Below are 72,089 nucleotides of genomic sequence, written 5' to 3'. Positions count from 1 at the left end.
TAATTTGGAAAAAAGACTAAAAAGTAAAATTTTTTGCCTCTTATGGAAAGTAGGACCTTCTGTTTATTCACATCTTCCTCTGGCAGCCACAGTCTAAACAAAATGTTAACTCACATCTGCAGATAAGGACTTCACATTCCTCTAAGTGTCCTCACCCCACATAAAGCTGCAATTATTTTACATTTCCTTACAATAGAAGCTGCATAATTCCTCCTTGCTGGCCTTAAATCCTTTTATTGCCACAAAAAACTCTTACCCTATAAATGGATGATTAGAAAAGTCACACATTTTTCAAATAAATCACTTGTCTAAAAGCAGCAAGGAGGGGAGGGAGGAAGAGGGAGAGAATTTAAACCAATCTATCTCCTGTATATACATCAAGGATTTCTGTCTATGAACAAGAAAAAGAGAAGGGCTTCAAGGCCTGAATCTGCAATAATTTTGTAGTTTTCAAATGTTGCATGGCTAGTGACTTGTGACCTTGCTGGAGAATATTAGATTAAAGCAGAAATACTTTTACCACAACACATCTTTCCTGAGACTCAGCCTTTACTAGTCTTTGTAACACAAGAGAATGGAAAACATCACAGAGAGCTGGAGGGGAGGCAGGGGCATGACATTTGCTTTCAGATGTTTTTAAAACTCAAGGAAGTGTTATTGTTTCCATAAATCATGACTAGAGGTTTATTTTCCTCCCCCCTTGCTGTCTTGTTAGAGAAAACATAATATGGGCATTGCCTTTACTCAGGGCTAAAAAGAAATAAATGGGAGCATTTGAAAAAGTTTTCCAAAATGATGACTGTGACAGTTTTAATCCCAAGTTCCAGGCAGTACAGACATTGTGCAAGCTTGGAGCACTGAGGAGAGGAGGGACAAGGCCATCTCCCCCACTGATGATGTCCAGAGCCTGTGCCTGTTTGCAGAAGTGCACCAATTCCACAGGCTTTGTCATGGAAATGTGAACCCTGAAAGAAAAGGCTATTATGTCAAATTACAAATTATATTATAAGGTTTTAAGTAATTGTTTGCTGACTGTTGTCATGCACATGTGGCTTGTTCGAAATGATGTAATCGTTGTGGCAAATTTCCACCAGCAAGAATCAGCCAGGGTGAGCTCTGAAATCAGCTGCTGTGGGGGTTCACATCATGCAATTACTGGGTGAAAGTGCAGCATGTACACCCTTCAAACTTAATTTACACAGACCCATTTTAGAAGTAGAGCATTATGTATCAACTGTATGAAATGTACTGTGTACATATTAGCATTCACAAAATTCATTAGGAGCCCATTAGTTCAAATGAAAGAGCTCTGCTCCTTTCACACTATAAAGTTTAACACTTTTATGGCCAGCAAAAAGATATAAAGTGTTTAGAAAACATAGCAAAATTATGTGCTTTCCTGGAACCACTTGAATAAAGTTTTCCTCTACCAGAATGGTTTTTGTTTCAATTGAACATCAATTGAAAAAAATATGTAAGACTCTTCCAAAATAACCTTAACTTACTGGAATGCATTCTCTCACCAGGCTGCATAAATATGGGTACACCCAAATTTTTTTTCCCTCTATTCTATGGTCCAAAACATCAGATCTTGGAACACTTCAGTATGATGTAATGAGGCAGCTGGCATTTGTTTTCCATAAATTCACTACACCAATAAATAGTAATACTGTGGTGATTGGAACTAAGCATAAACTGAAATATTTGCTTTTCAAATATAGCTGTGTGGACTTTTCCTTGAAATAAATTGTGTTTTTTATATATATAATAAATAAATTTTTAAAAATATATTTATATTTATATGTATTTATGTATATATAATTTTTTAGATAAATAAATGCAGTAAAAAAATCTAGACATGTATCTTGTTAACCTGCCTTTACAGTTTTCAGGTATTTATAGTTGTTGTTCATGGGTGCTTTTCCTTAGGACATCCATGGTTTTAAGATAGAGGTCTCCTGTTTTGTTATTTTAGACTTTTTGTAGACTTCTATCACAACATGAAGCTACAAAGGAAATGCAGAATAAATTAAACACGCCCAGTATGACATATGGAGAATTTCCATTAAAGGAGTTCAATAAATAGATAAAAAAGGAAGATTGGCAAAATAAATTGTAGAGTCTAAGTGGATTTGCTATATTACTCTCAGGATTAGGTGCTACACAAGTTTAGCTCCACTACAAAGATTAGTATTGTTGCTAAGTGCAATCCAGCTACTTCCAGCAAAACTGTGTTGCTTTAGCACTGATTTTTTAAAATATATTTTTATATCTTCTCTAACATAGTTCAAATATTATTTTTTCTAGTTCCTTAATAAAGATATGGTTCAAGACTTAACAATAAAAAACCCTCAAAATTTGTCATTTGAATTTTAAAAGCTGTGAAACCAAGTGATAATTGTACAAACATGTATTAAGAAAACCTCAGAGTTTTTGACACATTTGAGGAGGTTTGTTGTTAACTTTGGTTTATGATCACTTTAGACAACACATTTGTACTGATTTTAAGCCAGTTAAGTAATATGCAACATGCCATACATGCTATACAAGCCATCAGCATGTATTTCCTCAGGCCTGTTTGAAAAGTAAACCTGGGTGCTTTCTTTTTTAGCTGTGCAAACATTTATCTTAACCAGTTATTATTTTTCATTAGGGATCACCTTGGCTCATTTAGAAATGTCAAAGAACCTTTTCCTAAGACGGCTCTAACACCAGCTTTCATTTACAACTAATGAAGATAAACTCCAAAGTCTTTGTTGATCTGAGCACGAGAAGGGTGGAATCTGGAGACTCAGGTATTTACAGGCACTGATAATTTCAGCCAAAGTGCATGCACTGATATGCATTTCATCACCTGATGAAATTTAAAGGTGGCTCCTAGATCATATGGATGTCTCATACCTGCAGCTAATAACATTTAAGAGTATGGAAGCTTTGGAAGTTATAGTTTATATATCCTCTTAACTAAGTTCTGCTCTGATGTCCTCCTGGGTCAAGCAGCATTCAAGCACAAGAACAGTTGATCTGGTAGTTATCCAGCAAGGTTATGATCTCTACCTAGTACTTGAGAGGACATTATTCTCAGAGGTGCTCCTTAAACATCATTGCAGTTCACTAGTGCCTGATGGCTTGGGATGATTTGACTTCCCTGCACCATTAGGGACCTCATTGGAGGTGAGTCCCATTCTCTGACTTTGGTCTGACTTTGGATGTAAAGGGCCATCTTCTCAGTTATAGGGAGTAAAATAAAATATCCAGAGGCTGCAGAGGGATCTGCTGTGTTTCTGGTTTCCCTGGATTGTATATATTAACAGAATGTCTGAATACCTGAGTACCTGAATGTCTCTAAAGTCCACCTCCCCAAATATCTGCTACTGGGCCAAATTCTCCCAGGGAGCAGGCAAGGTCTCTCCTTTTGACAGGATTAAAAGAAGGAGATAAAATGTCTTCCACTGTACAACTACTGATGTGGGCCAGATTCAATTTTTCTTTTGCCATATAAAAGTTTAACTGAACAGATATCCATTTTTTATAAATTAATTTCCTTGAAAGACAGAAGAAATATTGGCACTGTAGCAGCAATAACACGCCTGAAAGAATATATCTTTTTACAGAAATAAAAAAGGAAAGAAACCCTGAACCTATGTAAGAGCTACCATGGAAAAGAGACCAAACAGTCTGACCTCTGTTCTCAGCTGAGGGTGAGCCATAGTCTACTGATTCACATGTTGATAAACTGAGAAGGACACTTCAGAGACATTTCCCTTCAAAAATTACTAGCCCTGATCTCTGTTACTGAGTTTAATTTATGGTGCTTCAAAAACACAACAGTGAAAGGGCTACTTCTTTTTTAGTAGATATTCCACAATGGAAGAATTGTGAAATGAGTCTCATGGAGATGAGAGCCCTGGAGGTTGTTAGGTTTGTCACTGTACAAATACACAAATAATGGGAGAGAGAGAGAATGGAGAGGGAAGGAGCTCTTCTCTGACATCTCAACATTGGAATTTTGTAGGGTAATTAGCCTACTGTAAAATCAATTTGCAAAATTGAATAATTTTATCATGAAAGCCTGGTGTACTTCCAATCAAATGCCAACACTGCACATTTAAAGCAAGAATCATGACTATCCCAAGAGGAAAAAAAAATAAAAATCGGGCTTGAACTAAAGGCATTACATAATAATAAATTTACACGAGTCCAATAAAAGCCAGCCTGGCTTTGCTAACGCATAAGTCCTATTATGTTATCTTTGACCCAGTCTTCCTGACAAAAATTCCCCCAGTCAGTTATTTTTGTTGAAAACTGAAGAAACTACTGCTTTATAGCAGTTTTCAGTTCTCAGGCTCACAGCTGGTACATCTACCTTACTACATGACTGACCATGTGTTAGTATGCAAAATTGTTCTCTCAGTATTCTTGCCATTTATTACAATAGTAAGGAATTTATGAAAAAATTGAAGCCTGCAAACATGCAGCCCTAAAATCTTCCCTCAGTCTTAAGTCTGTTCCTAGATGGGGTCGTGCTTCTGAATGCTGTCTGCTATAAATGCAAGTGGGTATGATCTGAGATAGCTCCCAGAATTGATGGTTGAGTCAGTTCTTTCAACTTCATCAGCTTAATACTGAGGTACCTCATGGACTTAGTTACCATCACACAATCACAGAAAAATATTCTTAAAATACCTGTTTCTGTAACTAATCAAACTGATATAGAAAGGGATTAAATTTGTTTGGGTTAGTGTTTGTGCTGGTTAAAGAGGCCCTAAGAAGGAATATCTTTCACAACTAATTAGACTTTTCTTTCCATTCAGTGTGAATTTTCCCATATCCATTTAAGTACAAAAAATTCAGACCATTCGTTTACACAATCCCTTTTGCTAAATTACATCAGTGAATGACAGCCTATTATGTGACCTGTAGGTTTGTTATGGTACACAAATGCTGTGAGCAGTAACAGAGAGAATACCTACAAAGTTAAGTATCAACATCCACCAGGAAATGATTTTCCAGAATGGAAAATCCCCAGGAAAAATACATACATCAGTCTTTTCCTTAAGATTTGATGAAAAAATATTGCCTTTTCTCATGATTATCACTATATTTGATCTAGATACCTTATGCTATTTTTTGTTTTATCAGAGAAATTGCTTTTGCTGTTTCTCTACTGCTCATTGTGACATGTTTTCTGAGCCAGAAAAGTAATTTATATATGTGTGGATATACATATATATGCACATATATATGTCTTTCTAAAATTAAGTACATTCTTGACTGTGCTAACAGAACTATGTTCATTTAAAGTTTGTGCCACACTTGGGGCTTTCTCCCTTTAATTTTTTTTTTTTAGTAGAAAGAGTAGATCCTTTGTAAAAATAGGTGATTTCCATGTAGGATTTTATCAAGATTTTGGCACCATATTTCATGGGAAGTAAAGACAGAATGGGCAACTGCAGTGCTGTTATGTCTATATAGCTACGCAGGGAATTTGGTGTTCTGAATTCAGTTCCTTTTTCAGGGCCCGTTGACAGGCAAATATAGTCCACAGAACAAAACAAAACAAAACACACAAGGCATAACAAAGATACTGAGAAAGGGATGTCAAATCTCATGGCCTTGCACACAGGAGCAGGGCAGTTCTGCGGATGCAAGGCCCATATGCTGGGAGCCAGGACAGGTGGGGCTCATTAACTTCCATCCAAGTTACAAAGGTTTTAAGCAGGAAAGACCAAGATTTGAGCAGTGAAACACTTAGGAAGAGCCCACAGGTCAAGAAAATATTTTGATTGAAAGCTTTGCTTTCTGAGCAAAGCAAGGGAAAGGGAAAAGGAAATGGAAAGGGAAGGGGAAGGTGAAGGGGAAAGAAAGTTTATCCAGTCTAAATGTATTTTGAGAACTGTATGAAGTTCTTCAAAAGATTAAAGAATCCACATGACTTGGAGGTGCAATCTAATAGGACATGTGAACAATGTCATATTTCTTGTACAAGGGCCCGCTATGGCATATAAATTATCTGTAGAATGCATCAAGATTCATCTTACATTTGATGTGTCTGTATGTTTATATATGTATACATGTGTGTATATATATGAATAAAATATGTCTTTCTAATGGGAGACCATTCAGGTCCTTAGAAAGGATGAGTAAAGTCATAAGTTTAATACATTGACAGAAATACAGTCGCTTAAATGTTTTGTAAGGAGTTAATTTTGTTCAGAAAATGTGAGAACAAACACATTGGCATTAAAAAAAACAGCCTTGATAAGTCAGCTTTTTTAAAAAGTATATATCATTAAAATAGTCTTGAATCACTGGATTTAAGAGCAATGGAAAATCTAGACACAAGTTTTAATTAGAGAAAGTTAAGATCCAAATGGAATATTGGATCTTAACTTGCTCTGATTAAAACTTGTGTCTAGATTAGTGTGGAAATAACCTTAATGCCAAGACTACTCAAAATCTACCCGAACCAAAAAAAGTACAAATGACCAGAAGAAATGAGGGACATGTGACATTTAGCAGCAAGTAACCAGTTCCCATTTCATTAGTCCACATAATGGTTAAAACTGACAATGTGCGGTTGTTTTATAAAGCTTATGTTGCTTAGAGAAAAAAAAAAAAAAAACAAAAAAACAGCTTAAACAGCCCGAAGCCTTCGTGGCCAGCCTGCTGTTTGTCTTTGGACTGACCCACTGGAGAAAACCCTGTTATTTAAATACCAGCTCAATCTTTGTACCTCAATTATAATAATTGATTCCTTTTAAAATTTAAAAAGAAGTTCCTGTCTTTCATTTATAAAGCTTTTATGTTGTAAAAATCTATCATTCATACTTCAGGTCAAGTCCAAGAAACACGATCATTATTATTCAAAACTAACCCCCACGACACCTCATGCTGCCCAGGGACTCATAGCCTCACAGTGGCACTTCCATGGCCTTTTACAAAGTCTACTTTTTGCCTACCTTTATTTTTGCAAAACCTAATAGAACATGACCCAATTTTTCTACATACAGGCATGTATTTAACCTCAAGGAATAAGTTGCCTGAAATAAAAACACCCTGCACATCTCCTTGACAAAATGCGACCTCACTTGCAAAGCTGCACCAAGAGCCCACTTGGGATGTAGTGGTGAAGAGGGATTCAAACATCTCTCTATTTCATACATATTTAAGGACTTATTTACACAGGAGTCACATACATATATTTTTTACTCTAATTTTCAAACTCACCTTTCCAATGACTCCTTACTGATCCAAAAGAAAAGTGTCTAACCTGAAAATCCCCTTTGCTCCTATTTGGATGAGATGAATGGCACATTAAAAGGTAATCGTTTCCTCTGAGAAGAATATACAGGGAGTGGAGAACTTCTGGATTTGAAGATCTTTTACACTCTAGGGGAAAAAAGAGCATTTATAAGAAAGTTTTTAAAATATAATAGATATAAACAAAATGTAGGACTTAAAATGCATTGCTAGAACAGATTGCATTTGCAGTTGTTGCATTAAGTTGCATTTTTTTCTCCAATAAATAAGTAAGTATGATCTTACCTCTTTGTTTTGGTTATGACACAACTTCTCAGTGAAATTTCATGTTGCATTACATTTATTATTGTGGAAAACAAACCCAAATGTCAACAATAATAATAGTAATAGTAATAATAATAACAACCACAACACATAAATTGTTTCATTGTATAAGAACCATTATGTCAAGGGGCCTGATAATTCTGATAATTTTAATTTTACTAATACAAACTCCTGATACAGATGCTTATATAAATAGATCAGTTATTTCTGAACACTGCACACTCTTTGTCACCTAAATTGCACTAATTTTTTGCTTCTGCAATTTTAAAGATTGGCTAAAAGAAGAAAATCCTTCTTTACCCTTTTTGTAAATATGTAAATATGAGTACATGAATACACATACACACATATATAATCAACATTATACTAAAATCAATTTGGTTAATAGATACATTTGTAAGTTACAATGAAGCCAATGAAGTTACAATTGTTTTGAAAGCTATTATTCATTTTTTAAAAGGAACTCAAATTTTGTCATTGGGAAACAGAAGAAGTCAACATCTTTGCTTTCAAATGCTTATGCCCAAATTTTCCCCAGAAAATCCATTAATGTTTTCGCGCAGTCCCCAGCAACAGCATCAGGTTACAAAACAAGTATGGAAGGATGTGAACTCAATGGCAGATCAGATTCAAGGGCTATTTTCCATGATGTTTTTGTGCCTATCTTTCTAGGTGCACAGGTTGAGTTTATTCATTCAGTCAGTTGAATATCTGTGGTAAAATCTATCCTGAATGTAAAAATTTTGTCTGTCAAAATTTCTGCATATGTAAGTCTACGTATATGTATGTACAACATTGCCAATGTGCTTTTTCTGCACACTGAGCTATATTCCATAAGGCCTTTGTGGAAGGGGCAGCCAGTTTACATTCAGTTTGGATTCAGCTTGTTACAGAAAGATGTATACTGGGACATCTTACAGAAAATTTTTCCTTGTTATTTCTGTTTAGCAAAACCAAAAAAAGTTAGGGCTACGAAGGTGTACACTGCTCATGTGATTTGAAAGTTTATGAAAGGATGGAAGAAACTTCCTTTTGAATTCTGGACACAGAGTAAGAGCTAGGAAAAAATGTTTCAGTGGTAGGAATGTATTTAATATCCAAAGCCTCAGAGGGTGTGCCTATTCCATATAGAAGCATCCATAGTTTCTAGCTAGGTACAACTGTCTCTTTCCTACAACTGGGTAAAAAAGAGACAATGTCCTAGATTTGCATATCAAATTGAATACACAGTTTAGTGTGCTAAAGTACCACCTCTGAAATATTAAATAAAATAACTAAAATTCATACATAAAGTCTAGTTTTCAAGGGAGCTTCTCTTAGTCTGGAAAACTGGTGTGCGATTTATCAATGCAAGTGGCCATTTTGTTAAGGAAACATTTTAGGACACCTAAGTATCAACAAAAATTACCCAATCTTCCCTAGAAATTTCAAAAGTAAAAGCAAGTTTGTGTCTAATTTCAAAGTCTTCAGAGCCTTTTACAGCAGCTTTGGGGTGAAATTTGGATAAGGTCTTCAATTGCTAAGCTGCAAAGCACTGAAAGCTGTCTGTGCCACCAAAGTGATGGTCTCAGTTCTATTCAGGAGCTGGGATTTCAGCTCACCAGCTGCTGTGTCCTTTTTAACCATGAATCAAGACCTTCACCCTTTCTCCTTCACCCTCTGATTGGCAGAGAAGTTCTCTGTTCACAATCAGAGGAGCAAAAGGACAAGTGGGAAAGGGAAGGAAGAGGAGAGAGTGTGCAGGAGAACCTTTCCGAGTACGCACATCTCTCCTGCAGCCTGTTTGACAGATCTCAGCGGAGAGCGCACTGTAGGAAGAAAAACATGTCACTGCTCTGAAACTGTCTTTTCTAATTCAGTGCATCCATGTATTGTTATAAATCAGTTTCCCTGCCTCTGAAAGATACAGAGATAAGAGAACAACTTTGACTGTTAGCTATCAACTCAGATAAGGAAAACTTTCTTTCAGCATTAAGCCGCCAGCGGATGGAAAAAAAGACTGAACATATAAATTAATGCTGAATGTTTTGTTTAGGAAAGGGTTCCTTCTACTCATGTGCTTATGCTCATAGGAGTCAGACATTTACATTTATCCCTGTTCTGGGGTTTTAGAGGGGCTTTTACAAGCATCTGGAATTCTTCATTACAAATTGCAGACACGTAATGCTTCCATATCCTTAAATCCTAATCACAGTGTTGCTGGTTGGCAAAGCTGTTGTATAGTCAAGGATCCAAGCTTCATGCTTGAGGTTCATTTATCACCATTTTATTAGGGGATATCACAGAAGCATATTGATAATACTCTATACCTTACACTTGGGAGTCATATTTCACAACCAAGTTCCTTGAAATCTATGTATACATACACACATTTCTGCAAGGACATTGGCAATTTCACTATAAATTTACAATCAATTGAAGTCTTGAAGAAAGATAATAATATTCTAATCCCCTTATTGGAATGATGTACTTATCCCAAGGTCATAAAAGCCAAGGATATTTCGAATGAATAGAGTGAAGTTTATTGACTCTGAGAAATTCTTCCTTCTTGTATACACCTCACCACTGGGAGTGGGTAGTGTGCCATTAACTCTTTTTTTTTTTTTTTTTTGGATAAAGAGTCAGGAACACTGAGAATATATATTATGCCCTAGCCTCAACTTGCCACAGTAAGCAAAAAGCTATTATCCATGAGCATCTCAGGAAAACAGCAGACCCCCATATTAGCATCTCTGCTTTGTTTGACAGCAAAGATGTATTTTGCCACCCAAGTCTCAGGGCAGACATCTTATTTAAGTAACTTTGGTTCATCAGTTTGCTTTATAAAGAATGAAGCCTTTCTCTAAAGGATAATCTTTTGACCTCTAACAGGCTAGTGATTTACACAGCAACAGAGATAACACACTGCATTTAAAAAGCTTTAAGATATCATTTAAAGCCTTTATAGTGAAACTTTGCTTCTAACAATACACATACTACTCCAAGTTCAGACACTTTTCTGAATGAAGAAATACCTTTTACAATGAAAAATTTACTCATGTTATAAATATATTTCACTCCAACCTGTGAAAAACAGCTCAAGAAATATAGCTACAATTTCATGGTACCTGGTACCAAACAAAGAGCAGCGAGGGTAGAGCGGGAGGAGAGAGAGTCTTCATGAGAAATCCGTGGATGTCTGATGGAAGGTAAAATGACATCTTTGATGTAAAAGCACACTAACAATGTAAACTAGAAGGATGATGTACATAACCATTCTAGTGTAATGGACATGATTTTCACTTGGACAGATAAGATGTTATTTAGATTCTGTCATGAAATATAAGTCTTCATTTTCCTTATACATTCAAGTAACTAGATTTTCCACTCAGCAAAGCAGCACAGTTAAGTAAGTCAAGGGATGCCATCAGATGCTCAAAGTTTAAACACCTTCTCTCTTGTGGGGCTGTATTTTATTTACTCTACTTAGCTGAATGTAGTAAATTCATTTCTAAGTATCTCAAATGCACAACTCCCTTTTCCCATTATTGTTTCTGGATAAAAAATAGCTTGTGCTCCTTTTCATTTGCCTTTTTTGTTGGAATGGGGTGGAGGAAGCAGGACCTTGTACAGACCAACCTCTTTGTGTTAACAGCCAGTGCCAGCAAAGAGTGATGTATATGTGTGTCTGTGTATCTGTGTCTCTGTAAGGGATGTTCCTTAAGACTGGAATAGCATAAAAGAGTGGATAATGTTTTTCATGCAGATTTCAACCTATCCTTTCTATATGGTTAAGACCGTAGGGATCTTTTCTGGCTTCAGAGCAGCTTAACAGAAAGATTATCAGCATATAACATTACAAAATCACCACATACTAAGGATCTCTTTCACTTTTCTGTTTTTCTTTCCAAGGCAAAATGTTTTTTTAGGTTCTATCAGGAAATGCAAGGTTTCACATTTTTATATACTAAAGTAGCTAGATTTTCTACCCATTAAAGACTTTATGAATAACAATCCTGGACATTTCCAGGACGTGTTTTCTCCTCCAGCTGTCAAAACATTTAATGTTCACAATTAGGCATTGCAATTGAAAGTGCTACATTTTGTTTCGGCAGCTTTGGGAAGAAATGATACCTTGGTCCCACTGGGTCATCTAATAGCAAGTTTCTGCAAACTTCTGGGATAAACTGTGCCTATATGCAGGGTACTCAAAGCCCTAAGTGCTGTGATTTTCAAAAACAGATTGAGGAGCACTGGCTATTAGTTTACCTTCCTTGGTTGGACATGTGGATTGAATTATCACTTTCAAACTTCAGCTGTATCTTCTGTAAATGGAATATGAAAAGATGAAGAGAGAGAAAAATTCCTTGCCAGCTGGAAAGAAATGGTGGGTGCCATCCTGGGGATTAGCAGTGGCTGAGTTCAAAATAACAGAAGATGTGGAAAAAAATAGAGCCTTTCCTGAGCTGTGGGGCATCTCGAAATATGCTCCGTGACAAAAAAGAGTCCTGGGGTGAGGGGAGTAGGAGAAATACACAGCATATGGACTGGGGCTGTCTGGATGCTTCAAGTGACAAGCAGAAAGGGGTCCCAGGGTCCACACTGAAGACCAAGGAACAGAGTGGAACAGAAGCTAGGAAAAATGCTGCAGGAGATCAATTAGTAGCCAGCAGTATAGGCAAGAGAGAAACTCCTGGAAGCAGCAGAACAGAGACAGTCACCTGGCAGAACTGGGGAAGAAAGGACCTGATGAGAAGCTGCAGCTTCTTCCTTTGCTTTTTTGATGATTTGAGCTCAAAGCAACAGCACGTTTCTTGTGCAGATGCTGAAACAAAATAAAAGCATTCTGCAGTCAGCAGACTGCAAACCAGCCTAACAACATGGCATAATTTCTGTGTTCCTGCTGAAGCGGTCTGGGATGTTTTCAACTAATCGTAGTTTAGCAAAACATGCTGCTTCACCTAAATTAAGATATTTACTAGAACCTGTTTCTCTCAACAAAACTTTAAATGAGAACTTGTCTAAAGACTAAGATCTTCCAGTATATTTTGACCACAGAAGTATCTGCTTCTGTTCTACTCCTTTTCTCAAAACATTTGAAAGATTTTGCTTTTATTCACTTGCTTACAAAAGGAAGTTAAATCGCAGCTCTCAAAAAGCTTTCAAAAATGGGAATTTATGAAGACAACCAAACAAAATCCAGTTCCTAGGTCTGAAAGAGTAGCTTTCAAAATCCTGAAAAGTCTGATTTTCAGTTTCAGTCTGATCTCTCCATTGCAATGCCAGGAAAGGAGCATCTGTGTAAATCAGCACTGTATAGACCTCAGCCAGTGTATGGGTAACGGCATCATGGAAAGGAGCAATGAAAATATCTGAAAGACCTAATAAACAGCAGTGGATAAACCTGAAGAAGACTTTAAAAGTAAGACGGATAGTATTTGTTACAAACATCTGTAATCGATTTTCACAATGATGTATGGGTCCATAATATCCATAATATTCCTTTGGCTAAACCAGAGAATTGGTAGAAATTTCACAAACATCTTAGCAAACTCTGGAATTCCATCTTGCAAAGGCAAGAGTTTGGAAAGATGCTTCATGTCCAATAATCTGGATAATTGCTGCAGGAAACTTTGAAGGTACAGTACCATGGATGGTTAGTCACCTAAACACAACTGAAATACTAGCCCAGCTAAATATTTAGACACTTAATCCATTTTAAAAAAATACATCTAGTCCTGACAGCTCATTTTTCATTCAGTAACTGTAAAACTCTTCTGCAAGATTTCAAGCAAATTTTTCTGTGTATTACAGCAAAAACCATAAATTAATCAGTTCAGGCCATAGGAGTAACACATGAATAAAATCCATAAAATTGATATAAAATGAGGGCAGGCAAACCAGCTGTAGATAATCTTGTAGAGAAGTAGAGAAATGGTGATTTTGATTACTTGGATGACAGACACAATCCTGGAATTCACCTTTTTTAACAAAGTGAACTCAAAACAGAAAAGTTCAGGTCTCCTCACCATCTCCTTCTGGAGATACCTTGTATTATTAATAAAAGACTAGATTACATTCCTCTGAAGAAGGAGTGCTGTATCCCAAGCAGATGTGCTATTAGAGCTAACACTTTCCCATATTACAGCAACTTTTCAAGCTTTTTTTTCAGGATAATGTAAAAGTAGTATTAAAGGATGATTCTGGAGAGAGGATACAGGGTTAAGTGGCATAAGGAAGAACTTTTGAGTAGTTTATTTTTTACACAGCATATTTTCTTCAAAAATACTTTTGTATAGGTTTTTTGTAATTTTTAAAATATTTATTTCATAATCACCTGGTCAGGTATTATCTTTTTGAAAAACTGAAGTGTAAACAAGGGATCAAGGAGAGTTTTAAAAATGTATTCATTTAAGGATTTTTTTTTATACAGGATATAATATAGAAAGGAAATTATAAAGTGAATGTATGGAGATAAGCAAACTATCAAGAAGGACTTAATAGGACCATTACAGAACACAAGTAGGATGCTGGTGACAGGAAAACTTGATATTGTTGGAGAGGCAGAATTAATTCTTGTCTTAGTATTTCCAGAGAAAGCTGAAGGTCACATCCTGAAGAATGCAAAGGTGAAGTGTTAAAAGTTTCATGATAATGCTGAAGCAGACAGACCATTAAAAGTATGTGAAGCTTGCAAGGCTTTAGAAATTCAAGTAAATTGAGGAGAAAATAGCACAAGAATTTTTTTCTGCTTGCTTGAGAGTCTGAGTGATTACTGCTCAAAGAGGATGAGTAATTTAGAGATGATATTTATTCATAAAACTCTGAGTACTACAGACCTATACACTCAGCAACATTAACATCATTAAGAAATGAGATATTTACACATAATTTAGAGCTATGTGAAATTGCTAAAGGCAGTATGGCTTCAGGAAATAAATTTTAGCTTCACTAACATGCATTGTGGCCAGAGGGAAGAAGAACTGCCATAGTATATGGGTAATAGCAATAGAAAATCCTATAGAGGCTTTGAATTAGTTCTAATCTATGATAGAGCTTCTCCTCAAATTTTAGGGTCACAAATCATTGTGTGCTAGGCCAGGTTTGGGGTAATCTCTTGCTAAATGAATGAAATAATCAGTGGGTATTTGTTTTGAAGTCAGCCACACTATCACACCAGCAATTTAGCGAGCACTTCATCCTGACCAAAGACTTTTATTTTACATATATTACAGAGCCACTACAGTTATCTGAATTTGTACAAGCAAACATAAAGTTAGATGAGTTTTACTAGTGATGAGCTTGCAATAGTCACTGTGATACACTGTCCAGCTTTGAAGTAAGTGCTGGACTTCTGCAATGAATTTCAGTACTTAAAGAACTTCTTGCTGTGGTCTAGAAGAGCTCTACCACATCTGGTGCAGTTCCCATTGTTTCAGGACATTTCATGACTCAAAATCCAGATAACCTGGAAGAAACAAACACACATGCACACACACAGAAAAAAAAAAAGAAGTATTATAGTAGGAACATTTGATCTTCAAAAATACCATTGTTGAGGAAGATATGAAGGTAGGCTAGCTCAGGGTATGCAGAAACTGTGTTTGGAACAACAAATCAGGTTAATTGTCAAAGATCATTTTTAATTGTTTTGTTTCTCGAGAACAGTGAGAAAGTCAGTAGGGAATAAGATAAACATAGGCACATAAAATATATTGTTGCTTTGAACTAGGACAGTTGCACACATATAATCACTGCACCTCAGCTCAAACCATCAGACAGCAGAATAACTTTTATGCCTTTTGCTATTCAGCATTTTATTCTAAATGTTCTATTTTTCCATCTTAACTCATCTAACACCTGTATTACCAGGCCCATGCTGGAGGTCCATGTCTCCACCATCACCCCTCCTCCTCAACTTGCAGACAAATGTAACATTGCATAGAATAGTTGTTAGAATAACAGCACTAACATGCTAAATTTAGAAGGTACTGCCAAATTGTAATCAGACAACTAATTTTTCTGTGTGATAAAACTTGTAATTACAGTGTGTATTTCCAGACAGTCTGATTATACTATGGACAAAATAAGTGAAAAGAGTGTGCCAGGCAAAGTTTGTCAACATTGTAACACTGACAGAGAAGAAACGGTGAAATAAATTTATTGGATTCAGAAAAAAAATTTATAGAACAGTCTTCACAAGGAAAGCTCTTCTCATTGAGCTCTGAAAAAGAATGAATTAGTATATTACCCTGTCCAACCAAACCTGAGAAGCAGCCATCTAAAGCAATTTCAACTGGTCTGGCTTACTTTTGGCAGGCTGTGAGATAGAGGAGATCAAGGAGTTTTGTCACTGGTTCAGAGCCTGAGTCTGGACAGATTTACTGTTTGCCATAAGTGGTGGTATTACAAAGATGCAGACTTGGCATATGTTGGAGGTTAGACTTTTTTGGGTTTTTTTCCTTCTCTTAGGGAATTTTCTCCCACTTTCCTGCTGAGCAACAATAACAACCAGTATTTAAAAGGGACAAAAGAAGGAACCACAGAGGAGGGGGAGGAGTGCAGCTGGCTTTACTGTGGTGACTGAGGGTCATTCTCTAGGGGAGGGCAGAGATACCAGGAGATGTGGGTTGGGGGAAGCAGCGGCACAGCTCCTCACTCTCTCACTGTCCATTTGGAGGAGGATGGGCAAGTTACTGCTTACTTGGGGGGAATTTGCTGCTGCTGCCAGAGCCCAGCCCTGTCCCGTTTCTCCTGCTGTGGCTGAGCCTTTGCTTGTGAGAGCAGCCATCAAACTGGGACTCACTAATACCCTACCTCACTAAAAATAAAAGAACCTTCACCATGTGCTTGGGTGCCTCAGGGGGAAACCCTGGGGCCCTGAGCCCCTTCCCACTCTGAGGGAGCCTCTTCTCTCAGAGACAGTGTGTCTCTGCTACTGCTCTAAAGTTTTTTGCTAGACTGTAGCCACGCTCCCTCAGCCTGCAGGGACCACCTCCTGTTACAGCTGCAGAGGTTCTGACACATCTCAGCGACCACTCCAGGATTTTGCTCCTCTGATAAGACCCAAATCCTAAGATTGGGCTTATCTCTGAGCGATGCAGGCCTATATGGATAACTCAGGCCTTCTGGGAGACAGAGTGCCCGAATACTCAGTCAGCTCGTAGCTGCTGGCCACCCTAAGCAAGCTTAGTGAATTTCAGCTCTTTAGTGATTCTCAGCTCTCTTAGGATTTCAGCTCGAGCTTGCTTTCTAGGGTGCCTTTGGCTGGGGCAGAAGCAGACAAGGAGAAGGAGCATCTTGGCAGTTCCACAGTGATGGTTTATTGAGAGGTCTGTGAAGGGTTCTAGCAACAGCTCTTCTTCTCCCGAATGGGCTAAAACAGCCCCTTTTTATAGGGTATGGGGGGATCTAAACTTGTCTAATAGTAAGGGTTAGGGGAAAAGTGGCCTATGGGGTTACAGAGATAAGCTAAGGGTCGAGGCAGAAGACAGGAGCTTATTTTGCTGTCTCATCATGACTCCGCAGTTCTTACTGTTAAATCTCAGCATGCCACGGAGCCTTAGCAAGCTCCATGGAGTCGGCTACACTTCTCCCTGCCATTCCAGCTTGCTGCTTACGAGGTTCCTACTACAGCTCCCTTTGCCATCCAGAGGGGGCACTGGGATCAGCTGTGTCTGTGAGTTTGTAAAGGAAGCCCCTTCCCCATCTCTTTCTGCCGCCCAAGCCGCCATGGCCGCATGGAGAGGAGGCAGAGCTGGCACCACAGCGCCCCCTGCAGGCGCGGGGGAATCATCGCACCCACCCTGCCCGGCCGGGAGCCACCAGCGCCCCTGCTGGCCTTGCCCGGAACTGCACCGGAGGGGAAAGGCCCGAGGGCTGAGAGAGGCTGTGGGGCCTTTGTGTTGCTGCACGGATCCTGCTGCTGCTGATGGGACTGCTTGTCTTGTTATACACACTGGTAAATAACTGTCATTCCTTTCCCCCTATCTTTGCCTGAAAGCCCCTTAACTTCAAAGTTAAAATAATCTGGAGAGAAAGGGGGTCATATTCCAAGGGAGTTCCCCACCTTCCTTGGCAGGCACACCTGTCTTTCAAACCAAGACAGCACACTGCAGTCAAAGCTCCAACAGGACTTTAAAAATGGAGAGGTTGCTGGATTCCCAACCTGGGTATTCCCCTAGAACAGATAACACTGTGCATGATTCTTATCTGGAAGAAGCAGGCAATCTTTGTTGCATAAGACCCACTAGCGTCAGACAACAGCCTTCTCTGCTCAAATAAAAATAGTAGTTCCTTTTTCCCATATAGAGTTAGGATTTCTTTTAACAATACACTCTATATTTCAGCCATGGAACAGTTAACCTGGCATGAAAAGGCAAGGTGTATCTGGTGTACAGGCAGCATCTTTTCTGTTCAGCAGTGGCCCAATAATTCTCCTCCTACTCCTGTCAACTTCAACTCACAGAGAGAAACCAAGACCTGCACTGTTGCCTTTTCTCAGAGTGCTGTGAGTGCAGCCTGCCCGCTACTAAGTCTTTCTGTCACATTACTAGCGCAATAGCTTATGTTTTATTTAGTCACCTGGATTTTCTTATTAGGATTTTTTTAAGATATACTAAAAGCAAATTCAACACGTTGCTGGTTTGAGTTGGCTTTGTTTTTCCCTTCAGGAACTAGGTCTTGAGCACTAGCTTGACAGAGCTGAATTGTTTGTTTTCTCAGAACACCTTGTCTCTTGAGAGCCAAAGCTAAAAGCTTTTCCATGTCTTAAGTAGATGATGGACTTTATAGGAACTGGAATTAATGGACTACCTTCCAGACAGAGAGTTTATAGATATCCCTGAAACAGCGTAATTTACAAGATGCATTGTATTTCCACAGATATTAGATTGGTTCTGCTTCTCCTAGAGATAGGTGTCATGTTTTTGTCTGTAGAATATGGAAATAGCTTTCAGGTCTGGAGCTGAAAATAATACCTGGGTGATGTATTCAAGAGAGTGACTGTGCTTGTGTCTCAGCTAATAATCATGTTTGTAAGGCTGTCATTAGTGCTCCTGGTTTCAGCTTTGTTAATATAAATGTATTCTTCAAAAGAGAAGCACGACACAACATTTTCAAGTCTTGCAAAGTGAACAATCATCTGATGCCTCAGTGTTAAGAGATGGAAAGCAAGCATGGTAAAGAGAGGGAGCTATTTCTCATTAAAGTAGTAAGATGTCTGCAAGATTAAGGTGTCAGGGTATAGAAAGATGAAGAAGAAAATAATTAGCAAATAAATTTTGCTAATTAATTTTTAGGTATAAATTAATATAAAATGTGGATAAAGAGTTCTAACTCCTTCTAAGAGTAAGAATAGGACAGTAGACATTACGTTGTGCTACAATCAACTCATCCACTCAATCCTGACCTTTAACTTTATAGGTGAGACTAGTGGAAGCAAAATGTTACCACATAGCCAATGCTGGGAACTTTCAGAGCCATTATTTTTGAAAAGAAATGGATATTCAAAGGCCCCTTTGACATAATGAAGGTTAAATTCTATCTAGGGGTTTTCAGGCCCGTGTGAGTGCTGTCTGATTGGGCTCTAAGAACCAGGGTTCAGCCTGGCTGTGAGCTGCCTGGAAGCTCTGTGGCCATGGTTAGTGCAGGGCTGATGCCGTGTTCAAACTGGAGCGGTATGGAGTGTTGCATGTCATCTTACAAATGCAGCTACCCAAGGTGGGCAGAAATACAGCTCTGAAAGAAAGAAAATATCTGGGAAGTTGTTAGCCTGCAAAATATTTCACACCTGACTCTTGTAAACCACATCAGGTATTGCCAGCTGATTCTACCTGCAACTGGCCACCTCATACCATCCATGTGCTGTGATCTTGTCTGGAAAGCACTTCAGTTCAGTGTTTGCAGCTGTACCTGCTAAGAAAGAAAACACCATTTTGTCTAAAGGACGAGTAATTCCAGACAGAAACTGCAATTTAAATCCTGCTTTTTAGGAGGAAAGGGGGAAAAAGAAAAGAAAAAGAAAAAGAAAAAGAAAAAGAAAAAGAAAAAGAAAAAGAAAAAAAGAGAACAAAGAGTATAGAAGTAGCAGGGTACCACTTCCAAAGCAGTTCCAAAAGTATTATAATCCTTGTATAAGTGAGACTTAGCAAATTACAGACAGCGTTTTTGACCAGTTTCTCCACATTTGATTCACAACTGTTGTTTTTAAGTTTAGTGGCCTTCTATACCAAGGTACTTATATTTATCTGCAAGTTGAGGAAGAAGGGTGATGGTGGAGACATGGACCTCCAGCATGGGCCTGGTAATACAGGTGTTAGATGAGTTAAGATGGAAAAATAGAACAATTAGAATCAAATGTTCTTCCATACCCATGACTAAGTACTATAAGAAATCTTTGTATCTGGAACCTAGGACCACTTCTAACATCTTGCATTGATTTAAAATGTGAACCAAGTTAGCTAATCTGACATGAACCCCTATAGAATTACTTTGCATTTATATAGGTAGAAAAAGATATATCTGTTCCCTCAGCAACAGTTTCAGTCTAGAAATTGTAGGCAGAGGACTGTGACCAGCCTTCAGCATTAATAATTGTATCGTTTTGAGACTGAAGCTTGTAGAATCCATGCACCTCAGAGGCGACTCTAAATCACACTTTTAATACTGGTGAGACCAATTTAGTTTCCATATAATACAAAAAGAGATATATCAGTACCTCAACCCGGTGTATTTACCTCATACTTTCATTGAATTGATAAAAATGCCTTGTGTCTCATTCTACCACTGTACTTGCAGTCAATGTGTAGGTCATTCAGTGAGCTACTGTTGGTTTATGGCTCATAACAGTGCTGGTGATTGCAAAAAGATAGAACTGTGGCTGAGTCCATAGCCCTTTGTTGCCCAATTTTATAAAGGTGCTCTTTGTTATCCTTTCATCTTTTTATTTATTTGGTTTGGAAATGTCCTTATTTGTTCCATCATATTATGACAGCTTTGCTCTGTTGCCCACCTGCTGTCTTCAAGAGATTCAATTTTAGATCCATTGATCAGTTGAAACATGTGGCTTTACTGCCACAGTTTCTTTAAAATCCATTTTGCCTGTCCCAGGTAAACTGAAATGGGTCAATTTTCATCAGCCTTGGCATTAAACCTCTGTGCCCTCCTGTGAACCCTATCCAGTATCTTAAGAGGGGTCAGAGTGGGAAACAAATTATGTGACTCTAAAGTCTACTTTTCTCATTCAGATGCCAGTACATCAAAACTAGATCTCTCTGGGCCAGGGCACTTTGCCATGTTACCTGGAGTAACACTAGTTTGTGAATTATGCCTGCTCAGTTCAGTGTCTCAGTTTGGTCACATTAATCTCTTTGAATCACTGGACCCTACCATCTCATTTTTCATCTTGCAGAAAGAAACTGGCAGACTTTTTGTCTAGTGCCTGGCACACTAGACTGACCCTACAGCAGCCAGAGGAACCCAGAGGTCTCACAAGCAACATCAGGACCAGCCACTGAGGGTACCCAGTCCTCAGCCTCCACCGTCTCATCCATCATTTAGCAACCATGTAAATGGCATGTTAATCCCAGGTGATGTAAGAGATCTCATTCCACATACTTTAGCAGATTAACAGCTGACCATCTATCCCAAAATGCACAAACATGGGAGAACATTATGAATTAGTAGAAAAAAAATTATAATTACTAGAGGTTCTAGATTTATGCACACCATTGTTATCAGCCTTAAGGTGCTTGTTCTTGTACTAAGAAAACAACCAGCTAAATATAATGCATTCAGTCTGGGTACATAATCTTGATAAGCCCATGAGGCAGATATAATTTTGAAATTCCATTATTATGGATCTGTCTGTGTTCATTTGCCTTAGATCTTCAAATGATTCATAAATTACAAAATATGATTCATAATTTCAGTAAATACCTTAGAAAAATCCATATAGAGATTTTAGAATTCATTTGGAAGTGGAACGTGTGTGTCATCCTGCCAAAGAATTGATTTCAACTGTTGTCAGTAAAAACAGATATTTCAATGTGCTCCTTTTTAAACTACTAAGTGTTAAGATATGTTTTATTTTTCTTTCCAAAATGACAAGTTGTGTTTAAAATTGAGACTTCTTCTGTTAAACATGTGCAATTAAGAGGAAAAAAGCTTTTCAGCTATGGAAAATTGTAAAAGGTAGGATGGGAAATGAATATATCTACTACCGTTACACCTAGATAATGTATGGTGTCAACTCTCAAGTTATTTTGGAATAGAACAGTTCAGATGAAATTACCATCTCAGTCATCTAGAAACTAACCTGCACACAATGCAAGAAATGTTAGGCTGCTTAGAGTATCTATTTATCTAGAGGCCTCTAAAATGGCATTTTGTCAAATTGAAAAATAAAAAGTACCTTTTAATCTTTCTTTTGGAAAAGAACTGGGGTCATTGGGTTTTATTTCTGCCATAAAGGAACAAGGGAATGGAGTTCCCCGTGAGTTTGGGGGTAAAATGAGGTCTAGCTGTAACTAAAAGCAGAAAATAGCCTAGCACTTTCCCTCCAGTCCTATTTTGTCAGTCCTTTCCATTATTTGTCTTTTACAGTTTCCTCTGATTTCTTAGCTTCCCTGATAAAAGCAAGTGGGTTTTTAACTCAGAAAGTAAACAGATAAACAAGATTCCCATGAGAAAGCAGCCCAAGTTCATTAATATTTTCCTATCACTATGTATTCCTTTTAGCTTTTGAAAATTGCATAAGCTGATAAACCTAAGATTTTGAGAGAGAAACTTAGTATGGACTGAAAAGTGGAGTAAGGCAACAGTCTCCCAGAGACTTGTCACAATTTTGAGAAATGTATCAGGATTTGATTTTGCCTTATAAGGAAGTATTAAGTTGCTTTAAAAATAGAAATATATTTATAAGTTGTAGAAGGATGACATTCCAGGACACTGCATGATGAATCAGATGTAGTCATAGTGCTGGTAGGGGTGCCTCACAAGTAAACCAGTTACATCTTTCTAAGAGGGACTAAGGGGGAGGGAAAGCTGTCCAAAGGACAGCAGCTGCAAATAGAATAGTTTTTAAAAACTCATCTGTGATCTAGATTCAGACCAAATCAAAGGATTTCTGAATAATGCAATATAAACCACTACTCACTGGTTTTGTATCTGTTACAGAAGCTGATACATAGCTGAAAATAGAATATAATAAACTGGGCAAGACCTAAACTGGGATTTCTAGTAAGCAGGTTTTAAAACACAGTATGATTTGTTCTATTAGGCTCTTCTTCAGTCAACAGTGAAATGGAGAAGTAGGAGAATGTAATAGATAGTGAAATACAAGCCCTGGTGTTTCCAAGGAAAATCTTATTTGTTTGAGCATGGCAGAGAGCTGTTAAACATTATGAGCCAACTAAAATGATCAGTAAAATTTGGGTTTCCTCATATAGTGGGCATGGATGTTCCATTGGGTATGCTAACAACTGTGTAAAATTCAGTCTATTTCTCCATAAAGATATGCCTGAAGCAGATATTAAAAATAAACTGAATTATGGATTAAGATCTACTTCAGGGGACAGAACTGAGAACTCAGATGTGAATAGAAACCAATATTTCATTGCCTAAAGATCAACTGTGTTTAAAACGGTGAGAAATTTAGAGCAAAATATAACTTTGAAAGAACTGCCCTCAGGAAGGTATGCACAACATCAGGACAGTAAACCTCCAATTGCCCCAAAAGAGCTTTTTCCAGGAGCTTAGTAACAGAAGTTTATTTCCTCAAGGCAAATTGTCAGTCAGCAAGTATTCTGTTCAAATACTTCTGAGTTTCACCATAAGTTAAGAGAAAGAAATGACAAAGGTCGGTTCACAAGTGGAATGTTTTAGAATATCTCAAGATCTCCTGCTTTGCTTAGCACAGTCAGGGAAATAAATACCTCTCTACATAAAAGAAACAACCACTGTGTTAGTGCCCTGCTATTTCAAAATCACAATGTTGACAGCATCCCCATGCCAACAGAAATATGAATGAAGTAGTGAGGAATAACTGCATTTATAAAAGGACTCTATTTGTCACTGTTTGGCTCTGTCACTGATATGCTGGTGGAGAAAATATTGCTGTTGAGATTTGTTGACCGTGCCCAAAAGCTCTGTGGCTAGTGAGAGAATAAAAGTGCATTAAAAGCTGATCTTTACTTTGGGAAATTGCATCAGAGATCAGGTTCACTTGAAACAGTGAAGTGTTGCTCTATCTAAAGACCACTTCCTGAAGGGAAGATTTGATCCCAGAGTTTATGCAGCATGCAGTACACATTTCTGCTATATTGCAAAACACTAGTCTGTTTATACAGATGCCTGATGTTCCAGACAGAGCAAGTATCAACATTCAAAGCAAACCTGACATGGACAAATCTAGGATCTCTTGTTTACCCAGTATGCAGGGTGGTAAATTACACATATATGAAGACATAAGTCACACTGCAGGTGTCTGCACTCTTACACTCCTAACCTCAAGCATGGACTCTGCCTGTGCCAAGTGGATTCTCCAGACTTGTCACTGAAGTGCAAAAGTTAAGTGGCCTTCTGGGTGGAAGGCTTTGATCAATTCAGAAATTAGGCCAACTTGAATATGGCTTACCCTGAAGAGAAAAATAAAGAAGAATAAATTATTGTGCTGAGGCTCCACATCCAGGACAGCATGTAACTCTGGCTTCCAAAACAGCAGTAACTCTCTAGCCCTCAGTAGCCTCCAGGAGAATGCTCCAGCTCCAGGAGATATTGACAGGGAAATGAAAGTGATACTTGATCTCCAATTTAACAATTTAACGTCAGAGAACAAATCATTCACAAAATTGAAGCAGGCAGCCACCATATAATTCATTAGGGTAGGCTGATATGGGCTGGAGTGGCTGGGAAGTAGATTCCTCATTAAGTGGAATTAATAAGTCAATTACCAGCTTCATTGTTGGTCCTCAAATGTTCTACCTAAAATTCATCCATGTTAGAGATTCAAGTCATGTTTTCTTTCTCTGTTTTCCCAGAAGACTCCTGGGAGTCCTGTTGAATCAAGACAAAGGGCTTGAAATTATATTAGCACTGAATTCATACCTCACAAAGGATTGCATATGGGCAGACCAATTGTGTATAAAATCTGATTTTCTTTATTTTCAAAGAAATTGTGTATATTACGGAAAGTTTATAAAGCGCTATCTCTTTTTTTTTCCCCTAGGAAAAAATCATAGTTCATTTTTTATATTCACTGATAAGTCTTTGCAAGAAGGAAATTAATGGTTCAGGGAGACACATAAGTACATTTTAAGGATTGCTAGGAAGATAGAGTAGAAATATGTGTGAGCAAGGTACTATGACAGTTTTTCTGGAGCAGTAAATTATATAATGAACATAGTTTAACCCTGATAAAAGGCAGCCATCTGCACCCTCCATCCTGCAGCCTAAGAGGTGCAGGCTTCCTAGTGACTTTTTTTTTCTGTTTATTACACTCTTACTACACTATTCAAAGCAGAAGCACAGCTTGCATTGTAACACTGAGTACTGTAAAACACCTGTCAGTTAAAGGAGAATTTTCTAAATAATGTCTCAAGCGTAGCAAAGTATTGAAAGGATTAGATTATTTTAGTGGGATCTCAGAAAATGGTACTCTGATTTGTTCAGAAAAACCTCCTGGTAAAGGATTCAAAAGGCAGAATAAATAGAAAAATCATAACTTTCAACTGAAAGTCTTTCTGCTGTCTTTGAGAGAGACCAACATAGAGGTTTTCAAAGTCTGCAGTGAATGGCATCTGCATTTGACTTACAGCACCTTATGCAAAGTGTTTATGTTAGGAATCATTAACACACAAACCAGCATCACCTGATATTTCAAAAGTAAAAATCCTTCTCGCAGCAGGGATTATGGCAATATAAGGTGGGAGTCCAAGCTCACAGACCCACCAGGGCTAGGCTGATTTGCCCACTCCTGCAAGGCAGCCTGACTGTGACACTCAGGGTATGGCTGAGCTCTCTAATTGCCATTGTACCTTTACTGGGACAAGGCTGCTTAAGAAGCTTGTGTTAATAGTACTGCACTGCAGTTTGTGCTGAAAGCACATAGTGAAAATACTATATTGTAACAGTAATGACTTCCTGACTCAAGTACTAAGTCAAACATATCAGAAGCAATAAATTTAGGCTGGAGAAAGACCCATAATGCTAATCATTACAGCAAGGATAGATCTGGAAGTGTTGAAGATGAATGTGGTTACTGCTGGTTCTGGAGATAATGATTTTGAGAACTGCCTATTTCCTCTGGTAATCTCCATTATTATGGCTGATTAATATTTGCTCTATCATTCTGAACAATACAAATTAAGTCAATTGACAATGTCAATCTGCCTTTTTACATCTTCAGAGCAACTGCTAACTTTGATACAACAACTATGGTATCTGCTTGTTTAGCAGATGCTGTGGCAGAGAGTCCTAGAAGATTTCAAGCATATCTGTTAGTTGATATAAAATGCGTGAAGGAAGCACATAGAGTTACTGCTTTGTTTCCTCCTCTCAAAATTGCAGCTGGGCCAGTAACACTTAATACAAAGTTAATTTAGGCAAGATACTTGAGAGCCACTTGGCTCTGTTTCTAAATTCCTCCCTTTGTCCTTTGCAGAGCTTTGAAGTGTTACTCAGTGAGGTGGATGTTGTAATGAGCCTGTTGCTAAGAGGATCAAAGTAGCAGAGCTGCCCAAAGCAGCATCAAAGATACACAACAGAGAGCCCTTTAATGAGCAAGGGGGACTTAACTCTTTTCCCCAAAAATAAAACCGTAAACCAGGATTTAGATTAAATATTTAAAATTGAAAATTGTTTTATTTTGTCTGGAGCTTGCAAGCAGAAAGTTAAAACCTCAAAGAGGAAATTTCTCCAGCTGACTCAGCTAAAATTTAATGACTGTCATTTGCTGGACAGTTTCACCACTGCTTAATGGAGTCCAAATACCTGTGGCCTAAGCTAAAAGTGGCAGTGACAACCAGCATGGGCACAAGCAGGATAGCAGCCTTGTGCTAGAGCAGATTCCTTTCCCATGGATATGAAAATAGAAAGCAAACATAGAGCAGGAAGTTGCAGCAAGCACTGCAGAGTGAGAAGACAGCCTGGAAGGGGAACGGGGGGGGAAGGGTGGGAGAAAGAAAAGGAGTGGGAGGGAGGACTGGACATGTAAATTATGTGCCAGGAAATGAATTCCTTATAATGTCTCTTGCCAGAAGCTAAATCCTAGCACATGTAAGTGGTGTTTTTTCCCTTTCTTTTGCTCTTTATACAGGTCCTCTGAGGGTCAGAGAGGAAGGAGAAGGGACAGGAAGAGGGGAGATTCAGAGGAGTAAGTGTTTACTTACTTATTATGTGACAAAAGAGCTATATGATCTAGCCTTAGCATCAGAAGGCATGTGACACCATAAAGGAGACAAACAGGATAATATCCTGCTTCTCATTAGATGGGATTTTTTTCATCTTACTTTAATTTGCCACAGGGATTCTTCAATGTGTTGTAGGGTTGAAATACCAGAAGAAATGTGTTTCTGTTCAGAGGCTGAATGTGCTTACTGCACTGTACTAGGTAATGAAATGGGGACTTGTTTTCACAGCTATATGTGAAATATGGCCTCTGCTTATGTTTGGTTTTGTTTAAGGAATTACCTAAAGCATCTTTCAGGGCTGTAGTAATGTATGCCACTGACCTGTGCTCAACGTGGGGACAATATGACAAGACTCATGTTCAAGGCTGGGTGCTTTTTCCAGCATGTAGCAAAAAACATCTGGCAGAAAGCTTGTTTAAACCTTGATAGCAAACCAAAGTACCCTTCCAGCTTATAAGAAATCAATGAAATATGATGCAGTGAGCAGACTGAGTAATGAAGCTGGACACAAAGTAATTATTTAATGCACTAACATTTATTGGGCATTAAGCATGAAAGGTAGTCCTTCCATATTTTTTTTCCTTCCCAGACCACACAGTTCAGGATACCACATATCTCAGCATGTGCAATGCCATGGACAAAACCAGTATAATTTTCTTTGAAGATATTTTGTTTGTAAAAGCATTGGACACTTTCTGATATAAGGATGCACATACTGTCTTTTTTTTTTAATTAACTGCTACACTACAATGCTTGTGAAAGTCTATAGATAGCAAAATTTTTGTAACTTAAGTCAGTAAAGTCATGTAAGAGGCTGCTTTCAACAAAAGCTGCTGAGAACCCAGGAGTTTCCAATTTCCAAAGGAATTGGCTGGTTCTATATAGTGTCTTAAAAAAAAAAAAGAAAAAAGAAAATGTATTTTTAAGAATGACTGAATGTTAAACTATTTTCACCATAATTTCTACTGATTTCTTCTGCATGAGTACCAAGGATAATCTATATTACTCAGTTTTAGTAATTCCTTTAACTCAGGAATAAGTAGTTTTATTTCCTACATAGACTTAAAGAATTCCTAAGATTCTTTTAGGCATTCTGCTTGTATTCTACTGACCTATTTATTGCTATCAAAAATTATCATATTTAAAATTAAATTAAATTAAAATTTAAATTTAAATTAAATTTATTTTAATTGGAGAGCAGAGTTCTACTCAGCCTTTACAGGCATAATTTCTTAACAGAAATTGTGCTTCTAAAGGCTGAGTAGAAACAGAAATGCCTGCTAAGGCATTGTCTGCCATACCTGTAAACTGGATTCATCTTGCTATTGGAAATTTTGGGTACAAAATGAAAAGAATGTTTCCCTCAAAAGCATAGGATTAGCTAGTGTCAAGTTGTGGGATACTGTTCTCCCAGGAAATTACTGCATTAATTTAGCTACCCAGTATCTGAGCTATTTACTTCAGTCTTGCTGAATCGATGCTGCTAAAATGAGAAGGATTTGTAGCAATAGGTGATACATAAAGTGTTCAAAAAAAAATAAATCTTCTATTCAATGTAGAAAAGGACTTGCAACTTTGTTGTTTATGCATTTCCAAATGTAAGTTTTCAGTATTGTTATCCATAGCTTTTAAAGGTTTCTCTGATAAAATAGAAGCTGCCTAGCCTTTCTGAGCAGTTGTTTTCTCTGAGTATCATCAATGAGAAACCTTTCTCCCAAAATCCTCTTATGCCAGGCAAGTCTCAAGAGCAATTCCAGTTCCAAACTGTAGCAATGACCTACCTGGAGGCTGCAAGGCTCTCAAGATTAAATTAGTGCTCTGAGTTAACTTCTCTGAAATAATTCAAAACAATATGTACCACAGGCTCTAAGTATATCACATTATGTTTAAATATAAAATATGCATCTCTTTCTACAGATATCCCATCCTTCTTCCTGTCACTGCTGTTGTTGACAGGACATCATTTTTGTAAAGTGAAGAGATGCCTAATTAGGGTACTTGAATAAATCTGATATAATAATGCCTTCATTGTCAAAACCATACATGAGTAACAGCAACTGAAATCAAATGTGGTTTGACACTTCTGTGCTACTCAGAATCCTGCACTGAGATGCCTGAGTAGAGCAATTCTTGTCTAATGTCCTGTCAAATGATTTTCTAAAACTCTGGATTCAGTGAAAATCAAGATAAATGTCATATCCTTATGGATAAATATTAGTCTGGATCACATGGCCTTAGGATTCTCTGTAGCTGTGGTACCTGAAGCAAGATGTCTTTGATGCTTTAGCATCCTATTTTTTTAAAACTGGGCAAACCTACCCCCATGCAATACAATTACTGTGGGTTTGCAATGCAGTTTCACAAGCAAGGCACACTGGGAGTATTATGAGGCTGCTGAAATATTTCATGAATTAATATGCTTTACCTACCCTTGAAGCGCCAAGATTCTAGCTCCTTCTCTGTCTATAAGAATAAGGAAGTTTTAGCAGGTAGCCCAAATATAATACATACAGACTAATCTTAGGAACAAAGACATCTGTCTAAAGGAATTGCAAGTTGTATTCATCCTTCTAATCTATACTTGAGACTGAGTCCTTATGAAAATCAAACTTCAATAATTTGTGTGACCTTGTTAAGAACATTTAACTTCTGTCATGACCATATGATAGTGCATAAGCAGTTTACTTAGAATATGGCAAGGTGTTAAGTACTTCAACTCTCTTCAATTAAACTTACGAACACCTCATTTTTGGTTTGTTTTATTTTACTTGACATTCTTGAGACAATTAAACTCATAGCTATATACATTATATCTTAAAACATATTGTGAATCTGTCTATTTGAATATCACAAATTATGCTGGTTGGTTTAAATCTTATGTGGAAACCAAGAGCTATTTGGTCAAATTCTTTGATCCCATAAAACATATTAAATGGTGTGTTTTAATAAACAATTTCCTTTGCATTGTAAAACATTGATTTAAACATAATAAGAATGTACTCTTTCACATTAGTTATTTATATTTTCAATTTCCTGTCTCTAGAGGTATTAGCAGGCTAAGTTATTAAACTCATGGTCAAAAGATCATCAAATAGATTAAAAAGAGGTGCATGCCTGCCTAGCCCTAAACCAAATCCTGGAAGTCCAGGGACTGAGGGGACTGAGGGGACTGAACTTCTGGAGATACAAAGGCTCACAGTCTTCTCTATAGCATTCCTGGAAGCCAGGCTGCCAGTCTCACCCAGCAGAGCATTTCTTCATTTCTTAAGTGAAAATATTAATCAAAACAATGACAATAATAGTGATAAAAGAAAAAAAAAAAGACTCTCAGTTCTTTTGTATAAAATTATCTTTTTTTCCTACTGTAAAATTAGCTAGAGAAGATGAATACTGAATAAATATGTTTGTGACTAACACTGATTTACCATGCACAGTTAGAATTTAGCGCAAATGCTGCTTTTCATTTTTCAAAAAGCAGCAGTATTTTTTAAGATGATTAGCAATGGCAGTGTCTTTTCACTTGACAGAAAAAACTGCAATAACAAGTAACACAATAATTCTTTTGTGACCACCACTTGTACACAAAAACATTATTTTCCTTTCCTTCATTCATTTGCATATGTTTTTATTTGCAGAAGGAAAAGCACAATTATATAGATAATTTAAATTATGAAAGACATGGCACTTGGATGACTCATTTAGAAATTCTCAGAAATAATCTTGGTGAAGTGGTTTTATTCATCTCATTCTACTTTTCTTGAGGGCTGACATGTGCATAAAAGGAGAACATGATCCCTTGCACATGTTCTCCATGAGGGCTGTGTATAGCACCATCATTAACTTAAAACAAGCTCTGCTGACTCTCACTCAAAGGCATTGCTGAATCCAAGCCAATGCAATTCAGACTGGCATTTCTCCACCTCCTCTGACCAGGGAATGGTGTGAAAGGACAATCCTGTTTCTCTACACCAAGTATTCAGTGTTTCAGTGGACTTGTGTGATCTGTCCCAGCAGCTCTGTTGCCATCTGCAATAGTCAATAAATGAACTTCAGCAGCACAGTGTGGGAAATGGAAACACCAACCTTTGTATATTTATCTGTAACAAAATCTGTAATTTTTTTTTAATTAAAAAACAATTTTTTCAGTTTTAAACATAATCTTATGTCAAATCCAAGTCAAGTAATTCATTTTTTTGAAAAGTAGTATTTTGTTTAGAGTCGCTTTCACGAGCCACTTGAGCTTCCCTTATTGTCTCATGGGATGTGGACTGGAGTATTCCCTTTGAGAGAGCTTTCCTTGTCTGATATACCTCCCAAATGCTTCAATATCTTTCCTCCAGTTAAACCTCAAAAGTGAACTGCAGAATTAAACCTATGAACGGCACCCAACTGGATAAACAGAGTAACAAGAGAGCCCACCTTACTGGAATTGATAAATATTTTATAAGAACAATAGAAAAATTATACTGGGCCAGATAAAATGTTAATTTCCTATACATTTGGGCATTTGTAGTGGTCAGTAGAAGAGGTAAAACAATACAAGAAAATGAGAAATTAATTGCATCTTCTGACATGTTTTCCCAGTTCCCCAAAATGCACCATTTCTAGGACTTCCTGAGCTACACTTTGCATCTAAGGTACTGTAATATCAACTTTATTCTTCTTCAAATGAATCTGTTTAAACCCTTGACCTTCAGAATTTACAGTAGCAATGAAAGCTTCAATTTAATCATGCATAGTGAGATGAAAGAATTTACTTGATTCATTTCAAAATTTTTATTTTAAATTGGTGTTGGGTGTCTTCCAGTCACTTACTTGAGCAATAGTGAATAATAGCTCCCTAGCTACTGTGCCAAGTGTGATTTTTTATACTTGTACCACATCCCTCTCATTGCCTCTTCCATCCATGTATCCTCTCTTCCCGTGGAAATGGTCTCAAACTTTGATCTTCCCAATCCTCTCATGTGTCTCTTGAATTGTGATTTACATAACTCTCATGAAGCAGTTCAGGAGACACAAAATTACCTTACATGTATTTAGAACAAAAGATTTCAAAATTTCCAAGAAATATAGTTGATTCCCTTCCTGCGCATTCTTCATAATTTAGTTCAGTCCCAGAGGAGTATTAAAATAATTATGCAGATGTAATAGTTCTTCTGGGAATAAAAACTGCAATTCCAATCAGTTTTATCAGAATTTTTCCTCAGTTTTGAGAAGTGTGTCCTTATATGTATTTTTCTGGTCTGTAATGACATTAAGATCAAAGTCCAATTTGCCACAATATTTAAGAAATCTCAATAAGAAATTCTTTTGATTAAGGTACACACATATAATTTTTTTCTTTTTTAAGCCGAAATATTTGGTCATCAAATCTGGAAGTCAGAGTGGCTGCAGGCAGGTGTGAAACAGGCTTCCTTTTGAAGCTGAATGAAGTAAAAGACGGGAAAAATAGCACATAGTAAATTTGAGTCAGTTAATTACTCTTCTTTAATGGAGGAAGTCACCTTGGTAAAACAAGGTAATGACTTATAAGTCTGAAAAACTCAGTTGATTTTAGTGCATTTGCACTCACTGAACAGAGAGAAGAATTTATCATTTGATGTTTTCCTTTAAACAGTCCTTTTCCAAACACCATAGTGAAGAAAAATATTTTTGGAATATTCTAACATTGTCAGACAAAAGCTTGACAGTTACACAGACATGGCAGGGCAGGGAGATTTCACTCTCAAAGAAATGCAAAATCTGAGCTGGGCTGAGGCAGCTGAGATCCTGTGCTGAGGCACAGGAGGGGCTGTAAGACTTTCTCAGCTTTTCTCAGCCAGCATTACAAAGATAACAAAAATGCGTATGCTTATTTTCAAGCTCTGTGCCTGGAGTGCAAGCACAACATGGCTGTCATCCCAACAGCCTGCTTGCCTCCTCTGGAGACAGTTTTCTATTCCAAGGCACTCCCCCCTCCCCTCTCTCTCCACCAGCCATGGTAACTTGCCTCCTTCCCTGTGAAAATAAATCAATCTCATCTGCTGCTGTTCGATCGCTTTCTTCTCCCTGCCTCAGCTCCTCGGCCCTGCTCTCCCTTTGAAAGCCCCTTTCCACTGCACCATATGGCAGCTGGGAGAAGGGCAGAGCTCTGATCTATCTCATAACAAAAGAGGCTGTGGTGTCAAAAAGCCTCATGAATGCATGAGACACACTCATGTATAGAGAAACGCCTCTAGCTCTGTCAGGGAGGACTAAAGAGGAGGCTGATAGGCCTGACACCACTTTTGGGTTGAGAAAGGCACCAGCACTCTCTGCAGCTCATCCCTTCCTCCCTCCCCTTCCTTGGTTTCATGCCAAAATCCTATTAGATCTGTTAACGACACAGGACACAAAGTCAGCATGTGTGGCAGAACAAGAAATTAAATCAGGCCACCTTATTTACTCCCTATCACTATTTTTGAGACAAAATCATAGTGTTGAAAGAAAAAATAGCCACAACAAACTAGAATTTAATAGTGTGCCAAAAAATAAACAAGCGAGTCCTATCCCCACCAAAAAAGGGATTGAACACACTCCTCCTGTACATTGCCTATGGTGGCAGATTTACAGCAGAACTGCAAATTGAACGCTGGCAGGGTGACCCTGAAATACTGTTTAAAGAATGCTGTTGGGTTCATTTTGCTCCCTCAAGCTGCTGCTAATACAAAAAAATGACTCTGGGGTCAGAAAATTAACTAGACCTATGACTGTGTGCCCTTTGAGCTGCTATAAAGGAATTACACCTAATTTCTGACTATGAAAGAAATGCAAACTGGCACTTACAAAACATTCATTCCTTTACCCTCTTTCTTCTGTTTCACTTTCTCATTTTCTGTTCTGGTGATGTTTGGCATGCTTCATTTCACAGAAATGAATGAATGCCTATAAAATGCATTCATGACCTTCACGCACACAGTTGGCACAATGATAGAATTTACAAATCTGAAATACACGGATTACAAACTTTTATCACTACAAGGGGGGAGGAAAAACCACCACTCCTGTGCAGCAGAATGCAACAGTGTGTATTTAATGAATAACAAGTCACCGAACTTAACTATTTCATGAATAGCTTCAGTTTATAAGTTTCATTTATTTAATTAATGTCTTCAGTTTCTGAACAAAACTGGGGACAACTGTGCTGTTTTATCTCCATGAAATGAAGTCTAGTCAAGCCCTTAAACTAGAATTAAGTTCCTGTTTCTCTCTCTTCCCTACAAAGGCCTCAGAAACCACACAACTCTCTGTCCCTGGGGTTACTTAAAGCAACCTGGGCAAGCTTCCAAATGCTCATATATGTGACCTTTACAAGAATTCCACAATACCAGCTCCCAGTGAAATAAATCCATGAACATGCATACAGAAACTCAGCAGTGGCATAGGGGTTAAAAGATGCAACGTCTATCAACACTGTTGAATTGTGTCCCTACAATCAGCTCAGAAATTTAGTTTAGAAGATTTTATTTTATATAATTGCATAAAATATGTTTGTAGTATCTCCTGAGTCTTCCTTCTTGGAATGTACTTCATATAAATCTATTGAACAGCATCATCTATAGATGTATATATTAAAGATTCTGTTTATATGTTCATCACATGTCACAGACAACTTTCAAAACTAAACTATAATGAATTATGAAATGTAAAAGTCCCACTGGATAAACTTTGAAAGCATCTGTTTAAAATTAATTCTGCCACATTGTTGGGGGAAAAAACCCCTCCTATAAACTGCTCAGGAATGCCTGTGGAATGACTGGGGAGGTGAGGGAGTGTGGTGTTTGATAGACTAAAAACTTGGGTGCACTCCTTGAATTGTAACAGGCAGAGTTTAAGCTCTCGTCCTGGAAGCGGGACTTGTGCCGGGTCCCTGCTGGCAGGGAGGGAGGAGGGAGGGAGGAGGGAGGGAGGAGGGAGGGAGGAGGGAGGGAGGAGGGAGGGAGCCCGGGAAGGCAGGGAACAATGCCACCATTCAGGCTCCCCATTCAGCCCAGCCACATCTGTTTACATGGCCTGTGCCCACCTCTGAAAAGAGGGTTCCTCCCACCTCCGTCCCAGCTCACATGGCCCTGAGCAGTGAGCGGTCTGAGAGCTTTCCTGCTGCAAAGTCGCAGTTTCGAATTTATTTTATGAGGCCAGAGCTGACACAGGCTAACAATAACGTGCACATTTCTGGAGTCTGGTTTGCATTTTATTGTAATCTGAGAACAACTGCAAAATTGTCCAAAAGTCCCCAGTTTCAAAATAAGTCTAACAGAGGCGATATTGGCAGTGAACTTGGGGGGGCAAACTTTATAGTCTTTCAGTTACATTTTTAAGAAGTTTTTCCTCTAAAACAAATTTTGAGCCTCAAATATTTTTAAACAAACTGACAGCACTCAGAGAAGGACTAAAAAGTGTTTTTTACCAAAAAGCATTTATGTCTTACATTTTATTGTCCATGGTTAGAGTCCATAGCTGTACATTCTGCACGTAAATAAACAGTTCATGTAGAAATACTGTGACTAAAGTAAATTTCTGTTTAGATACCAGTTCTGTAACTTTCAAACTGAGCATTGCCTTATGCAGAAGATACTTCACAGAAACCAACTTACTAGGCTAAAATGATTGAGGACCAACAGATCAACCGCCCCTTTTTATTTGAATTGAAACTTTAGCTGATATAGGATGATGCATGTATTTCAGAGAGTCAGAAGCCAATGATAACCAGGGAAAGCAGAAGATGCTAAAAGCTGACCACTCTCAGTGTACCAGTGTGTGGTCAAGTTTTATGAAGCAATACATAAACACAAAGCAAACTTTATGCATTCAATGTCAGCATGATTTGTTTCTGCTGATTAACTCATGAACTTCTAGAAGTTTTTCCCAAATAAGGCTCATATGTCTGCCAAATACATCACAGTAATTGCACTGTAAAACTGTTAAGTTTGCAAGTGTACTGAAATTCATGTTGTAAGTGGTATGATGATATCACAGTACCATACTGGATATATAATAGGGAAAAAATCCAGCAAGTTCCAAAGAAGATTACAAAGCAAAGTTCTAAAAGAAAAAACAAGATAGTCTGCTACTTATAAAGTATTAAATAGCAGAAAATGAGCTAAAGACAAAATGTGAAAAACCTGAAAAAGAGTCTCAAAAGAGTATTATTGAGATGTGAACCCCTATTCTCAGGTGAATTGCTCTGAACTTCTGTTGTGCTTGATGATTTGCTGTGCAGACCTTGTTGAACATTCAGCTCAGTCTGACATTCCTGCTTTCAAAAGCCAAACTGTATTCAAGATTAGCTTACATTACATTATTTATTTTCCCGGTGCTTTTCTTCTAGGTTCATTAGTTATCCTGATAATGGCAAGACCACATAAGTAAAGAGAATCTGAGCAAAAAAATTGCTTATTCAGTATTGAACTTGCTCAGTGATGGCTGTCACATTGTTTTGAACTCCTCTTCCATGAAGACTTTTAATCTAATGATTTCTTTATGCACAAAGCAATTATTTTCTGAAAGGTCCTAGCAGAATCAGGGACTGTTGTTCAACTGGAGCATCCTTGTCTTCTCTGGTTTTGTTCAATATAAATGGAACAACCTGAATATAAAGGAGCAAAGGACAAAGTCCTCTTCCTTGTCCTCCATGTTCCTATACAGTACAAGAAAAGAGAAGGCCCTTAACTCTAGAGAATATGTGTGGTGATTAAGAAGGGAGGGACATTTAGAGGCTCTCATAGTCTTGGAGATTTGCCAGTCTGTGTCCATCTCAAACTAATATTTGCCTGCCCCATAATCTGCAATCTTACCACTTACATCCTTGGTGGAAAGGAAGGAGGGCAGTGAATTGCCCTAAGCCATAAATTGAACGGTATTATGTTGTGACCTAAAAGAGTCAGTAAGGATCTGCAGCTCAGACTTGTCCTTTACCAGTACTGGTGTACACAAATGCCACAGCACAGCTGATGAATAGGTGCTGGTATCTGAGAGGTACCATTACCATGTACTAGGAAAAAAAACCATACACAGTGAAATCCCAGGCAATATGGATCTAATCTGGATATAGGAGCTCCCTAGGAGTGCTGCAGCCTTACCAAAACAGCACCCTTGAGAGCAACCTGCCCTCTCTTCAAGTCCAAAACAGCCCAGCCAGTGATGCCAGTGGGGCCAATAAATCATCTTGAAAGGTCAAGATTTGCAAAATAAACTTTGATATAATGCAAAGAACTTGCCTGAACATTTAAGAAAATAAATATTTTAGAATCTGAAGTATAAATTATACACTGTACTGCAGCTAGCTGCAGAAATAGGCATCAGAAGTCAAGTGAGCAAAAGGAGAAAAGTAGAGGTTTCTAAAGTTTGCAGCACAAAATCAGATCATTAAATTCAACTAGTTTTTTTTCTACTTCTGCATTTGTCTTGCAGAAGGTAAACTTACTTCTATTGAAGAAATGAAAGTAATTCAGTTCTAGCAGAGTATGAACAGCAAAAAACTTAATTTAGACACATATTTTTAAATTAAAGGAGTATCACACAAGAATAAGTGGTACAATATTCAGGGCTAATTTATACACAAACCTCAGTAGCATTTTGCCTTACTTTTTTCTCCATCATTAGTTGTTTGGTTTTTGTTTTGGTCTTGTTTTTCACTTCACTCATTACTGTTAACTTAAATGCAGAATATGCTCAATGATTTTGGTTATTGATTTTCATGCTGTTGAAACATAGCCTCTAGATCTCATGATAAGGATTAAAGTACTTTATTTCTCTACTCAGCAGACACTACAAACATAGAGGAAAAGGTAACTTCTCAACAGCTTTTACCTCACAATTTCTCATATGATATCTTAAATAGGAATCTGTCTAAAGTAGTGTGTATTTTACTAGGGTTTCCTAAAGGATTTTAATTTACTTACAGTCATGATCATACTTCTATGATATGTATGTGTGTTGCCCTAAGAAAACAATATGACCAGAAGCAATATTCATCTAAAGGTCTCTGACAGAAAACTGTATACTAAAAATTAAGAATCAGAATCATATCACTTCTGTGTCTTCACAGATTTTTAGCTCACATCTGATCTTTCCTAATTGAAGCAAACAATTGTGTGATTTGTAACACGTTTTCAATGGCACTGCTTTTTTTCTGGATGGTGCGTCTTTTCAAAGTTTACAAAATTACCGTAAACATAATCAAGTTTTTAAAGAGCATGAAAATAAACAGAAACATTTCAAAGGGAAGATTTCAATTTAACCCCAATGAAAACAAAGAAATGCTCATACATGCCCAGCATATAATTATTCTCACAGAGGTAACACTACTAGGTAGTGACCACTTTTACTAGACTGCCTGTTGTAGATAAAGATCATTTAAATTGTGTCTGTCTGGATGCTTATGCTGCTTACTTGAACATTTGAACCTGTTGCTTGAAGTGTAGGGGACAGAGGAAGGTGAAAAGACTATACAGCATTGCTAATCCCTTGTGCCATCTGGTGACTTGAGGCCATGCTTTAGGTTATGTATATATTGAAAACCTATTCCTTTCATTCATCCCTTCCCTGTGCCAATTTGTCATTGGCTTTTTTACTGTCAAAGGATTCCTTGAAGTTAATCATAGTGAGAATCAATGTCTTTTTATGCCACAGTAAATATTCACGCTGGAAAGATTATTTTTTACTTGTTTCTTCCCCTCCCCTCTACTACTTGCAGTGATTTGTAAAAATTGCTGATACATTTTCACAAAGCTGAGCTGAAAACCATGGTAACTTTGTCTTTAGTAAAAGGAAAACAACTAATTTCTTTAACATTTCTGTGTAATCTGGATGATTTCTAACAGATGACATACTCTGAAATGCCCATACTACGCAGGGCTTGAAAGAACTGCACCTAGACACTACCTTCTAACTGAGCTGAGGCAGCATTCGCATGTTTAATTATCCAGGAACCAATCTGCATCTACACTTGTACACCACAAGCCTCTCAAACCTTCCAAATTTGCATCCATACCAATGCAGCAGATTGCACATTAAGCCTCTCTAAAAGACTGATGGTGATTTTCTAGAGCGCGCATGAATTTTTCATCTATGCAAACACACGGTTCTATATGAAGCCAAATCAATTGTGACTCTGCCATGAAGCAGAAGACACTTCACAGCTGTTTGATATCAATAACTTTCCTACAGACTGGTCCGAATGACACCTCACAATGCTGTAGTTAACTTGCAATGCCTTTCGCACTATTGCTCGATTTGTGCATCAGATTGTTTCTTATATTGTGTTCCCTGAAGTAAATCTGTAATAAATGTGCTGGTTTGGTGCACTTTGAAGTGAAATCATGTTCTACTGCATGTTCTTCCAATATATTAATTAATTCTTGATCATTCTTTTCTGGCTAGACAGCAGATCTGGTTTGTGAACCTTTCTTTATCTGATAATCTTTTAACAAAAAACCAAAACAATCATTTTCACTCAGATCTTTTTGTGAATATCAAAATCTAAAGAGAAAACTATAAAGTACAGGACAGGTAGAAAAAAGCAGATCTAAACATCTGAGAAAAGGTCTGAAAGACCTTTGGAATTTGGGAGTCTGAGCAGTTTTGGAAAGGTAGTCCAAGAGGTCAATATCTGTTTGGGAAGGATACTTGAGTTTTTAAGTATTTGTTGGGGAGTAACCCCAGTAGGAAACTAAGCCCCACACACTCACTCACTTGCTCCCCTGTGGTGGAATGGGGGAGAGGAATGGGACAGGCAAAGGGAAAGAAAATCTAGGGTTCAGATAAAGACAGTTCATCAGAGAAAATGAAATCTGTACATAAAACCAAAGCCAAATAAGGGATTAATTAATTACTTTCCAGCTGGAGGCAGGTGCTCAGCCAAGTTCATTACCCATAAAGATTACTTGGGAAGACAGATTCCATAACTCCAGACATCCTCTTTCCTTCTTTCTCCCAGCTTTTATTGTTAAGCATGATGTCATAAGGCATGGAATACCCCTTTGGTTTGTTGGGCTGCACAGCTCTGACTCTCCATCACCTGGGTGTAATACAGAGACTCAGCTCTTAAGTTCTTGTTCAGTCTTTCAGAGCTGAGACAATCAGTGCCTCAAATTTCATCTTACAAGATAAAAGTGTTCACTGTTCTGGCATGAAAGGGAAAACAAAGGATATGATTAAAAACTAAAAATAACAACATAAAATATACAAACCATTGCTGACTGAGAACACCCCACTGCCTTGCCAACAACAACACATTAGTTGGAAATTGCAGCCTGAAATCAACCCAGCTTGTGCTTAATGTAAAACCCTGCAAACTAGAAATTGTTATTAAGCAGTTGGTACAGCAACACCTCCAAGAGGTACTAATGAAGGTGGCACTTTGCTCTGGCAAAGGCTGTAGAAACATGCAGTTTGACACAAATGAGATCAACAAAGCCTTTGGGATCTGAGCTACTAATTAGACTCAATAATTCTGAATTGTAAGTTAGGATTCAATATTATGTCTGATCTGCATCAAAGCAAGGCCCACTCAAACAGGAGCTTCTTGTAAATTCAGCGTTAGTATCTATTAAGATTTTTTCCAGTTCCTGTTCTAAGGAGCGCAAAACTAAATTCCCACTGAAGTAGGGTGAAACACAAAGTCCAAGCTGAAGTACAGGATGGTCACTGGAACAAATAATGAATTTATTTTATTTCTGGTAACCTATCTGCTATGGGTATTGCCTTTATATCCTAAAACATAGAATCCTGTGATTATTGTCAAATATAAAAGTGAATTAAATCCTTGAAAAAGGTAACACACGATAAGAAATGTATTTCTACCATCAGTATTTCTACCATCAGTATTTCTAGAATCCAAGACCAAAATAACGCTGAGCAATTTAAAGACTGAGATTATTGGGTAACAAAAAGTAGGAGAAATAAAAAATGCTCACTTTATAAGGCATAAATGAGGCACTAATTGACAGGAGCTAAAAACCCCCTTCTCCTGTTGTCTGGTTATTCGGCTGCGGATTGCGGGTCTGCCCTCAGGAGCATCTGGTAGTGGCCATTACCAGAGATCAAATAGAGGACCAGATGGTCTCTTGGTTTCACTTATTACAATGGTATGACCACTGAAATGTAAAAGCTCTTCACAGAACCAGAAGGAGAGCATTTACCTCTGAATGCCTGATCTTGTAAGGAAAAAAAAAAAAGCAAAAGAAAAGAAAAAAAAAAAAGAAAGAAAAGCAGGGAAAAAAAGGACTCATCATACCTCTCTGAATCTAAGAAAATAGCAACCCAATTTACCTCAGAGACACTTCGGAGTAGAAGAAGTCAAATTACTTGTGAACTTTTCTCATTGGAGGATCTGGCCTCAGCATGCTTTTGTGGCTTCAAGTTTATATAATTGCAAAATACTATCCTGAGAATGACTTGGAAAGTAAAAGCAGGAACTAGTGGTATAACCTGACAGGATAATATCATAACAACCCTTCTGCACTGTGCTGTGTTCCTGCCTCCCAAGTCAAGTTGTCTGTTATTTAAAAGCACCATGCATGATCCTGTGGGTTTGCTTCATACCAGAGGGCTGAAGGACTAGAATAGGTTGGATGGCTGAAAAATTCATATCCAAGAGGGGAAAAAATTGGCATCTTATAAAAGGGTGGTATGGGGAGCCTCAGATGTGCTGAATATGTGGTAGTTTCTTTTTTGCTGCCTTCCAGAGTCTCTCTGATGTTCTAAATATGTGGGCTCATAATTTAAATTATCCTTCCTAAAAGTGTAATCACAATAAAATATAGGGACTTTACAGAAGCAAGGGAATTGAAATAAAGAAGCCTCATTTTTGGCCTTGCTTTGTGGTAATGAGCCTCCAGAGTGCTTCCTCCTCTTTTCCAATGTCTCCAAAATGGTAGTTCTCAAAAAGCCTGGTCTTGAAAGCATCACCCACTCCAGCAATGGGAAAAAATGACTACTCTGGCTTCTGCATGTAGGAGTTTGTACGTATTTGTTTTGGTTTTCATCCTTCTTTTAGTATCTAAATAAGAATTATTTCTGTCTCAGTTACTGTTCTCTTAATTCCAATATGAAGAGTATGAAATGTTTGAACATGGAGACTAGTTGGGGTACATTTCAAGTCATTATGTAGCCAGAGAATGTGTATCTGGAAAGATAATTATGGAAGAAAAACAAATGTAGGCTATTGTTCTTGGATAGAGGATCAGGATATGCATTCTCCTTATCATCACAGTAATTTATGGAGGAGAGCTGCTCTCCCAATGATATAAACCCTCAATATGCCAGACCTGGAGAACTGTCCTGCCTCTTAACACATTCTCCAGGGAGAACACATTGCCACCCTTGTTTTCTCCTATTCCCCCCTTCCTACTTTCCTTACTAATCCTAAACCCTCAGAGCCCATTTTTTGGGGGGAAAAAAAAAGCCCAAAAGCATCTGTATTAACTCAGGATGTAACTGGCATTGGGAGCTCCAGAGACGGCAACTTGTCTGTCTCGAGTCTTTTAGGAAGAGCTGCACACTAAAAATGGTATTGAAAAACATTGATTCACAGTATAAAACAGCAAATTACAGAATCACACCCGTTCACATATAAGCAATGGAAATACACGATTGCATATGACATTAGTGCTGATGCTCAGCAAAACCAATACTGCATGGAAAATACAAACTCTTCAGCACCTGTTTTCTTTTTGCTTTAAAAAAATCTCCATTCAAGGGAAACTACTGAGCAACAAGGCTATAATTTAGAAGGGGAGGCAATGAGGACAGAGCTGTGAGCCTTATCAACCCTCTTGGAAACAGGGAGTGATCCCATGGCATGGCTGTGAACAATTGTACCATGATGCAGCTCTTTTCTTTCAGGCAAGAAGGGATATAAATATTCATTCAAGGACACAAATCCCATTTTTCTGTAATATGAATTTAGATGCCTTGTTATCCACATGACCCAAAAAAAAGACCTTAATAGAAAACACATCAAGGTGGATTTGTTAAGTTTTCTAGTTTCCCTTTCCCTTTTTTGTTTGTTTTCCAGATGGATCAGATTTCTAGTGTGTGATTTTCAGACACAACCAGAACTGACTTGTAGAAGAAAATGATGGAGAACAGCAAAATACAAAATAACAGGTCTTAAAAATAGCCAGTACCCTGGATGATAATGTTATTAAACTACTTTGTACCAAATTCTTTCTCACCACTTCATGTTTATTTTTCAGGAAGGATGAAAAGAAGAGGAACTGAGTTTAAGAAAAGTTCACACAGGAAAAACCTTTTAGAAAAATCCCTACTAAATTATATATTTATTACTATGGCTTCTCCAATGTACTAAGGGTAGTATGATAACTTGCATTTGGAGGGAAGGCAGAAGGCTATTTTGGAAACCTCTGGCCAGATATGTGTTTTCAAATACATGAAAAATAAATTTCAATAACTGTAAGTTGGGCATGACAAGAAATTCAGATATATTGTCATATTCTTTAGTTGGAAAATTGAACCAGAAAGAAAGAAAGGAGAAAATGGATAAGATATGCTTTGTTCAGGTAGCATTAAAAAGGAGACGTGATTCTGCTTTGCTTGATCACAGTTTTTCTTTTGGGGCTCAGTGCCAATTTGCTAGCAAGGAGCATGTGGTCTGAGTGACAGTGTTTTTAGCTTATTTCAGTGATCCTGGCTTTTTCATTACATAAATAATGGGGAAACTGCATGAATTCCTGCACTTCACATCCCACTCCAGCTCCCAAGACTCCTTCCTCAGTAACTTGAAGAGCCTAACAGAAAACAGATGAGGATATTCAGTTACTCAGAGACAGTATTTTAAGAAAGAAAATGAGCTGTGAGGTATCTCCTTCACCTCCCCAAATTCAGGAAGTTTACTTTCACACTCACATAATAACAAAAGGGAAATTCTATACCAAAGTTACAATTTTGCTCTACAGCAAAAGCAACAGTGTTAAAATATCATCTGAGAAATAGTATTCCCAGCATGAGAGTTCAAAGATCAAAAAGTTCTTACATTCTTAACAAGATTTGTTTATTTTGACTGAGAAAATAAATTCCTTTTTATGTATTATAACATGTGCCACATTCTGGTAAGTATGGTTTTCTGGTGAATTCATAATTACTTCATCAGAGATGATCCAAACACAAAGGTTATTAACTCATATTCTTTCTGTACTCCTACCAGCCTGTGCTGTGTGAAGTTTTAACTGGATGCAGCTCTTATGTTTGTGCAGGAAAAAAAAGGCACCTAAATTTTCCCCTGGAGCAACCACAGAAAGAATTTTCACTGCCAAATGTATGTGGTAGTGCTCACTGGATTAAATAACCAAATAAATAAATGAGAAATACCTGCCCCTAACCAATCCCTCTTGACACTTAGAGACATTTCATGTTACTTCATTCTTCTCTCTTTTCTCCCTGTTTTTTGTCCATTGTGGTAGGGCTTTGGGGGAGAGAGAATACTTGAATTCTTAGTGAGGTTTTTCTGGTATCCATTTCCTTAGAAATGTGGCCAAATTTTATATTAGAAGGGAACACTGCTATTTGAGTTCTCACAGGAAGATTCATAAATCAGGAGGAAAAATTCTATGACCTCCCTTAATTCAGGGGGTACAACAAGCAGAGATGTATAAAATATGTGCAATTTCCAGATAACTTTCTAATGGTACATTTGAAAGTAGCAGCATTTGCTATGCACCTTTTCAGAAAAAGGAGATTTATAAGAATTTACATAAGAAAAAACTGTTCCTAGCTACCTTATTTGATAACAATTTCCAAATAGAACTCCTACATTAGAAGCAATACAATGATATTGTTGCTTTCCCTGCCTGAAGTAGTGTTTCATCATCCATCCATCTGCAGGGATTCTTCCAGATTTGGGCAAAAGCAAGCAGGCTGAGCTCATAAAGCTATTATTACTCTGACATCACTTAGGAACTGAAGGTCCCTTTTCAAAAGGGATGTATGACATGCTCACACAACAGCATAAAGTGGAATAACTTCCCCTGGGGCCCAAGCATCTGGGTTAGCTTAGCAGGAGATGTTCGCAGACACTTTCTAAAGCTATCCTCATGGTTCTGTGTTCTTGCTGTTGCACTCTGCAGGGTATGTCACTGAATTTCTTAGAACATCTCCTGCATGTTGCAAAGCTCAGCTGCTCTCTGGTTAGTCTTCAAGCTGTCCTTGTGGGTACGGAGCAGGGGAGGAGGATTTGTGGGAACTGACTGTAGGATTATTAATACTTGCTTTTTTAGTATTCCTCAGTATTCCAATGGGAGAAAGCACAAATAGGAGCAGAACCAAGGCAAGCTAGTCAGACCTGAAAATACTATTATTTGTTGTTGACATGTACCTTGGTGTACTGGTGGGAATATGGGAAGACAAAAAAAAAAGAGGAGTCTGGTAATACTGTAGTGAGTGCATATCCCAAAGGATTTCTATCTTTTCGAAAATCAAAGCACTTTGGCTGCCTAATCTTCTGAGACAATATCACCAATTATACTAAATCTCTGAGAATTAGAGGATCTAGAAGCACTCTTTAATTGTTTGAGAAAATACAGCTGACAGGGTTTCAGAATGCTATAGATGAGGAATAAGAGCTAATCGCCTTGAGATTATTGGTTCAAATCAGAAGTGGAGACAGAAGTGTATTTCCTTCTTTACCCATCTCTTTTATCTATGTATAACTCATTGTAGTAATTTTGTAGTACCTCACTCCTGACAATCCAAAGCTATAAAAAGGACAGGGAACTGAGAGATATAAGGTTTCACATCTGCTGACAGCTTGTTTCCTTCCTCCTCACTCTCTGTGTTACCACTATTCAGGGGATCATCAAGACAGAGATGCTCATACAGAAGAATGCAACTTCTGTAATGTGTCAGTCATGAAACTATCTCAAAGGAAAATCACAATTACAAAAACTAGAAATCCTTTAAAGACAGTGACATTAAACAGAGATGACACCCAAAAGAATACAGAGCAAATCTACTGTGATTATTCATATGGAAAAGAGTATCATCTCTTACAAATGATTTTGCAAAAGCTGTGGTTTATAAAAATAGCTGGGTTTCTCTTGAAAACAATCAGACCCAAGTGTATGAGCATGTCAGCTTGAAAATGAACACAGCCACACAGCCACAAATACACAGAACCACAGAACCACAGATAGTGAAAGCATACAGCTGACCATGAGCCTGCCTGTGCTTAAAGTTGTGGGCACTGTCTGTAAATCATATGCTACCAAAAGCAATCAATTTAATTAAAAATAAAAAAAAAAAGACGGAAGCCAAAAAGGATGGAATTTTTCATCATCTTGAACCTATTCAAAGGTATTTAGCTTATCTTGACATATGGGTCCTCTATGTGACAGGCCAGATACGTTTTGACAGCACAGTGTTTAGAGGAAAAATAAAATATGCAGTCACATACAAGTTACTTGCTAGACTGCACATTTCTGTATGCACAGCAAGGACAAGGAGAAGCCCCTTGGGTGACTGTATAATGGAACTTTGCAAGTCCATAGCTGGATTCATTACTTTGCACAGTATTCAGAAAAAAAAATAGCCTCTGTCAGCATTGATGACAGTGTGGTTTCATAACAAACTTACTTTAGAACAATGTGTTTGTTGTGAGGCTTTTGAGCTTCCTATGTCTGCTCTGTCTGGAATAATGTCTCCACAGCTGAGCATGGCACCAAGAAAATCTGGTCCTAAGGACTGGGACTGTTTTGGATGTGCTTATTGGAGAAATCTGGATATAGGCTACTTGTGACAGTTCTTAGTCATGGAGGGAAAATATTATCTTCAGCAGCTAAGCAACTTTATTTCCTCAAGCTGAAAAAACATGGTACAGAAAATGTCCAGGTTCCCTGTGAGGCAGTGCTGGATTTGGTACTGAGAGAAATTTTTGAAAGTTTTGTCTTTCAAACCCGTTAGACAAGACCCCATCTTCATGTTACTCCATGTGAAAGGAAAAATAAAAGCATTTTCTTGTGAATTAATCATTATTAAAAGATAGGGAACAGGTTAAATGTTCATTTATCAGAAGTGATGAAATATTTTTTAGTCACAAATCCTACACGGACCTGTTCTGAAACCCAGAGTGTTCAACAGAATCATAAACCATCAGAAGATTCAGATAATGAGAAGCAAAAGCTTGAGAATAGTACAAAACTGCTCAAAGAAGTCAATCTAAAAGTGAGCTGTAAAAGAGACTCCGTGATTTTAAGCAACTAGATAATGGAAACAGACACCAAAGCAACACCCTTAAAACACATAAGAGCTCATAAACTTATCAACTATACAGTTAGCCTGGTGAGTTAATTTCTGGACAGGTGTGCCAGAGAAGGGAGAACCATCTCCCTGCTGTTTTATAGCTTCTGAAAGCATTCTATTTTGTAAACAATTGGCAGAAGACTGATATAGCATGAATCAAGGAAAAAAAAATCAAAAGTGAGAATCACATAGTTGGTGCATTAGGGAAAGTGGCAGGCTTCCTCAAAGGATTTTTTTCAGCCTTCCATAATATGCAGTTTACAGTGGAGTCTGGCTGTAGAAGGGACTGTCAAAATCAAGGTCCTTATCTCTTTCAAATGGACACAACATCACTTGGCAGCTGTCTTACTGTCACACTTGGTCCTTCACCAAGGTTTGAGTCATCTTGTGTTGTGGTACTCAGCTGTCATCGCTCCACTTAAATGTCCCCGTCCCTGAGTGCTGCAGCTCCAAATGATCTGTTACACTGCACAGCACTTTGAGGTTCTGCAGAGTATCCAGTGTGACATAGGAAAACATTTCATAAATGCATTTAAAATGAACCTACTTGTGCTAAAGATGATGATTGCAGATTCTGCTGCTTAGCCCACTCTATTCAGCCATGCATGAAGTATTAACTGTTTAAAATTTTTCTGTATTGCTATGGTAACCCTCATTCTCCAGCAGTCTCTTAAAACAGCACACAGAAAGGCATTCATTTTCCAGGAAAGCTGCTGCTCCTGAGAGCTCTGAAATGCCCACCTAACTCCCATTACATAGAATTTGACTCAAGAGCACACACCAGTTTAATCTGCAAAATTCATTTAGCTCATGACCTGGCCTATTGTGCAAATCCAGGTCTCACAGACACCTAGACTCAAATCACTTGGGTTTACTGTGGTTACAGACTGAGAAATAACCCTGTTAAGCACAGTGTGGCTTTACATAGGTGTCTGAATGCCTCTCATGTCTGATTTTACTCAAGATCATTGAAAATCCTTTCCCCCTACATCAGAACCCAGTAGCACAGGGCAGGAAGGAGAAAGGAGAGGAGAAACATCATGTAAGGAGGATGGGATGAGGGAAGTGGAGAGAGTGAATCACCATGGCCCTTGTGTGGCCAAATGGATAGGCAGCAGAACAATCTATAATCTTGAAATATCTGGATTTTTGCTAGGTGTGAATCCTATGTAGAAATAAAGTACTTTAGGGTCCCTGAAACCAGCCAATGTCTAAATCCAATAAACTGCAAAGCAGTTCTCTGTAAGTTAGCATATGGTTTTTGCAACTACCAGGTCTGCACCTCATCTGGGATCTGCAACAGGTTGGTCTCTTGATGCTACAGCAAAAACACAAATATTTTTGCAAAACCAAAAGTTGCTTCTTAAACTGATGCCATTGCAATGAATGCTATGTAATAAATAGACAAAGATAAAGCTACTGTCTACATCTCAGGGGTTTATTTTCCTGGAAAGTATGGTTCTGCATCATTTCAGATACATGGAAAAGATTTTTTGTAAAGACTTTTCGCCTAAGCAATTCCTACATTAATGAGGAAAAATCTTGACAAAATAATGAATCCAGTCTCTCTTACAAAGGATAAAGAGTTATTTGTCAGTTACAAAGGATAAAACGATTCCCTCACCATAACTCACCATAACCTTTTTCTTAGGGACCTCATATATGCAATAAATCACAAAGCTGTCACTCTCAGTGTCCTTTCTGAATTCTCTTGCCCACATTGTGGAGGTCCCTGAGTACTTTCTTTTTAATAAATATAACCTGAAAAATAATATTGTCAGTTCTTCCTCCTGCAGCTCAAAGGGGAATGGCACATTAAGCTCATCACAGGTTAGCTGTTAGAGCTTCATCTCTACCAGCTGGAAACATTTCAGTCACTTGATTGAACTCAGTTTAAACTTTGAACAAGAAAGCAGAAGCCTAAAAGAACTGCAAAGGGGTGTTGTGTCTCTGTGACACTGGGAAACCGTCATCAACAAGTCCAGACAGATGTGAGAACATTTTCATCAGTTCATTCCCACATATTGCTAAGTTAGTAAAAAATCCCTCAATTTATATGAAGTATGCTACTTAAAAACATATCAACATAGTTCTCAGATATTAATAAATTTAAATAGCTTTGCCTGGACCAGATTTTCATTCAAATGGAAGACTATTGCATCCGGGGATTTGTCTTGCCTTGTGAACAGATGATCCTCTTCCCAAGCAAAGCTGGCTGTGTAGTTTCTTTCATTTTTCCATGTTTTGTTTTGTTCGTAGTCATCTGAAAATGGTGCAGCTTTAATAAAGAGAAAGCACTGCAAGAAAAATGTGTTTCTCCTTTCAAATAGTTTCATGATTAGCTATTATGTGACCTAAGAAACTCAGGGCTCACAAACACACTTTTGAAAGGATTAGGTATTGTAATAGCCACTTCAATAAAAGTTGCTTTACAAATGCCCCAGTACTGCTATTTCGATAAATGACAGACAGCGCCCTTCTCACCTTGCCATATTCAAGCATATTTGAAAATCTGATTTGTTCTTTCCTAATGCTTTAAAATTCCATCAGCTGCAGCTCAGTACCCACTACCCACTGCTAGCCATGCTCTCTGAGCCATGCTGTCTTCAGCTGCTCTCTCCTAGGCTGAGGTTATCTAGGCTTTGCCTGGGGCAAGGCTCTTGGTGGAAATGGCAGTGCCACTGACTGAAGCTCAGCTGTGCCACAGAGAGACTTTGTGGCTTTTCTTGGTAGCCTAAGACCACTGTGGCGAGCAGCCTGCAAGGCCACCAGCCCTCACGCATTGTTTCCTAAGGAACCACACTAGGAAATGCCAATCCATAGGAACACAAAACACAGTAGGGAGGATGCACAAGGAAGGTTTAGTGCCCTTCTTAGCACCAACCTACATTTCCAGGGACGTGGATTTTTCCTTATAGAGGTCACATAGCTAACACCTTTTCAACATATGGCTGTTAATACCCACCACAACCTCACTTGCCTCTCATCTGCTCCAGTCATATTTTTCAGCACCTTGCCGACAGGTTGATGGGCTTTGATCAAAGCCAGCCACCAGAAATTATTATGCAAATTCACTCATCAGTGAATGTGCATTGAATGACACTGAAAATTGCACCAGCCATGGCAGCCAAAACACCTTGAAGCCTGGCTAATGATGTATAACCCTCCCATTCACATTTCTCAAGGAAATCCACCCATTTTGAGCTTGAAAAGCTGAAACGGGGCAAGAAGTTGGCAGTGGACTTGAAAGGGGAGGTTACAAATTGCACCAGTCCCAGGAAGCACTGAACTGAAATGCCTGTCGCAGACATCTTTTATGAAAAATCCTTTCCTTAGGATTTTTCCTCCTGAGAAGCTGAGAGGCCTCTGGAACAAAATGTAAACAATGGTCATCTGCTGCTGTGGAATGCAACAGGTGCATCTGTGATTGGCCCATGTTGGTTGTTTCTAATTAATGGCCAATCACAGTCAACTGGCTCAGACAGAGAGTCCAAGCCACAAGCCTTTGTTATCATTCCTTCCTATTCTATTCTTACCTAGCCTTCTGATGAAATCCTTTCTTCTATTCTTTTAGTATAGTTTTAATGTAATATATATGATAAAATAATAAATCAAGCCTTCTGAAACATGGAGTCAGATCCTCATCTCTTCCCTCATCCTCGGACCCCTGTGAACACGGTCACAAAATGCCTGTGTCCTAGGCTCTCAGTGCCTCCCACTTGGAGCCAGGAAACTGATTCCCATTACCAAGAAGATGCATTTACTTCTTTTTGAACTGCAAAGGTCCTGCTCAAGTTACCTCATCCCCCTGCAAGGCCAATCTGAGGAGTTTATTACAGCACCAGGGTTTTGCTGCTCAGATTTATTGGGCATACAGGAGCAGACAGGCAGACTCGAGATAGGAAATAGCATGCATCACCCACTCTCAAGTTTCCTCTCTGCAGCTCCACTAAGTGTGGTTTTTGGCATGCACACTGGAAAAAAATATTTTCCATTAATAGTCTGGACTAGTGGATTAGACAAATACACTGCCTTCCAAGAGCAGTGAGATCCAAAACATGTTTAATTTAGTCTAAATAGGACCCCAAAGATCTGCAGGACTTCCTGGATATTTGTATATGCATGTCATTTTATAGAGAAAGGTATGGTTTGCACTTTCCCTTAGCTAATTATTTTTTCAGAAATTTAGCATTAGAACTGAGCAGAAAAAACATCAGCAGAACCATGTTCTGTAGGGAATTACAAATATCTTCAAATGGAAAAAAAAAAGGTATTAAATTCATCATCAGAAAATTTTTTTTCCAAACCTTCACTCTGCTCCAGCAAAGGAGCAGACATGTTCTGTGACCTGCACCTCCAAGGGAAACAGTGTGCACAGCAAACCCTCCTGACTGCTGAAATGCTTGTGAACAAGCACAATGCTGCAAATTATTCACAGAATTTATTCAGCAAGCATGAAGGGAGACATTGCCCAGCCCCACAATGTGATTGCAAGCCACTTGTGAGCCAAGAGAGAGGCAAAAATCCTTCCTAATTGTTATTTCAACCCATGCATCTAGACTAAAGGAATGCCCTGAGATTTGTATGCATCTCTCTCCCTGCCTTTTTGTTAGCTGAATATTGCCATAAGATGGATTTTCATCTTTAGACCTTTAGCTAGGTCTTCCAGCATTTATTTAGAAACACAGCATAAAAAGTCTGTCACCTTTCTTTAAGAGGCCAGTATTATGAGTCTTCTTTGCCAGATTTTAATCCAATCTGCCAATTTTGGCAACTCAAATGTTAATATTCCTTTGATGCTCAGCCATGTTTTTGCCAAGCTGTATAAAATAACTTATGCTGGAAGCCTTGGTAGCAACTCTCTGTTGAATATTAGGGTGTCCACATAAGATAGGAATAAAATCCTGCAGGTGAGGATATTTCAGATCATCTAATTTCTAAATGGGAAAAAAACACAAGCATAAAATTAAGTATTGTACAGCTCTGTAACTTATCTGATAAAACTGCACAGCAGTTTCAACAGATGGAAAGAAAAAAATTGTTAGGATGCAACCACTGAAATAAAGCAGAGAAATTGAGAAAAGTGACAGCACATTTTACAACCAAAAAGTAGAGTGGAAGAGGGAGGTCAACGCAGTTCCTTGTGACAATATTAATGTTCTTATTTGCCAGATAGAGTCGTCTTGAATGAGAAAGCCATTCCTGGAGAAAAGACACAGAATGATCCTTCTAATATCTGTATACCAAAGCAAAGTATACTAAAATTTTTCCTTATAATGTAGTTGGGTTTTTCTTGTAGCTGTTGTGACGATGTTGTAATATTAAAAATCATGCCAATTAGAATAATTTAAATTCTGGTTGTTTATTTTTTCCCTGTTCTAACCAGATTCAAATTTGTCTTTATGGAGGGAAAAACTGTAACACTGTAGCTCTACTGATGTGTTTCATATGAAAAGAAAATAAAAATCTTTTCTTCTCTGAAAAAGCAAGTCTGGTTCCTGGCAAGCCCACCAACAAGTTATATTGTATTTATAATTACAAAGAAACTACATAATACCAAAAGTGTAGTATAAAAAATCTTTTCTAGTGGTCCAGTTTCTGTATGGTTAGAAGATGCCAAATACAGGATCCCAAAACTGACATTCAGAAAATTTGTCTTTAATGTACATGCACCAGTTTTAAAATTTCAACTACCTTTTTTAACTATCCCTCTTTTTTTCTGTCTCAATTGAAATATCTTTAAATAAAAAAGCATTATCTTTCCTTCTTGGTGGTATTGAAAACTATGTGGAGATTTGCAGCTCAGGCTAGATAGTAGCTTTAAGTATCAAGCAAAATTAATTCTGAATTTATTAATCTTCAGAGCAATAACGACACACAGAACACACTCATTTCACTGTTCCCAGATGAGCTTCAGACACTGGTCCTGAAGGATGAAGTCCCATTCTGCAAAATGGTGGCAGAAGGTCTTGCAGTGTTTGGTTTATTACCTATTGTTTGGATCAACTGGGCTGTAGAAAGGTGTGGAAGTGGCATGGAAATCTGCAGAAGGTTTGCTCTTGGATCTCATAACAGACCCACATGTGACATTTTCACATGATCAAAAGGCATCTACTGAGAGCAAGAGAAAACTTTCAGGAATTTATTTAGATCTTTGACTAAACAGAACTTTATCACACTTACCATTCCCTTTTTATTTGGCCCATCAAGGCCTCACTTAATCAACAACCCTGTCATAAACAAGTTATATTCCAGATCTGGCTACATGGGCAATTCTAAATGTCCTCTACATCCAGCTTGGCTCTGAATGTGCTGCTAGGTTCTAAAAATGTGTTTATAAACAACTATTTTTAGAAATTGCCTAAACATTTAGAACTGAAGTCTTTCTGAGCAGGAAATGCTGGGAGGTCAGTCCCTCAGCTTTCAAGATACTAATAAGGAACACATGAAAAGGATATCAAATAATTCCTACATTGTTTGAAACAGAAGATTACATACTGATATGTGCCAGCATGGAAGCTATATGTAGGGATAACTCCCAAATCAAGGGGTAAAGTAATAAGCAAAAAGATAGACAAACTAACAATTTGATTCACACAAGCCTCCAGAATTCTGATCCTTTTAAAAAGATTATCCAAATTTGTATGAAATTCCTGGTGCCTTCATTTTTTCCTGTTGTGTCTACTCATATTCAATTTTATCCATTCATTTTTAGGGGCTCAGATAACCCACCACTGACCAAACTTCCAGAAAAATTTTAACAGGCTTCCAAATACTATTGTCCCATGCTCCACAGGGAAGATATATAATTTAGTCATCTTATTTCATACTTAATTTGCAGATTAAAATTTCATCAACAGATAAAGATGCCATTTTTTCTCCACTAATTCCTGATATGCTTTGTGTCCTGAAATTTTAACATGGTAGCATCTGTTAGTTTTTCAGGTTTTAATCTGTCCCAGAAAACCTGTCATAATTCTCAATTTATTGCTGAATTATTGCACTGCTGAATCAAGATCATGGCATGAAGATTTAGAGTAAAAATGTGCAGCTTCATCTTTTTCCCTTCTCTGTGAATAGCTGTTTTTGTCCTCTCTGGATAGACAGCATAGCTATGCTGTACTATTCCGTAAGGTTTTAAGTATTCTTCCACAGAATTCTGCCATTCCCCCAGGTTCCTCATGAAACTGCTCCATCCAATGTCAGGAATGTTGGGAGTGTTGCATCATGACTTCAAATGAAATGGAACAATGAGCTGGAGAAGATGTGCACTGGAAAAGACAGAACAGATGCATTTGAACATACAGATTCTTCCCAACATGCCTGAACATTTCTTCTCAGCCTAAATGTGTCAATATATATGTAAAAGCATGTAAAGGAGTGGAAGGAGAGGGAGCATGAAAGGGGTGTGAAATAGCAAAGTTTATCTAAACAAGTTAACTTCTCTTACATTCTCCTTGTGCTAAGCATGTTACTTCTCAATAGAGTCCAACATAAACTGAACTCACCTGAAGAAATCTTCATTTAGTGTTCAGTCCCGCAAGAACAGGAATGCCTGCTTGGAAATCTGAGCACTCTATAGCAGAAAGCATTAATCATCCTACAGGATCAGTGTAATGTAAATTTACCTATTTCCGACTTCTAATTAAAAAAAGTCAAACTAAGACAACTTTAAAATATTAATATTAGCACCTTTTAGTTCTCTGCTACTATTGCCATATTACTTTAAGCACTGAAAATATAAGATATATAGTTAAAACACTTTAGAACTACAGAAGTTTTACAAATAAACTTATAATATTCATATAATTGGCCTTTTTTCCAATGGTATACATTGAGATTCACTAATTGCTTATGTGTTATTGCATTACATAGTGCACTGTACCTTACAATAGCACTGACCAAATTCAACTCAAGACACTTTGCCCAGTAACTAACTACACACTCTCAGATTGCTTAAAGAACAGTTAAAAGTAAAGAAAAGAGGAAAAAAAATTTAAAATCCCAAAACTTCTTTCTATAAGCCCTTGGTAGGTGCTCAGAGATTTTGCAGTTGCTGTCTGCTATTGCTGTGGAGAGAATATTTGAGCCCCTTTTTCACTTCAGCTTTACAAAAGCAGCAATTAAGAAGAGAGAAGAAAAAGAAAGAAAGAAATCGTAATTGCAGCTAAAGTTGAGAAGCAAAGAGGGGGAAAAAAAAGAAGAGATGCATAAGGGAAAAAAAGAAATAAAAATGTAAAACTAAATGGAAAGTCTTTCAAGTTTAAGAAAGTCAAAGCCTCTGAGACCACAAAAGAAGTTTAAGAGTTTCTAACAAGAAAACTACAAAACCTAATTCCTCCACCTTAAATATATTTATGGAAATATGCTTGAAAGTAGGTAAGGTTCATTATATGATGTGTCCAGCCATGGAGAAGTGTTGTCCTGTCTTTGTAAAAGCAGTTCCTTTCTGAAATTTCTTTTCTTTTCTTTTTTTCTTGGTTTTCCTTGATTATCAGCAGCAAAAAAAGATATGTATGATTGGGCAGTATTGCATTAAGGAAGACCTAAATCCATCCTGACAATTCCTGTCCTGAATTCTTTTCCACGCTGAGCCATTCTTGAGTTTGTGTACTCCTTAGACATTCATATACAAGTGAGCAAGGGTCTTCAGACCCATATAGCAAATGTCAAATTCTTCCATGCTAAAGAAATGGAAATACAGCGTTCTGCTTCTGAGGGAATAGGGCTGAGGGCTAAGTACCATATTTTATTTCAGATACTGACATTTTCCCAGCATGTCAGATGTCTCAAAGAGTCATCAGCTCTGACTGGTTACTGAAGAGACAGTTGTGAAGATATTCAGAGCCTTTCAATAAAAAGGAATTCCTTCTCTATCATCAAGAAAGCTTTAGAAGCAATTTGATCTAGATAGATACTTCTGTCCATTGACCTCCTCGGATAAGACAGACCCTCTTTCCTCTCAGAAATATGTTTGAAATGTGAGTTCCTCACTGAAGACAAGCATATACAGACTTACAATTGAAACAGTTCTTGAGAGTCTGAAAGGCTTTTTCAGAGACTCGAAACATTGTAAAGGGAAATGCATTCTTAGTTAGGTCTATTAACAAGGCTTCCTTAAAGAAACCTGATGCAAAAATCTCCTGAGAAAGGAGTCTGAGAAGAACTGCAAACAGAATAGATTATTTCTGCTCCAGGGATAAGGAAAGGCCTGATCTGTAAAGTATTTCAAGTGATGAAGATATTTATATCTATTATTAGTTAAATTATTAATTAAACAGATAATTTAGAATCAAACCAATTACCATCCCCTGGCACATAAGTTGGTCTGCTGACAATGGACCAATTTCAAAGAACAGTATTTCTGTGGATGCCAGATGCCTGCTAAAACTGCTTATGGAAATGTATTGAGCTAGGACAAAGACAAAATATGTTTTTTTCTGTGAGTCTATCACAGCCAGGCAAGGTTTCCTACACATCAGTATGGTGGCTCAGCTCTAGCTTAAGGAGCAAGATGTATGCCATAGGTAGAAAAGTTGGAGTCATGACAACAGGGGCAAGAAAGCCATCTTACTGTGTTGACATACCTGCTTTTCTCAGCTTGCTCATTAACAGCACACCAGTTTTCGTTCTGATTCTGGAGCTCACTTGCTCAGAATTAATCTGCACTCCTGTGTAAACTTGTGCAGCTTATGGTCAAATGTTGGATTTTTTTCTGGAAGTTGAGGTAAACCCTGCACCATTTCACTTAGGGATACAGACAGTTGGGCACTTTGAGTCACTACTCCTGGTTTTGCTCTTACACACTTTGCCTTTTCTCAAAAGCCAACACTATTTCTTGATTTTCTGTCTCTCTTGCAGCTTTCACCCTCCCACATTATAGCCTCAAACCCCTCCAGAGGAGAATCAGTGCAGCTTCTACCTTACTGTCAAGGGACACTTAGTCACAGAACAAGCCAAACTCTAGGAGCAGTATGAAAATGAAGTCTGAAGGTGCTCTGAAGTGGGAAGTGTTGAGCAGCTCGTGAGCAGCATGCAGGTGCTGAGAGGTGTTTCTCAGCACAACATGATGTGAGCATTGCCAGCCCATAAGAATTAATGCAAGGAAAACTGAAATTATAACAAAAGTCACTTTTCCTCCCTCAATGACTTGAACACTTAGATTGTGAAGCATGATCCTTCACAAACTCTGCACTCCCCACAGCAGGAGTGTGCTTGTCACTGTTGTATGTCAAAGTACAGGCTGGGCACTGGAAACTGGAGAAAAGCTGAACATGAACTGAACATGTTGCTTGAGAAGTGTCCTGGTTTGTACTTGTGTTTCCACTGAGCTAGTTGACAGAGTTGTGCTACAGTTCTGCCAAAGGGAAAACAGATGAGTTTTCAACTTGCAATCTATATGGTCATCACTTTCTCATGCCCTTAATTAGAAGGCCTCTTGCCAGAAAATTAAAAAACTCTAAAAAACTTTTCTCTGCTGCAAGTGTACAATGCTTAAACCACGTACACTAACAAGGCTTGATGCCAGCTCTAGCAGAGTTAATTGCTCTGGTAAGAAATTAACTGTGAGACAGAGAGGAAGACGCCTTATATGCATTAATTTACTCATAGTCCTGTTAGGCCCATTGACACTTTACTAAAAGCTGTGAATCGATTTCCTTGAACCATACAGTAGGCTCTGAGCCCCAAATGTAAAAAAAATATATATATAACACATGATTTGTTCAAATCGTGTTAAGAGTCCTCAGAGCAACCAGAACTGAAATTGCACATCAAGTTGAAGCCTTACCTGCTGCACTCTTTCTCACTTCAACATACTTCTGTCTGTCTTTGGGGGATGATTTAGAAATGCAGGAACCACTCCAGGAATTTAAATTGTGTATCAAAAAGCCCAATAATCTTCTTGCTTATTTAACAAAATTAAACATTTGATAAATTTGTGTAAAAGAATATATTATATTTGAGTGCTTCCTATAATGCCAGATAGTAGTATATGGCTGCAGTTAATTTGCCAGATTTGAATTGCGTAAGGCACATATGAAATGAAAACTCCTGTTGAAATCAATGGTAGTTTTATTTCAGAAAGATTTGCTGGGACTTTCCCCTTAAGAGATTGAATCCAAAGGACTTGGTTTCAAAACCCTCTTCACACTTCAGATCAAGTTCCACTTTTTCTGAGTAAGGTTGAGACAGATAGTATTCAACACTTAGCACTTGTGTGCCAAAAGATAGCTAATACCATGGAGAAAATAAGTAGCTAGAGCAAAAGGAGTTACAGGCTAAGTAGAAAAATAAGTACTGACATTCTAACAGCAGGATTCTGAATAAAGTGCTCTCAACAGAGTATTGAAACAAAAACAACAAAAGAAAAAAAAAATCAAGCTAAGAAAGTTCTGTCCTGGGAAGGGCTGTGGCTTGGGTTTTTTCCCAAATGATTGACAAATATTAGACACCTTTTCATTTTTTCCTCATCCATCACTCACTATTCCTGCAAACCAAACAAATTCTTTCTAATCCCCTGGTCCAGCACTCACAAACACAAAGCTGTGATATTTACTAGGCACAGCTTCAGGTAGGCCTCCAATTATGGGTCTTCTTTTCTACTTTCAGTTTTCTCAGAGGAGATGAATGACCTTTCCAGGCTTTCAGTGACAGCTTATCCCTAACCAAGGCAAGAGCAGAGCAGCCCTTGGATCGGCTAACACATACATCCAAATTTGGTCTATTTCAAGTCCACCCCTACTTTGGTGGCTCATTAAATACTCTATTATTGTCTGATCTTGTGGAATATCAGACATGGCAGTATTTTAAAAGTACCAACAATACAACAGGAACTAATCAAAATATGAAAATATGGAACTCAGAATTGGATTTCGGTTTTGGAAATCAACACGCACTGGTGTAAGAGCTTAGATATTGGCCAGATAGAGAGAAAGAAGTTTTAACAAAAAATCAGGACTGTCTCTGTCATGTAAGAAATACTGCTGTTCCCCTGACTGCAATGCTTTTGTTTCTTGTAACAAATAATGGAATCACAAAGAGGTTTGGGTTGGAAGGGACCTCAATGACCATCTAATTCCAACCCCCATGCAGGAACACTTTCTAAAGCAGGTTGCTCAAAGCAACTTCCAACCTGCCTTTGAACACTTCCAGGGATGGGGCATGTTGAAGAAGTCATTGAGACAAGAGATTTTTGTCAATAAGGTGTTCTACCTCTAACAAAGATCATAGCTTTAGCACAGTTTGGGTAGTGAATCTACTAATGAATGCTAAATAAAAAATCTTATCTTTCTTATTCATGGGTACTACACTAAGCAATAACGATTTGTCCTCAGGAAATTTCCTGTGAAGGTAACATCATAGAGAGATACTTATTATATGGCATTTTATTAGTACAAGAACAAAATTGCTATTTACTGGTTCCTAATGCAAGTAACATCAGGAACAAAAACTATAACCTCAGAGCAGGACAGTGTGACACTCTGTTCTGATAGCATCCTCCCTATATCAACATGGAAGAAAATTCTTAGGACAAATCAGCTTGCAATTACAGAAACAATTACTTCTCCAGATGAATTTCTAATTAAACCTTACAGACCATAGTGCTAAACTAGACAAACACAGTTTTTACCTACAAGCACCTACTACTTCCTATTTTCTCCTGATTTAGTATTTATGAGTTCTAATTTAAGGCTATAAAACAAAATAAATATCTATATTTCTACAATTTATTAGGAGAATCATCCAAATAAATCACAAAGCAATGTCTATCAAGCAATTTTGATTCTGTAGAGCAATGTTTTGACACCCTTGAACGCAATTATTGCTAATCTGTAAAGCAATAACTAGATAGTACTAGACACACAGTAAAAAAAAAGAAGGTCTTTTTGGTCTCAGTTTATTAGAGTACCTAAGAAAAATAATATTTATGAAGCTTAAATCTCCACAGGGTGATAGGAGTCCTGGTTTTTAAGAAACCAAACAAAATTTTCTACATTGCCTGTAATCTTAAGAGACATATTTTCACGTGCACCTGTAGCTCAGAAAAATTAATTAGTTGAATTGACACTTCTAGGGTACAGTTTTGTGGTTCTTTGCATTCTAGAAAATTTAAATCTGATGCAAACACATTAAATCCGATTTATCTATTGCTTTGAATTTTTAATTATCTTCTTGCACGCATTGAAATGAGTGGCTCTTTAGGGACTATTTAAAATGGGATGCTCCATTTGAAATATATGGCAGAATAATAAATTTTTAAAGCTCATAAGTATTCCAGGTCTAGTCATAAATGGACTATACATTTAAATAATCAGGACATTTTTATAAAAAACAATGTCTGTCCCACAGCCCAGTGTTAAAAGTGGGCAGTTAATAATGATTTTTTTTTAAGGTCAGATTTTTTAAGTGCATTTTTCCAGTTCAGATACTGTCTGAAAAAACCAACAGGGCTATTACTGCTGTGCCTTATACCAACAGCAGGTAACACATTCAGGAACAGACATTTGATTAGTCATTAATGAGAACAAGCTCATAACAGTCTTAATCTTTGAAGTCTAAAGATTCTGTGAAGTTTAAAAAAAGAGAGAGACTTCCCAAAATCATTAAATGTGAATGAATGTTCTAACCTTGCAATAGCCAAGCACTTAAGGCCATGTTAGGTGTTACTATATTAGTGACATTACCAAGTCTAGAAGAAACTATTGATGTGTGTAATTAATGCTTTAAAATAACTAATCTAAGCCCAAATGTAGATTCTACCTATGTGCTGTTCCCTTGGCAAATTATATTGTTAATGTTTCAAGAAGATTCTTTTAAACAGTTTTCAACAGAAAAAAAATTAACACTATTTTTGATTAAGTCTTAACTTCTTTATCTACTATATTCTACTGGATTGCGTAAATGAGTGAAAGTTTTCTACACATCACAGAACAGTAAAAATCTCATATGATATGCCCTTTCACCAATCTTTTTTGCTGTAAACTATCACTTTTCCCTATATATTAAACTAAAAATAATATATATTAAGCTAAAGATAATTTTTCTTTTTTTTATACGTACACCAGTAGGTATTTTTGCAACAGGAGTTGTTTTAAATTACAAAATCTGACACTTTATCCTTCTTTCTAAATATTTTTAAAATTTTTAAATGCTTTTTAAATGCTCCTTTCTAAATATTTTTAATAGATGAAGAGAAATAAACTAAATCACATTGAAATAAATGACCTTTAAGACAGAAATCATATCAGGTGTTCTTTAGAACAGAATCACATATTATCTGAAGATACTTTTCCATGTTATTGACACTGCTATTCACTTTCCTCCTCCATCCATATTTAAGTGTCTCAGAGTTTGAATATGTGTCTGAAGAAAAATGAAGGCTCTAAATAATTTCTGGGGCACCTCATTCTTTCAAAACTTTTTTAAATGTGGCACTTTAAGAAAATTTGTGGGAACCAAGAATTTACTGACCTCTGCCAAAATGAATACTATAGAAAAGGAAAAAAAGGGGAGGTCACAGACATTCAGCCAAAAGTAATATTATTAATGAATTCTTTATAGACCTGACTGCCAGTTCATCCTGTTGTGGAGACTGTAGCCTTGTTCCACTCTGGCAGAGCCTCCTACCTAACCACACATTGTTCTTTGGTCATTATCCAAACCCTGCTGATGGATTTGGGATCCTCTCCAGGGGGCTGAGTGCACTTTGGATTGCAGCATAAAAACACCAGTCAGACAATGTGAAAGTCTTGCTGAATAAGGTATTACCTTCAGAAATTAATTTGTGACTGAAGTTCCAGATGCAAATGAACCATTCTGTTATACTTCAAGACAGCAAGAATATGTCTTGTCCCATCTTGCATTTAACATTTGAAGTATTTTGTCATTTAATTTTATTTATGTGAAGAACTGAGGCTCAGAATAAAACCATTTCTGAAAAATTGGAATAGTTGGATCCAAAATGAATCCAGCAAATAGATTGCATTCTTTAAAGAGGGAGAAGAGAGGGAAAGGAAATGGGGATTCATTAAATACCCAAGTATTTTTAGGGGAAAAGTCTTATTTTTTGAATGGGACAAAGAGAATAAGAGACAGTTTTAAAGGTATTGTTGATACTTATGGAAATAAAACCACTCAAACTTGCATACGTGTGAAAAAACAGTCACTAAATTAGCTCATAGTGAAAGTAGGACAGAGAAAATGAATATATAATTTAAGTCACACTAGACTATAATGGAGGATAGGTGGAATTTCCAAAAGCATTTAGCACTACTTGATTATGCTCACTTACCAATAAAAAAAACTTACTGTCTGGTAAAAATCAAGCTGTTCATCACTTAAATATTCCAAAAAATACATCCTTAGATGCCAGAAATACTACTAATTCTGACAGTTTGCCTTAAAATGCAGACAACACATCTGGAAAAAAATTATCTTTCTTATCATTATTTAATGTAATTTTTTTGTGAATATTCTTCATGACAGCAAAGAGCTATCTTTTATATCATATCTGCAAGCAGTAAAATGAAAACATATCTCTACATTAGTGATCTGTTTCCAAAGGAGGAAGGATAGAGTGAAATCTGATTGTGTTATTTGCAATTCTGTAATTGTTGCCTTATCGTTGAAATATGGAACAGACAACCCAGGAGACTGGGTTGAATATTTCTATTTGAGACATTCCTGTGAACTTTAGACAACCAGCCAGAACTAGTCCAAGCAAATGGTAAAACCTTAGGCAATTTTTAATTCCTTTAAAATCATTTGCAACCACATAGATAAAGGAGAATCAATGTTCTTTCTCTTGGTTACTGCAGAAGAACTTTCAGCTGTAGAAGCATCTTGACACAGTGCTGCCCCGGGAGATACACAAAGGTCTTTTGTATAACCTTTTTTTTTTCCCTTTTTTTTTCCCTTTTTTCTCTTTTTTTTTTTTTTTTTTTTTTTTTTTTTTTTTTTTTTGAGTGAGCTACTTGTCATATAGTAACTTCCTTTGATATCATAGGAAACCCTGCCCTGGCTCTGTTTTATGTAACAAAAGTCCCCTTTCACATTCACCAAGCCCAACATGTGTTTTCACAGTGGTTCAGCTACCCCAGGCCTTGGGGTTAGACAATCTCCCCAAAAAAAGATTCCTACCCCAGAAACTTTCCAGGCTCGCAGCTTTCCTCAGGCAGGTTGTCTTTAATGGAGAGTGAAGGGAGGAGGAGGTCACATCCTGTTCCAAGAGGGAAAAAGAAGCTTGTATAGTTTGTTATTTTTCATAGCAAAAAGCCCCCCATCATCTGGCTTGTGTAATCTGCTTAGATAGTACAAATGCGTCCAGGCCTCTCATCTTAGCTGATATAACCAAACTAGATGTAGACATATCAGTAGCTCCTTCAAAAGAAACAGCAAAATATTCTGAAAGCATGAATATTCTTTAAATAGCACTCCATTTACTTGCCTTTATATTTGTCTTGTCTCAACATACTAGACTATGCTACTACAGGTTCTTGTAAACTTTATTTCTTCCACTTTATTGTACAGTCATGAGATTTATCAGATATGTGACTTTAATCTATATGCCATTATTTCAAAGGTAGGTCAATATAAACAATTTTATAGTGTACTAATAGTACACTAATAGTACCCTCGTGATTGTAGTGTTAGCTATACTTGTCTTACTTAGCAACAGAATGGATGGAATTGAGTGACTTGAACCTCGCACTGCAATCCTAACTTCTTTACCTTTTTTTTTTCATTTTTAAGTAGGAGTTCTATTTATTCTCTAGAATGAATCTACATACTGTTGTCTTAGGTTACAATGTGAGACGCAACCAAAAGTATGTATCATATCACTGTCTGTTAAAACCAGGTGGGGCAGTGTTCCTTATCTCTTCCACAACCAATCCTCCCTCTGGGAAATATCTTCTTTTAATGGGCCATTGAGTCTCACTGCATGGCTGATAAAATTATATCATCCCTTTGGGAGATGCTCCACCCAGGGGGAGGAGCCCAGCATTCCTACCTGGATATAATCTGAGATTTGGAACACCACAGGCAGCCTTTTCCCACTGGATTCCCAGAGGAGCAGCTTTCTTCTCCACTGGATTCCCAGAGGAAGACCAGGCCCATCTACACCACCACTGGATCTTCTGAGGAAAACTCCACGCTTTTACAGGATCACTGCTCTAACAGAACCACACCTGTCACTGCACGAGGGCTGCAGCCACCATTTAATGGGATTGCTACTAACACCCTGACCCACAGGGTGTCAGGTCATATTCTGACTCTGTCAGTGGCTTTGTACTATTGCATTTATATTGACTATCCTATAAAATTGTAGTTCTGGCTTGGAGTCTCTCACTGGTTTTTTTTCAAGCTAGTACAACTGATCTTTCAGGACAGTATTTTTAAATGCAGCTTGCACTAGTCCAATGCTAACCTGACTAGAGCTAAAACCAGCCAGTAGCACTGATTAAATCAGAATTAATTTAAACTAATGACAACCAGGAAGTTTACAAGGAAGAACGAGGCCAGAACTTATCCTTTACTTCTTTTTCTGCAGTTCTAGTTTTCCTGCCTTATCATTCAACTGAAGCTGAATGTTTTATCTGGTACAGGAAACCATGGCCTCAGGTTTTTCTCAGGTACTTCTCAGGGTCCTATTGTGGTCCAAGGACCCATTCATCAGAGAGCTACCCCAAAATCTTTTCTCAGCTTTTCATAACTACCACGCTGAAAATCTCCAGCTGCTACAACACTCATGTTAACAAGGTTCCATCTCCACTGTTCAGCCCATGAAACACTCAGATCTTGGAAGCTTCTGAGGTTATGACCTCTTCATCTTTAGCACAGAATCATGGAATTGTTTGGGTTCCAGCCTGCTGCCAAGAACAGTGGCACCTTCCACTAGATCAGATTGCTCAGATCAGAGCCTCATCCAACCTGGCCTTGAGCACATCCAGGGATGGGACAACCACCATTTCTGTGGACAAGCTGTTTCAGTACTTCAACACCCCCACAGAGAAGAATTTCTTCCTAATATTTGATATAATATTAATAAAAACCTGCCCTTCTTTCAGCTTAAATACTGCAGTACTTTGGGATTCAAGCCCATGGTCAAGCACCATGGACCCTGCTGTACACATCACTGTTAGCCTGAGCTGAAGAGCGTGTCCAGGAAGGGCAGTGGAAGGGTCTTGAGCACAAGTCTCAGGATGAGTGGCTGAGGGACCTGGGAGTGTTTAGCCTGGACAAAATGAGACACAGGGGTACCTCATTGCTCTCTACAACTACCCAAAAGGTGAGGGTCAGCGCTTTCTCCCAGGTAAGAAGTGACAGTCCAAGGAAACTAATAGTTAGAGTCAAATGGCGCTAGTCATGACCTGTTACAGTCTAGCTTGCCAGCTATTCAGGATATCATCTTTTCTATGATCCTTCTAACTCAGAACATTCTGAGATTCTGTGACTACCTGCCCTTGTGAAAAGTGCCTGTCCAGTTCCCTTGTAGTCCCCCCTCAGGCACTGAGCTGCCCTGTCCAGAGCCACTGAAAGTACTAAATAATGTGCATTACTTCTACTTAAAGTACCAAAATTCTTTAGAAAAATATTATCTCAAAGAAGATGCTACAAATATGTTCACTGACCCCTGACATCCCAGCTATTGATAAACAGTGGCTGGAAAATTGAGCATAGTCTGTTCCTCAGGTGCAAAAAAGCCTGAGTTAAGTTCCTAAGAAACCAGTGAGGGCAACTGACAGAGGAGACCACACCTGGCAAAAGGAATTGTACCTGCACAGGAGGAGAATAATATATGAGAGAAAACTGGCCTCTGGTGAAAAATATTTCTAGACAACAGCCCAAAAAAAGAATGGCTGTATATTAAGGCCATGCTACTCCCTGTAGTTCATGAGTGCCTGACTTTCTCCTGAAGCTTTCTTCTTTGTTCTCACCTGACTTCTAAACGAGCAAGGTGAGTCCTGAACAGGGGCACACAACCAGCTTGACTTTATTCTTTAATGCACAAAGCAGGTGCTCCAGGGTGCTGGCTGTTCCAAATTCAGCATCTCATTTGTTATAAAGTAACAAAAAACTCCCCTGGGCATGCTGGACCCAAATAATTCCTTAAAACACTAAATGAATCAAGACAGCTTAGTAGATAAAATAGTGTTTTTACTTAAGGTAAAAAGATTAAAATGGTCTGACATTTAGTCTCACGTGACCTTTATCAAGGACAGTACAGAGCATACAGGTTTTGCCTTGATAACTCACTGTAGCTGGAAGCATTTGACTTTGATAAAGGTCACTCAGGTCCAAAATGTTGGATCATTTTTTGTTACCCTTATGTGAAAGAAAAAAGGCATTCTTCTCAGTACAGTTGTCCTCATTTTTAGTATTATTTTGTTCTTAATTAAAAGAAATAAAATATTTTTTTCAGGGAATTTAATTCCAGGAGGAATGTTTTATTCCTTTATCCAGCACAGTCTTCTATTGTACCTCTTATTTCTGCAAAGCTCTCTTCTCTGATCAAATATTGCTGGCCTCTGACTGCGGTAGATCTTGTGAATTGAGCTCCACTGATGAGAATAAACAGGAACAAATGGTGAAGCAGAGTACAGACACCATGGTTCTTTTTGTTTGTTTGTTTCTTAAATAACTCATTTAACTAAATGGAAATGGACAAAGTTTATGAGTATAGTCACCCTGTAGTTAAGATATTTGGGCCCATGTGTAACATTCTTCTTTTCTTCTGGAAGAACATAACATTGCTTGAAGCCAGCATGGCAGGACAGACATAAGGAAGATGCTGAAGCATGTACTTGAGGCCTCAATAATTTTCAATGTTGTTCTTCAAAGAGTTTCTCATCATTCTGCCTGTGAAACCTGTATTTTCAAACTTATGTTCAGATTTGTATTTTCAATATGTAAACTACACACACTCTAAAAATTACTGCTAATTGCTCCCCCTTCAGTGTTTGCCCAGACAGGCCACCTTGAATCAATTACATGGATGTCACAGACAGCTTTTCAGTAAAAATCCTTTCTTTAGGATTTTTCCTTCTGAGAAGCTAAGAGGCCTCAGAGACAGAATGTAAACAATGGTTATCTGCTGCTGTGGAATGCAACAGGTCCATCTGTGATTGGCCCATCTAGGATGTTTATAATTAATGGCCAATCAAGGACCGAGCTATCTCGGACAGAGTCCGGGAGAACTGCCTTTGTTATCATCCTTTTCTTTTCTATTCTTAGCTTAGTTAGCATCTGAGGAAACCTTTTCCTTCTTTTTCTTTTTAGTATTGTTATAATGTAGTATATATATATATCATAAAATAATAAATCAAGCCTTCTGATCATGGAGTCAACATTCTCGTCTCTTCCCTCATCCAAGAACCCCTGTGAACATGGTCACACATGGGTAAAGAAAGAGTTTAGTGTCTACAGAAGAAAATCCTGTCTGAAAATAATTTCTTTCTAGAATTGCCTAGAATTGCACATTCTTCCCTTCAATACTCATCTCAAGAGCAACTTACAAGGAGTTTTGCTTGCACAAGTTGCTGTGCCATAGGAGAAATATTGATTGGGAGACAGGACTGCATCCAGTGTCTGTTGTGACTGATGAAAGGTAAGTAAATGAATTCAGACTTCCTCTTCTATCTCAAACCTGTCCTTAGAACAAACTGTGGCAAAAAAATAGGAGAGATAACAATATAAAGTGGTCAGTTTTCCCTTGTAATAGTGGCTAAAGGAAAGAGGAAGAGAGGCAAGTGGTCTGTGACTATACATGGGATGTCATGGATGGGACAGCACTGCCAACTTGGAGGAAAATTCTGCTCTTGGTAGAGGAGGAAGAAAGTAGGAAAGAGGACACAGCCTGTGTCTCACTGCAACCTATTCCCAATTTCTTGTGTCATGGGTAGTGTTCACAGATCAGTTCTTGATGTAGCCCACAATTACTTATTTTAGAAGATCTGCAGAAGTTTTGTATATGGTATTATATCCATAATCATATCCTTCCACCTATGAAACAATATACATATAAAAACAAACCTTTACTTATGTCTACTTTTATGGATGTTTTCTTCACTGACCTCCTTCAATACCATCCTCTCAAATAAAAATATTCCTACTACTACTGTCATCTGTATTCAGCTGTGGTGGGTTCAATGAACCACTACTTGAGACAGGGAATCAGTCTGAAGGTAGCACCACAGGTGTACCAGCACCAACAAAAGAAAGTAATTTGGCCTTCAAATTTTTTAGGCTGAAGCACATCCTTGGACAAAAACCAGAAAAATCTGCTGGAGACTTCCTACCAAAGGCATCTGGATGTAAGTTCAAATTACTTCAAAAATTATAGATCTTTTTTTGTCAAGAGATTCTGGACAATTCTGGGTCCAACCCAACCTGCCTCACCCCATCCCACATCCCACACCTCCCTTCCCCCAGTTATAGTCGAAGGGTAATCTGGTATGTGCTCGTTTTTAGGAATCTCATATCCATGAAATGGTTACTTTAGACAAAACAGCTTTGAGACGAATTTGTTAGGAGCTGCTTGCAAGCTAATTTCAATTCTACTAACATAATTGCGGTAATTTCCAGGAGAAAAACATGATCTTTGTAAAGAGAAGAATCTAATATGGGAGGGTTTTTTGTGGACAAGATTCAGTTAAATCTGAAGTTATGGTGCCTTCAGCCGTCTTGTATCCTACTCGTGGAAGCTCACTCTGTTTTTATGAAGCATAAACTTTCAAACTTCCACATGTAAAATTGTGGTCAGCTCCAGAAATAGCATGTTTAAGAAGAATGTTTTTAACTCAGGTTGTTTTGCTTCCTAGAAAGAGCCTCATATGCCTGTACTTACATTAGTTATATGAAGGTTGTATTTTTGACCAAAAAATGTGTATTGCATTATATATGTTTAGAAGAAATACATTAAATGGAATTATTATGCCAAAAATATTTGGACTAATTCACCTTTGCAGACACTTCTCTCTAACTCTCCCTATGACACTTTTGACATTCTGACATATTCTCTTTGACATATCTTTTATTTTGTCAGAGTCTGAAATAGTTTATGCATCAAATATTGATATGAAGTTTTGCTCATTGTAACAAAAACTGTATAAAGAAGCTACAACCAAAGAAGCCTCCCTGAAGGTACCTGACTGGGACTTTGGACTGAAAGTCAGACTGCTGAGATCAGATAAAGGGAAAACTCATTCTTCAATCACCTGAAACAAAAGAGTCAACAAGGAAAAGGATGTGAGCCAAATGCTGACATGCTCTCACCATGCTAAGAATCATCTCTGGCCTGCCTCCCCCGTAGCCCATAGACCCCTTTGCTGGGAGCAGGTTTGCCCAGATTTGACCCCATCCAAGGTGGGGGGAGGAAGTTTGGGAGTGCTGGAACCTCTGCTGAGGGGCAAGGAACCCATCCCCCCTTACACAGCCTGGCTGTGGAACCCCCAGTGGGGCATTCTTGTGAGAGGAGCTGAGGGGGTGCCTGAATCCATCAGTGCCCCAAAGTGCCCCTGGAGTCATTCCTGAGGCCTGGAACCATGGGACTGCAGGGGAGAGGAGCTGAGGGTGTGACTGAATACCTCAGTGCCCCCAGAGTGCCCCTGGAGTCATTCCTGAGGCACCACGGGACTGCAGGGGAGAGGAGCTGAGGGGGTGACTGAATACCTCAGTGCCCCCAAAGTGCCCCTGGAGTCATTCCTGAGGCACCACGGGACTGCAGGGGAGAGGAGCTGAGGGGGTGCCTGAATCCATCAGTGCCCCAAAGTGCCCCTGGAGTCATTCCTGAGGCCTGGCACCACGGGACTGCAGGGGAGAGGAGCTGAGGGGGTGCCTGAATCCATCAATGCCCTCAAAGTGCCCCTGGAGTCATTCCTGAGGCCTGGCACCACGGGACTGCAGGAGATGCCACAAACCCAGAGTCTGTGTAAGGGACAAGGGCAAACTCCCCCCAGGGAGGTACCTGGAGTTTCCTACCTGGCCTGAGCAGATATTAACCCATCAAATTCTGTGCTTTTGGGGGGACCTTCCCTACAAAGAAGACAAGCTGGAGAGGATCAATGGCATCGTTGGGATCCATGGAGTGGTGACATTTTCCTTATTGTGTCCCTGTTACTCTTTCTGTCGCCCCTCCCCCCCCCCCTTTATTTTCTATTTCCTTCTCTCTTTCTCCCATATTTACTATCCAATAAAACCCATGCTGTTTTCACTGGCAAATGGTCTTGTTTGCACCTAATTTGGGCAGAGGCATTTCTAAGAACCTTAGTAATCAGATCTTGACATATATCTAGAGTTAAATTTGAGCTCTACATAGTCTTGGCATTCCTGACCCTACTGACTCTTACACCCATCACATGGCTTCATTTTGCTTCTCTGGAATTGTTCAGGGAAAGAGAAATTTGCTTTAGAAAACTTCTTAGAAGATTTTAACAGAACTATGTGCTTTATAAAATCCTATCAGTAGCTGGAGTGGCAGTAGAGTAGAAACAAAAGTACTCTAAAGTTGAGAAAGGAACAGAATGGATGCTCACTATGGAACACACAGCTCAGTTCTACTCCCATAACAGCAAGGGCAAAAGTCCTTGCCATTTACTCTCTATAATTATTATTACTATTACTATTATTACTATCCCAGGGGAGCAGCAAAAATAGCATTCCATTTTGCATCTGGCTTCCAGCTTTATATTAGCAGAAATGTCGGACACACAGGAAGCAAAACAGGCCACACAAAAGGAGAACCAGTCAATCTGATTTTATGGCTTTGATGCACGGATTCTCAGTTTTCCTCGGCCTTGAGGAATGGTAAAGCTTCAGCTAAGTGAGCCCATGTTACCCAGCATGAGTGGTTAACAGAGGAGTTACAGGGATACTGGGCACCTCATCACTAACTTACTTGTTAGGGCATCAAATGCATGAAATGAGGCTGGTTGGTGACTGTCCCTTTAGATTAACCATCAAATGATCTCTCAACTTCCCTCAGAGCAATAACTGTATTTAAATGAGCCTTCATCAGTACAAATCCAACATAAGATAATACACTCTAAGTCACTGACATGCTGACAAAGTGAGCAGAGCAAATCCAGCCCACACATAAAGCATGTATAAAGTTAAAGTACACATTCTGAATTCTTTTGTAAAAAACACTAAGCTCCATGCCCAGCTCTTTCCACAGATACTATCCAGAACTCAGAGAAGTCCCTCAGCTGGCACAGACTAATTAAGAAGAAAGGGAAAGATTATATTTATGTGTAAATAATACTCCAGAAAAGAAACACTATCAATAATGTAGTAGTAAAATATTTGAAAGGAAATGGATTTTTGATGAAGTCAGTTTTTCAACATCTTTATTCAGATAAGAGAATAATACTTTTAAATTGCTATTCACGCTGACCGCCATCACTTGTTAACATTTTGCCCTGGGGAGGAAACACAGCTTAGCAGTACAAGGGCTCTATATTAAGCATCTTTATCTCCTTGGGATTCTTGTTATTTTTCCCTCAGTACTGTAAACCACATACTACTTGGGCTGACTCACGCAGACCCCGGGAGGAGGACACAGAAGAGAGAGCTGTTTTCTCATGAGAAGTTTGACATGGTGAAATTCCTCTTCCATTTCAGCAGCTCCAAAGCCGATTTTCACCTAGCTTGATCTGGCAAATGTAACTCTTCTTCTTTCACTCCTAATTTGCCTGCAGTTGGCTCAGGTTCATAGCTGTTTGGAGTGCTCTAATGGCTTTCCTGGTTGGAGCTACAAAAAAAGTCTGGGCCTACTCAAATATCAGCACAAGGGCAGTATCATAGGCACTCCTTGAAAGCAGCAGAAATAATGGGACAGAT

General features: G+C 38.1%; 1 long non-coding RNA gene across 1 annotated transcript; it reads left to right on the top strand.

The window, feature by feature from the left end:
- The first annotated feature begins 31,559 nt into the window (after positions 1–31,559).
- Positions 31,560–43,544, top strand: LOC118686387 (uncharacterized). The gene is made up of 3 exons (XR_004980162.1): positions 31,560–31,612; positions 43,012–43,103; positions 43,193–43,544. It is a non-coding gene; the product is annotated as an uncharacterized LOC118686387 (long non-coding RNA).
- The last annotated feature ends 28,545 nt before the right edge of the window (positions 43,545–72,089 follow it).

This window comes from Molothrus ater, chromosome 4 (genome assembly GCF_012460135.2).
Source record: "Molothrus ater isolate BHLD 08-10-18 breed brown headed cowbird chromosome 4, BPBGC_Mater_1.1, whole genome shotgun sequence".
NCBI classification, from domain to species: Eukaryota; Metazoa; Chordata; class Aves; order Passeriformes; family Icteridae; genus Molothrus; species Molothrus ater.
Note: the sequence above shows the minus strand (reverse complement) of the source record. Positions and strands in the feature narration are given on the sequence as shown.